This window comes from Petromyzon marinus, chromosome 31 (assembly GCF_048934315.1).
Source record: "Petromyzon marinus isolate PM22_M1 ecotype Great Lakes invasive population chromosome 31, UKy_Petmar_22M1.pri1.0, whole genome shotgun sequence".
Taxonomy (NCBI): domain Eukaryota; kingdom Metazoa; phylum Chordata; class Hyperoartia; order Petromyzontiformes; family Petromyzontidae; genus Petromyzon; species Petromyzon marinus.
Genome location: NC_133697.1, coordinates 11,025,149 through 11,096,306, shown reverse-complemented (window position 1 = coordinate 11,096,306; position 71,158 = coordinate 11,025,149). Strand labels below are relative to the sequence as shown.

At 49.5% G+C, this 71,158-nt stretch overlaps 3 protein-coding genes across 6 annotated transcripts; all 3 read right to left on the bottom strand.

The window, feature by feature from the left end:
- Positions 1-73: 73 nt before the first annotated feature.
- LOC116947846 (epithelial cell adhesion molecule-like) lies at positions 74-13,955 on the bottom strand. 2 transcript variants are annotated; one of them, XM_032964049.2, is made up of 9 exons: positions 13,564-13,955; positions 8,476-8,622; positions 6,892-7,144; positions 5,109-5,180; positions 3,444-3,507; positions 2,290-2,385; positions 1,917-2,108; positions 1,355-1,405; positions 74-855 (listed from the first exon to the last, which is right to left on the bottom strand). In XM_032964049.2, exons 1-9 carry the CDS (start codon positions 13,643-13,645, stop codon positions 832-834), a joined length of 981 nt encoding a protein of 326 aa, XP_032819940.1. In that variant the 5' UTR covers positions 13,646-13,955; the 3' UTR covers positions 74-831. The 2 variants fall into 2 exon arrangements, with proteins under 2 accessions (XP_032819940.1, XP_032819939.1); XM_032964048.2 differs by having other exon boundaries at positions 74-861; positions 13,564-13,954.
- A 5,468-nt stretch (positions 13,956-19,423) lies between these two features.
- NRDE2 (NRDE-2, necessary for RNA interference, domain containing) lies at positions 19,424-40,752 on the bottom strand. The gene is made up of 17 exons (XM_032964046.2): positions 40,380-40,752; positions 38,270-38,363; positions 36,694-36,978; positions 35,732-35,881; positions 35,030-35,402; positions 34,450-34,671; positions 33,988-34,197; positions 32,626-32,758; positions 32,044-32,177; positions 31,381-31,504; positions 30,226-30,413; positions 29,110-29,562; positions 27,760-28,671; positions 27,144-27,283; positions 26,140-26,278; positions 25,547-25,618; positions 19,424-25,122 (listed from the first exon to the last, which is right to left on the bottom strand). Exons 1-17 carry the CDS (start codon positions 40,513-40,515, stop codon positions 24,997-24,999), a joined length of 3,891 nt encoding a protein of 1,296 aa, XP_032819937.2. The 5' UTR covers positions 40,516-40,752; the 3' UTR covers positions 19,424-24,996.
- Positions 40,753-50,643: 9,891 nt separating this feature from the next.
- On the bottom strand, positions 50,644-57,283 carry LOC116947843 (calmodulin-1). 3 transcript variants are annotated; one of them, XM_032964042.2, is made up of 7 exons: positions 57,156-57,283; positions 56,824-56,914; positions 54,944-54,974; positions 54,303-54,446; positions 53,525-53,631; positions 52,784-52,919; positions 50,644-52,647 (listed from the first exon to the last, which is right to left on the bottom strand). In XM_032964042.2, the coding sequence occupies exons 2-7, from the start codon at positions 56,824-56,826 to the stop codon at positions 52,619-52,621; spliced, it is 450 nt and encodes a 149-aa protein (XP_032819933.1). In that variant the 5' UTR covers positions 56,827-56,914; positions 57,156-57,283; the 3' UTR covers positions 50,644-52,618. The 3 variants fall into 3 exon arrangements, with proteins under 3 accessions (XP_032819933.1, XP_032819935.1, XP_032819934.1); XM_032964044.2 differs by having other exon boundaries at positions 57,169-57,187; XM_032964043.2 differs by lacking the exon at positions 57,156-57,283 and having other exon boundaries at positions 56,824-57,149.
- Positions 57,284-71,158: the final 13,875 nt, after the last annotated feature.

Genomic DNA, 71,158 nt, shown 5'->3' with positions numbered 1-71,158 from the left:
AACCGCCATGGCCCGGCTTCGACAGAATTCCATGAAATTCACACACACGCGCGCTGTTCGTCAGCGGCCCGCATTGTGTACGTAGATCTTTATTGAACATTTAAGCAGAACTGGGCGTAAAAATGACTGAGCAAATATTTTTTTTCAAACAGTGTACAAAAGCATTGTTTAAAAAAAAAAAACAGAGGAGCACGCGTGTACACGTGTGGCCCCCCTTATCGCAATGCCTTACTCAGTATTTCCATATTTACAAACACGTACTTTGTAGTTATATATAAAATAAAGTCATACAAAATGGCGCGGCAGGAGAAAGAAGTACAGTACAGTGTAAATTTGAGGCGTAAAATGTTTCCAGCGCTAACACGCGAGCCTATAATTCTACATCGGCAAAAGCTCAGACGTTGCACAAAAACGCCATTATTGTTATTTTTTTAATGGCAATGCAAAAAAAAACGACGGCGTGAAATCCTCGTGAAATCGGCCTCACGTTGCGCGTCGCCACGGAAGCGGATCTCCAGCGGTAACTCCTCATCACCAAGGCCCCCCCCCCCCCGCCAAACCTTGCTCTGCTGTGACAGAGCAAGGTTTGGCGGGGGGGCAGGGGCCTTGTTTGCTCAAAAGCCAGTATCCACCAGCGCAAGAATCGGGCCGAATGAATGAAAAAATAAGTAGAAACCCAAGCACCTGTTAACGCAGCTACGGAAAAGCGCAACCAGATCCCTCCCCCCCACCCCGACCCCTGCTCCGGGGTCAAGGGATCCCCCCCCCCACTCCGCCACGAACAAAGCAGCACCCCGCGGCTCCAACTGAAGTCGAGCCCGGCCGGGAGATTTAGGCAGCGTCCTGCAGTTCCTGCTGCTCCTGCGGGAGTGTGGAAAGAGGGAGAGAGGCGGTGTTGGTCAGGCAGTGGTGCGCGGGATGGGGCAAGGGGTGCGCGAGGGGAAGAGCAATCGATTGAATATGAAATAACTACAGTGATTAGCAAAAGTTTTTGTCCCGCAAGCGCTGCCAATCTGAGTGCTGCTTTTCTGGGTCTGGCCGCGTGTTGGCCATTATTTTTTGTTTTCTCTCTCGGGCTTTCGCCACGCAACGACTGCGGGAATATTCACCTCGAGATGCTCGCGCAGGAAGAGCGTGCCGATGATGATGATGGTGGTGATGGTGGTGGTGATGTTGGTGAAGGTCGATGGCGAGGGCAGTGGAGATGGTGACATCGGCAGTGGCTGCTGGTGATGATGGTGGAGTTGGTGGGTGGTGGTAACAACGTAAGATGATTATGGTCGTGTTGTTGTCAGTAGTAGTGGTGGTGGTGTTGTTGACAATGGTATGTGGGTGACCTCTGCTCTCCCCTGACCTTGTGAGCACGGTTGTACTTCTTGGTTCCTTGCTGCTTCTTCCACCAAAACTGGGTTACGAGACAGAGGGGTGAGGACACACAGGGTCAGGTCAACCATCGTCGCGTGTCTCTCAGACCAACTGACCATAGGTCCCCGGCTGGGGGTCGAGTCTTTATGAGCAAGGTCCAAGTTGGCATCGTTGAGACCTGGGTTTTAATCTGTTTTTCAGCAACCTGTGATTTTATTTAAGTTTGCTCGTCCAGGAAAGCCTCACTCGAGTCTCAAAACTCCTTACAAGGAGGGTCCTGTCGGGTATTCGCAGTATGGGGGGGGGGGGGGGCAATGCCGCTACGTGTTACATCCCAATCAAATCATTTGCAGGGAAAGTTTAAGCATTGTGATGTTTGTTTGGCCAATAGCAGTTGAAATTGTGGATTTTTTAAGCTATGGGAGGAAACAAAAATCTTTCCGGCAGGAGGGGGTCAAAGGTCGGGCCACAGGTCGGGTCAAAGGTAAGATCAAAGGTCGGGTCAAAGGTCGGGTCAAAGGTCGGATCTCAGCAGCTTGGATGTCACTCACGAAGATGACGGCAGCGGTGACGGCGGCGAGCACGGCGATGACGATGATGGCGATGATGCCGGGCGCCATGCGAGAGGGGCTCATGCGTGGGGGCTCATCGTCGTAGAACCACACAATGGGCTTGCGCGCATCTGGGTCCACCTCTATGGTTTGCGGCGGAGTCTCGGACGTCTGCAGCTTGCCCGCCTTCAGCTGCAGCACGCAAGCGCACACACACAGGCACACACACACACAAACACACGCGGACACACCATCACCACTACGTGTTAACGGGCGGCGGTGCAGGTGGAGGTAGTGTGTGGGTTTGTAGCAGGGGAGGTGGCAGTGGGACTGGTTGCTGGTCGTGCTGGTGCCGCGGGGGTTTGAGTCGTACTTGTTTATCCGCGAGGTAGGCGACTGTCGCAATGTCAGCCACGTTCCCAGACACGTTCTGCGTCAGCGTCACGATCATGTTCCGCGTGTCCAGCAGCTGCGGCACGACGAGGGGAGGGGGGAGACAGGGCAGCAGTGGAGAGTTCAAAGCCCATTCATTATTTTATACCTACGTGACATTATCGAAAGAACCAAAGAGTATGGCCAAATATCTTAATCGTATAGCAAAATAAAAACAAAAAATAATCTGCACTGGGGGCGGGGGTCCTGGATAGGTAAATGATTATTGGCCAGCGTGTGTGTCCATATGTTTGTGTATCCGTATGCATAGAGCAGTGGTGCAGTGGTCAGCACACTGCGCTACGAGCCCCATGACCAGAATTCAATTCCAACTCACGACTAGTAACAGTGGCGAATATTTGAACCGGTGCTGGACCTCCCCTAGGGTTGCCTCAGCCTTGAATGAGTACCTGGCGCCGTGTAAACAGCGACACTGTGCGACAAAAGCAGCCAGGCGTGGTGTTGGCCTCCCGCTCCTTTGTGTGCCGTGCCGGCCGTTATCCAACACTTGCCCCAACACCCTGTTATTGCCTACATGGGGGCCTTTATCCAACACTTGCCCCAACACCCTGTTATTGCCTACATGGGGGCCTTTATCCAACACTTGCCCCAACACCCTGTTATTGCCTACATGGGGGCCTTAATCCAACACTTGCCCCAACACCCTGTTATTGCCTACATGGGCACCTTTATCCAACACTTGCCCCAACACCCTGTTATTGCCTACATGGGGGATTTTTGTCTTTCTGTACAATCAACTTTGTACCTGTGGGACCCTGCAGCAAGGGGAGTAAGGTCAAGGATGTAATGCATATGGCACGGGGAAGGAAAGAGAAGAGATAACATGGGAAATGAAATGAAAAGGACGAAAAAGGGAGAGGAAAGATGAGTTAAAGACTACAGACAAAGGCCTCGACGCTGCACAGAGCAGCGTCCATTTTCACAGAGGGCGGGGAGAGGGGAGGGGTTTAGAATGGGGGTGGCCATACCGAAGTCACGTGATTTGTGAGGGAGCCTGAGCTAATGTGTAAATAGATTTAAGTGCACGTACAGGCGTGTGTGCCCTGGTGTGGGGTGTGTGTTGCCGTGACTTACTTGGACATTTTTGAACTGATCCGGAATAACGAAGTAGTTCTTTCCGAGAATGTCCTTTACTTTCCTACGAGGGAAAGGACAACGATAACTTGGATTTTGCTTGAACATAAAACAACTGTACACATGTCAGCGAGTTATCAAATACAAGACCTCGACACTCACGGTCAATTCCTAGAGTTTGGCTGGAAATGTTAATTATCCTAACAATATTCGTGAATTTGATATTTGTGCCCTTATAGCGCAAGGCTTTTACGATCCCGCTATGTTTCGCAGACGGTGTGCTTCACAGTAGGGGGACGACGTTGCGACGTGTAAAAAGTTTTGCGGGTGTAATCCTCCGTAAAAATTTGTGCAAATTTGACCCACGATGGTCGGCTCATTTCGAATGACGTCAGGGGATGTTAACGCCTGCTGTGAAGACGATGCCGTACATCTTCATGGTCAGCACAACCGTAGTGATAACCAGGGAGCACATGGCCCGCCGAATATGAACCGCGAACAATTCGACAAACGCACTACGACTGGGTCATGTGGCCACCCAGTACGACTACTTCTACCAGATTTCAATCGCCCTTTCTAACCCAGCCGTGGGGGAGATATGTTAACTACCTCACCTGGTATACAGGAGGCCGTGCGTTTAATCGTGACCCTGACGCATGTACATTTTGAGTTTGCATGTTCTCTCCGAGATCGCGTGGATTTTTCTCCGGAACCTCCTGTTTTTCCATCTGCATTTAGAGATTGGGCTGTTCTAAATTTCCACGTGATAAGCCCACTTCCATGAGCTATCAATACATGTAGGCCAGGAACTTTTCTGAAGAAAAAAAAAGCAATATAAGCTGTGGGCTTTACCTCGTAAAAATGAAAAAACATTGTTTAGTTTTAGTGTGCCTCTCCCCTGTGCTCGTGTTCGCAAATAGACTTCCGGCGACACAGCCGCCCCCCCCCTCCCCCACCCTGAGTGGCCGGCTCCTACTCGATACATCGAGCGGCCTCCCAACAGTTCCTTACACTCCAGGCGCTAGGGATCACGCGGCCTCGCGGCCACGAGGCCTGCCACTTCGAAAACAGCCCGCAAAAGCGATGTCCATTGGTCCCTGCAAGCATACTAGCCGCACTAATCGGGTACCAAAGACTTCTTTAGACTTCTCAGTATGCTGGTAAACATCAGCATGCTTAAATGAGATCTGGTCCTCGTGAGTTTTGCTAGGTTATCATTGGTCAACGCTGAGCTGCGTGTTAATGCGTGATTAGACAAAGGTATCTGGAAGCACAAAGTTCCCACCCCCGCTGTATGCGATGAGAACAAAACATCCTAACAGAGAGCGAGAGTTCCTCCTCCTCCCAATCTTCCTCATCTCCCTCGACTACTTCTCCCTGCCCCTCAATTCACCTCTTCCTCCCCCTCCTCTTCCACTTAGCTTCCTCCCCTCCCTCTTCCTTCCTCTCCATCCCCCTGCCCATCCTCTCCCTCCTTCCTTTTCTGGACATCTGTGGAAAAGAGCTTCATAGCTCATCAGATTCCTCCAATATAAATAAATATTCTGATTCTCTCTAAATCCGTCCTTCCCTCTTTTTCTCTCCCTCCACCTCTCCATCCCTCCCCTCCTCCTCCTCCCCCTTCTCCTCCTTCCCTTCCCCTCCCCATGAGATCCCCAATCTTACTGCACATTCTGAATCTTCTCATCCTCGGAGGGTTTGTGATCCATTGGCAAGAAGAAGTCCAGCACGATTTGGCTATGAACAAAAAAACAAGGAGATTAATGTTACAACACAAACAACACAACCACCACGGTGGCATGGGTACACATGTAAGAATCCATGTTTTTCTTTTCTTTTGGGGGCTGTTTGACCATACTTCACCACGCTGGTCAGAGCGGTTTGCTGAAGAGGGGATCTAGGAACAATTCTGATAGCATGGCAAGTCGGGCTGAACTAAGATCGCTACGGTTCATAGCGCAGCGCACGCTAACCACTGCTCCGACACTCCCTGCGCAGAAAATCTACACGCAGACGGTGATGTAATTCGTGCGCGTCGCTTCGAGGTGTCGTACTAGAATCTGGAGGACAGGTCTTGGCTTGAGGGCCGCATTCATTAGCGGCATCGAGTTGTGCGTGCCTACAGTGCACGCAACTGGGACCGGCTGTGTGCGAGGGACCGATTAAAGGTAGCGGTGGGAGGAAAGGCGGCACGCTGTGGCCATACAACGCTGCGCTATCAACCTGTCGACACGAGTTTGATTCCCAGCCACGGCCAACATCCGTGGCGAGCTGTATCAGAACCAGTCCTACCCCCCTCCCCCCTCACTAACCCGCACTGACTAGAGTGGTGAAGTATGGTAACAATAAAAAAAATGCCCATAACCAACATTGGTGTGGAAAGGCCCACATCAATTGGTGGACTGAAAATGGTCTGGAATTTACTTTCGTTTGTTTCGAAGAGGAAACTGGTTGATGTCACCACAGCACAACTTTGTTCAGTAATCTTCAGCGTAACGAATGATGGAGATGGAACCTGGCGACGTGGGCTAACAATTACCCCTGGATTTATCCAATTAAATAAATTGCGGGTAATACACTTCCTCACTCACAAGCACCGATTATGATCATCCAAACTGCTCCACGATTACCACCATCGCGAGGGACCATACCACACGACCAACGCTCCCAAGACCACCACCACCATCACAACGGCAACAATTACATCGCTTGCTTTCACATGCGGTTCTGCGGCCGTCTGGAACGCTCTTCCTTCCGATATTTGGAAGCCACTTTGAGCTATACACTTTTAAATAATCTAGATTGAAATTTCGCCGGTAATTATAACGAGCTTTCTTAAGCCGACAACCAGATTTGTGGAGAAGTCCAGCTGTTTCATTCCTTATGTAGAGGTGTATAAGGAACGAAACAGGTGGACTTGTAACATCAGGTGAAACGTCGTACTCAGATTGTAAATGTCGTGGCTTGGCTCTCCAACACACTGTACTAGTGACGAATTGGCCACGTTCTGTTTACGTTACAACCCTTACTTATTGGCTGTGTTGGGTGGTGGCGGGTTTTAACGACATATTTAAGCGATCTAACCCAAAAAAACTCTACTATGGATGATATTGATCCTGAAAGACTACGTGTTAAACTCATTGTGTTTGGTTTGTTGTTGGCTACGTACGGTGCGAAATAAGTTCAACACACATACAAACAACCAGGCCCTGACTGGCCCATAGGGCAGCAGTCCGGGAAAATGCCCAGTGTGCCGGTACATTCCGAGGGCTGGTGGGCCGGTCCGTGTGAGCAAATTGCAAATGTGACCATTACCTCAAATATTTTATTACATCTAACGTGTACGCTTCATTACTCATTTAAGCTCTCAGTTGATATTAAATCCCCATATATTCTGCAGCCCCATAGATTCTTCTTCACCGCCCCCCCCACCACCCCGAGTACTCACGAGCACAGCACGAGCTTGGGGCAGTCCACGCCGCTCTTGCTCTTGTCAGTGTTGCGTACCCCGGCGCTGTTGACGCACCAGCACTCCCCCGTGCCGTTGTCGCACTGCTTCGCCCTGAACTGCTGCTGCGCGTCGCAGTCCGGGTCGTAGAGCTCGTCCGTGTCCTGGCGGCCGCCGTCGGGCGCCCCGCCGCTGCGGGAGCCCTTCTTCTTCTTCACCATCTCCAGGTGCATGAGGCGGCACTTGAGCGTCACTGGGGGGCGGCGGGGGGGGGGGGGGGAAGAGACAAGCCGAGGGGGAAGTCTTCATCGGTTGTCGGCGGCATAGGCAGCCAGGGTCAATCCGCTGCTGGATGACGGCCTCGCCAAACCGCCGCCGCTACCGCCACCTCTCGCGATCTCGCGGCGCGATCATGAGCCCGAGCACACCGGCACGCACGCGCAGCAACGATATCGCCGTGCTCCATCTCCGCTGTGGACGCCGTCTCGGACGCGTTCCATTACTTTGGCCCTCACGTCCGTCGTTATGCTTGACCGACGGCCATCGAGATCGAGAACACTAAAGGGTGATTTTAACTATTAATATTGGTTTATTTACCAGGTAAGGCCCACTCGGCTATGTAGCTCTTTTTCAGGAGCAACCTGGCCACAAATTATGACCTAATGAAGTGGCTTATCATGTGGAAATTTATAGCAACCAAATACTCTAAACGCACGTTTTTTTTACGTGGAGGTTAAAAGCCGGAGGACCCGGAAAGAGACAAACTCAAAATATACAGCAGCAGGCGTCAGGGTTGGGATCGAACCCACGACCTCCTGCATACCAGGCGAGGTAGTTAACGCCGTGATTTGGTTGTCGGCAACTTAGACGATGATGACAATGGGGAGCTTCATCTCGTGACCATGGTGAAAGTGTCGCGGTGACGGTGACGGTGACGGTGACGACGACGACAACCCCGATGACAAAGGTGGAGATGGCGACGATGACACCTGGGACCCTCGATTCCTGGGCGACGACGATGATGACGTGACGACGACCAAGAGAGACGGCTCGTGACGACGATGTCGCGCGTCACCTCGAGACATTAAGAGGGGACGGAATCCTCCTCTCATGACGATGGCAGAAATGATGCCGACGTTTTGCGAGCCCTCGTGATCCAAAGCTGCTGTGTGACCCCCCCCCCCGCCACCTCCCCCCCCCACCCCATTCCGGGTGATTTGGTCAGAAGCAGTATCAGAATCTTTATTTAAACTGGAGGAATCCGATGAGCTCTGAAGCTATTTTTTCACAGATGTCCAGCGGTGCTTATGTGGAGGTGTCACATCGAAGGCAATCGGAGTTCTCGGAAACAGGGCTCATTTGCTTACAGAAGACATCCACGGCTTGGCGCGTGACTACAAGGACACGCTCGTCACATCTACCCTCCCTCATCTTTTGCCCAAGGGGTCTAAGTGTCCCTACCCCCACCTGACCGCTCCCTCCACCTGACCCCTCCCTCCACCTCACCCCTCCCCTCACCTGACCCCTCCCCTCACCTGACCCCTCCCCCCACCTGACCCCACCCCCCACGCCGCCGAGTCTCACGTTTGTCGCACTTCTCCTCCTTCTTCTCCAGGTCGAAGAATTTGGGCTTGCAGGTGTTGCAGTCCATCTCGCAGTAGGTGAACTCGTTATACGGGCACCGCATGCCGACGCAGGTGTCGCTCTGACACGTGCTGGGCGCCGGGCACGCTGAGAGCAAAGACGCGGCACGTGCATGGGTGGGCAGCAGAGGGGGGGGGGGCATTATCGTGAGCATCATCAATCTATGGACAGCATCATCATCATCATAATTATCATCCTGCATGTTGAGCGTCTTTCGCATCGTACGTAGCCAACCGTGCACAATCATCAGTGTACTCCAAATTACCCGCGGCTTCTATCATCGTCATCTTAATCCATGACGAATCTACACAGCAGCCTCTCGTCGTAGTTGACGAATGCGAATTTATAATTAAATATGCAAGGTTACCGCAAACACCGCGAATGCCATTCCAAGTAAACGTCCAACGTTGCTCTAACTTTCCATGTACAGTGGGACCGCCATCGCCACTTACTTCACACACCACGATAACTGTTACCACCATCGCCATCATCAACGACAATCCCTCATCACGACAACCACCATCACCGACCATTCCCAGCATTATTGTCGTCATCACAACCACCATTATCATCATCACCGACCAATCCCTCCTCCTCCATCATCATCATCACAACTACAATCGTCATAGTCACGAGCACTACAACCGCCATCTTCAACCATCAACCACATTTTAAAAAATCTCCACCATCATCCCCTATCATCATCACAACCACCTGCACCACCATATCCACTGTCATCAGCCCGCGGTCAGGGCAGACTCCGCACACTTGTACCACCCCCCAAAAATCTCCAAATCACTTTACCGCTCAAACGACGGGCGCCCTTTATCGCCCCCTCCTGTTGACAGCCCTAAGCCAGCGGAGGAAATTCCACATTGCTATGACGGGAGCTTGCATATCCATCGAACCAAACCCAAGCGGCTTTCCATAATGCGGTGGCGTACTCGGGCGTGGTGGCAATTATCAAGCAGGGTTGGTGGACTGTGAAACGAATCATCGTCGTGCGAGATAACTCAATCCACTGCATCCACGACGTGGCCCCAGCAGATGACAGTACAAGGAGTAGGTTTGCACCAAACTATTTGTACGAGTCTTGTTGTTGTGTAGGAGGTAAGCCCTCCAGTGTCGGGGGGGCTTTCTCTGATCACTCCGCGTTCATCTATATATATAAAAGGCAAAGTTGTGATTATGTGTGTCTGTTCAAAATGTTTAGCGTACTTCCCGACATGCAACAAACTTGAAATTTGCCACGTGGGTACTTGCCAGACTGTACACCATGCAAACATTATAAAAATAGACGTTTGTATAGATATTTTTTTGGGGGGGGGTCACAATAATGCATATATTTTGCATGGCAAGTGAGCTGTGACGTTACATCTGTCATGTGACCCGTGTGCGGAAGCGTAACGGAGTGTCTGCTGATCGCGGGTAAAGTGCCATAAAAATGTGTTGCAGGTCTAAGGCGTTCTTCGCGCAGCATTGATTTATTATTTCAGTCGCTTACTGCCGTACGCACCCTGAAAGTTGTGTGTGTGTCTGCTGCAAATGCGTCTATGTGTACCTATGGACGCGCGCGCGTGTGTGGGGGGGGCGGTAGTGTAGTGGTTAGCGCGGCGACCCGAGTTCGATTCCCGCTCACGGCCACCACGATATATTTGACCCGGTCCTGGGCCTCCCCTAGGTCGACTCAGCCTCAAACGAGTAACTGGTGTGGTGTGTGAACATCGCCACTGGGGGGACAAAGGCGGCCGGGCGTGGTGAATCCAAGTCCCGGGTAGTAAAGCTAGTACTACATAGAAGAGGATCGCCCAAGGAATCCAACGGAGGATTGTCGCGAAATGGGCGACACCGCCAATATACCGTGCGGTATTATCCACGATAATCGTGTGGTATGATCCACGATAATCGTGTGGTATGATCCACGAGAATCGTGTGGTATGATCCACGATAATCGTGTGGTATGATCCACGATAACCGTGCGGTATGATCCACGATAATCGTGCGGTATGATCCACGATAATCGTGTGGTATGATCCACGATAATCGTGTGGTATGATCCACGATAATCGGGTGGTATGATCCACGATAATCGTGCGGTCTGATCCACGATAATCGTGCGGTCTGATCCACGATAATCGTGTGGTATGATCCACGATAATCGTGTGGTATGATCCAAGATATATTGTACGAAATGATGCGCGATGAGCCACGATAGATAATATTCACGATAATCGTATGGCCCCCGAAGTGGGGATACATATATCATTATTATCGTAGCTCATTTAATAGCCTCACCATTCCCTCCCCCCGATAATGTTTTATCGTTGTTATGATGAAAGCTGTAAAGTTAATAGATACGGTCCATTACGCATTGTAAGATTATAAGGAGGATATTGACGACGTGGCCTCAATATCCACGTCATTATTAATTTATGTCATTGGGACTTGTATCAATCGAGAGCGTTTATATAATTATTCGTTCTAGATGATATAATCGTTATAGATTGTAACTATTATGAAACATGTTTTGTGTCAAGATTGATTTAAGCCGAGGGGCTTTCAAATAATATATTATAACTATATTATAAATATATAAAAATATATTTATAACTATTAGAAATAATATTTATAATATATTTCCTTACGCGAAGTGGAGAGGGGGGGATGAGGCAAAGCAACAATTTTCAACAAAAATCCTGACATGCAATGACAATGTAATGACATTTCAGGATTGTAATGACATTTTAGGATTTCACCATCGCGTTAATCGTCATCAAATCACAAACAAAATATTATCGGGCCAAAGCCGAGGTAATCGAATATACAACAAAGACGGTGGTCACCGAATGTACAACAAAGACGGCACTTTCAGACGCGCTTCTGCGGCCGTCTGGAACGTTCTTCCTTCCGACATTAGGAATTCGCTGGGAGCTATGCCACTTTTAAATCATCATCTAGATTGAAAACTCATTTCGTTAGACCTGCTTTCTGTGCATAGTTTGTTGTACTTCCTCGCCCCCGCCCCTCCGATTAGCACGGTTGGCTACGTACGGTGCCAAAGAAGTTGGACAACATACGTACCTACGTACCCCCCGTTAAAATCGAGTCTCAACGACTCCAGTTTTCCAGCGAGTCCACCACCACCACCACCACGAGGGTCGGCAATGGGCCAAGTCGACGTCTCGTTTTATCCGATTGTGGCGCCAATGTTGAGAGTTCCATATCTTTGTGTTTTTTTTTAAACCGCACGTTACGTGGGGGTTCTCTCTTGTAAAGTGTAAACACAGAACTGCTCCGTGGCGATGATGTAAACACCCAATTCGCGACGTAGACCAAAACGAACCGAGCAGAACTCATAGATTTATTTTATTTAACAAAAAAAAAACGAAGCGATTTTTATTTTTGTTGGTATCCCCCCCTCCCCTCTCCCAGCACCTCCAATTAGCGCGGTTGGCTACGTACGTTGCACGAAAGATGTTCAACAAACGTGTAAACATACAGACGGATAAGCAACAGAGAGAGAGAGAGGGGTAGGAATTGCGTCGTTTTGAAAAGATCCGAAACCGCCATCACCACGCCCTGGCCAGAGAGAAAGGGCGCGAGAGGAGAGAGAGAGGGAGAGCTGCTCTCTCCCCAATCACTCTTCCCCTACTCACGAATGCCCCATTTTACTGCACCTGTCACTGCTCTTACACCGCCCTGGTCACACACAGCCTTACACGGCCCTCGTCTGATGAGCTTGACGTTATCAAATCTGCAGCAGCGAGCGAGATAAACCCCATCTCCCCTAAGCGAAAACGAATTGCTCCTTCATCTTTTTTTCAAATATGCCCCCTTCCTATTAATCCTCGGCGTCGGACTAATGTCATTACATTGATTGACCTTAAACACAAACGAAAAAAACACGTCCACATCATCTTACACGGCCCTCCCTTCCGATTGTAATGTCTTCATACTGCCCTTCTGCTGCCCTCTCCCATCGCTGTGCCCCCAACTCGTCCCCGCCACCGCGTCCAATGCCAAAACGCTGCCCCCCTCCTGCTGCTCTTCTTACTGCCCCGTCTGCTGCCCCTATTCGTCATTTAACCGTCCTACCTATTGCTCACTGCCCTCCCTGCTGTCCACGTGTACTGCTGCCGTCTCTCCCACATCGCTCTTCAGTTTATTTATTTCAGTTTATTTTGGTATAGCACTGTGAGCCATTCGGCTCTTGAAGCGAGTGCAACCACAACAAACAAAAAAACAAAAACACGAACAAGAAAAACAACTTAAAGTGACTATGAGTGACTATGTGTGACTGTGCAAACAGAAAATCCATGGAAAAAAACCAGCAAAAATATTCCTGAAAAAAGCACCGTACACCAACGCTGTGTGCAAAAAAATCCCAGTGGGATGCAAGTCAAACAACAACAACCACAAGAAAACTTAAGATTAAGGCCATCAGTCTAACTCCGTACTACAACAAAACAAACATGTCCAAACCAAAAAAAACTTTTCCAAATCACCAAAAAATAAAGCCATAATTGCAACGTAACAGTGATCACAAGGGACTGTGACCGAATTTTTACAATAAACTACATAAATAACACGTGACACCAAATCCTAGAGCCATAGCTGGCTGCATGAGTTACTCCACAACAATAGAATCAACGGTCTGCTCTCTCCGTCTTCGCTCGCACCGCCGCCCGCTCCTCTCTCAGCTGCCCAATCCCACCACGACTGCCCTCCGCTACTGCCCAACCTTCACCGCCGCCCGCTCCTCTCTCCGAAGCCCAATCCCACCACGACTGCCCTCCACTACTGCCCAACCTTCACCGTGGCCAGATTTTCGCTAATCGGTGGCCCCCATCTCCTCTGCTGCCCTTTTCTCTCACCCACTGCTCCTCTCTGCTATCTGCACCGCCTCCCTTCCCTCTCCTCACCATCACCGCGCCGCCTGCCCTCTCGCGTTACCGCTGCCCCCTTCACCAACACCACCTCCACCACCTCCTCCTCCTCCTCTCACGCCGCTGCCCTTCTCTGACTCACGTGACTGGGCCGCGCTCACGCAGAACATCGCCACCACCGCGACCACGAACAGCAAAAGTCCTCGCGAAGTCGTCGTCGTCATCTTGTTCTTCGTCGTCGTCGTCGTCGTCACGATCGTCGTCAAATTCCCTCCTCGTCTTCGACTTGCTCGGCTTGTGTCGAATGACACCAAAATTTAGTTTGTTTTTTTATTTAAATATCACGGCTCAATAATTCCTCTTCTTGTTTTGTTAGTTCCGTTTGGGGGGGAATTCTCAACGCTCGTTACGAACGTTTAGGCGCGCGTTAATTTGTTGTAAAGTTGTCGGCAATGATCGGCGAAGTGCTCCTCGCTGGTGCTGGAGTCGCGCGTTGAATGAGCGGAGAGACAACGGGGCGGGGCGCACAAGTGAGGGCCCCTCCCCTACGTCCCCCCCCCCCTCCTCTACGTCCCCCCCCCTCCTCTACGTCCCCCCCCCTCCTCTACGTCCCCCCCCCTCCTCTACGTCCCCCCCCCTCCTCTACGTCCCCCCCCTCTACGTCCCCCCCCTACGTCCCCCCCCCCTACGTCCCCCCCCCCTCTACGTCCCCCCCCCCTCTACGTCCCCCCCTCTACGTCCCCCCCTCTACGTCCCCCCTCCCCTACGTCCCCCCTCCCCTACGCCCCCCCTCCTCTACGTCCCCCCCTCTAAGTCTCCTCCACTTCTACATTCCCCCCCCACCTCTACACCCCCTCCCCTACATCCCCCCCACCATCCCCTCCCCTACGCCGCCTCCCCCTTCCCCTCATCCCCCTCCCCCACCTTCTGTCCACTCCTCCCCTGTAAGCCCCTCCCTTCTACCCACCCCACCCTTTACGTCGCACAGGTGGGACCCCCCCCCCCCCTTCAGCTCCCTAATTCGGTGCACCCCCCCCCCCCCTTCCTTACCGCCATCCACCCATCAGCCTTCGACTCCACAGGCGACAGCCCCTCCCCTCAAAACCCCCTCCATTCAATCCGCCCCCTCACGTAGCACAGGTGAGAGCCCCTCCCCCACCCCCCCCAAGCCGCCACAGGTGAGGCTACACCACGTGATCACCTATTTACAGCCCCGCCCTGCAGCCCGAGGGGCTATGGAGGGGAGGAGAATGGCGGGGAATGGAGGGCAGGAGAGGGCATGGCTGGAGAGAGAAGGGCAGCAGAGGGCAGAGGAGGAGAGGAAGCATGGAGTGGGAAGTGGAGGAGAGGAGAGGGTATGGCTGGAGAGAGAAGGGCAGAGGAGGACAGAGGAGGAGAGGAAGCATGGAGTGGGAAGTGGAGGAGAGGAGAGGGTATGGCTGGAGAGAGAAGGGCAGAGGAGGACAGAGGAGGAGAGGGTAAGGGCTGGGGCGAGGGGGGTACAAAGAGGGCAAGGAAACAGGGCAGGTGTCTAGAGAGGAGGTTAAGACGTGAAGTCGCGGTGATTGGGATCGTGTGAACCATAAATGATGGCTGTTTTTTACACACATTACACTCCACTCCACATTTCCATTGCGGGCAAATGTTCTGTGTATATCTGGTGACAGTCGATGGTTGTTGCCGTTGCGGATTCAAGGGCATTGCAGTAGGGGACAACAGAGCAACCCCCCCCTCCCCTCCTCGCCTAAGTTTTTTACAAAGGGGTAAAGCCAGACGCCGTGCCGACTCATAGCTCCACATGGACCCGCTACCACCCAAATGTGTCATGTGAACACATAGAAACACCGTGCACATAGACACACCATGTACTGTGTACATGGATTCATCTTATGCATAGATGAGTAGCCCGCACCTAATCCATGGATACACCTTCATACCTGGCAACCCGTACGGGTTACCCGTATTATTGTACAGGGAAATTAAATTTCAGGTCCATACGGCGTACAGCCGTTTCAATAAGGGCAAGAAAATGTGTCTGTGTTTCTCCCTTGTGATGGGACTTTGTAGGACGAACGTTGAGATGTATAAGGGCACGGGGTGACTAATAAGGTCTGAATTGGTCTGTAATAAGATAAGGCACTGATAAGGGGTTGACAGGTTTGCACCTTATACATCGACACATGGCCCTCACCTGAGGCGTCACGGTGGCTAGGAGATGTTAACTACCTCGCCTGGTATGCAGGAGGTCGTGGAGTTCGATCCCGACCCTGACGCCTGCTGTATTTTTGGAGTTTGCGTCTCTCTATCTCCGTGGTCGCGCGGATTTTTTCCTGGGTCCTCTCATTTTCCCCTCCACATTTAGAATCAACATCACGCGTTTAGAGTATTTTTGGCTGCCGCTATAAAATGTCCACACGATAAGCCACTTTCGTTGAGCTATCATTTGTGGCCAGGTCGCTTCTGAAAAAGAGCCGTATAGCTCACTGGGGCCTTACCTGGTAAAATAAAAAAATATATAGTTAATGACATCGTTCCAGCACACCTGTTGCCTAATGTGCGTTGATGCTGCTGCTGCTGTATGATTATAATCATTGTTGATATAAATTTTAACGGTGATGATTAGAATCAGAAATTAGATTTATACTGGAGAAATCGGATGAGCTATGAAGCCCTATTTCAAAGACGTTCAGTCGGCCTCCAGACAACACCACGGTTGAGGTGGACTCGAGCCACTGCCGAGGCGAACATCAAACAACGGCACTCGTCCCCGGACTGTGCTCAGCGTGGCACCGCGCTCAGGAGAGAGTCGCTCCAGCCAGGGGTAAGCGACTGAAGATGATGCTGTCGATGAAAATGTCGATGTATATGTTGAACTTCTTTTGCAACGTACGGAGCCAACCGTGCTAATCGGAGGTGCGGGAGAAGGACAAGACACAGGACACAAAAAGCAGTTCTAAAGAAATTAGTTTGCCAATCTAGATTTAAAATTGCATAGCTCCAGTGGCTTCCTGATATCGGAAGGAAGAGCGTTCCAGACGGTCAAAGATGCGCATCTGAAAGCGCGCGATGCGGTGACCGTCTTTGTTCGATGGCTCGCCAAAAAAAGTCGCCGCGAGGATGACCGGGTGAGTTCGCGTGATGGATTTATGTTCCTTGACGAAATCAGCGAGGTATTGTGGTTCATTTGTGGCAAGCACTTTGCGTTGTGCGTAAATGAGTGCGACCTTATGCTGACGATGCTGACGATGCTGTTGTTAATTAAGATGACGATGGTGTTGGTGCTGGTGGTGTATTGCCTTGCTATGGGAATGCAGGAAGCGTGTGCGTCACCTGTGAGGGAGAGGCATCGTCAACTGTTCATCGTGAGGCTCACGCGATCACCCCCAGGGTCTGGGGGGCCCTCTGAGAGTCCGCGTTGGAAATTCCACGCCGGATTCCGCGTGACTCACACCGCCTGCTCACGACCCTTCATCCCACCCAGCAGTTGACAAAATAACGAGCGATAATGTACATTTCATTGCCTTTGAAACTGATTGGCATTACACCAAAAACAATGCGCATATTATAGGAAGTGTGGTCACCACATCTACGCCTCCTCTATATAAGGAACGAAACAGGTGGACTTCGCCACAAATATGGCTGTCGCCTGATGGAGCTAGTTGTAATTACTGGCGAAACGTCGTACTCAGATTGTAAATATTGTGGCTTGGCTCTCCAACACACCGGTGTGCTGTACTAGTGACGAATTGGTACGTTCTGTTTACGTGACAACCCTTACTAGTTGGCTGTGTCGGGTGGTGGCGGGTTTTAACGACACATATTTACGCGATCTAACCCCCAAAAAACCCTCTTATGGATTATTATCAGAGCATGTTTGTTTGCATGTTTTTTTCCCCCGCAAGTACGTGCGGTTAATGTATCTTTGGTGCTTGAACATCTTAACACCTGTTTTATTGCCAGAAAGGGTAAAACCCATTGTTATTTTTTTTACATACCGATTATTCTTGTTTCGTCATTGCGAAACTGGCAAAAAAACATTCCCACAGATGGATGATAAGCGAACAGCGCGGATGACTCAAATGTACGTTCGCGGCACGCTCACCAAGACGAACACCACCAACAACAACAACACCACCACTACCACCAAGCCTGCGCCTCGGCACTCGAATGCTGTTGCCTCTTGGGTTCTTCGCAAGCAATTCTCGCGTCGCGCCAGCCTGCTGAAGAGGGCCCGCTGGCAACCATCGTTGCCCTCACAACAACACAGTTACCACCGGTCAACAGGAACACCGCCGGCATGCTAACGGGCGAAGGGAGAACAAAAACGACGCGGGTCGTCTCTATCTTGACGTGAAATTAATTGCATTTATAGTTCAACGTTTTATATTTTTCGCATAATATAAAGCGTTGGTTCGTCAAGCTTATCGGCATGCCAGACCAATGTTATCCAGCAGCATCTGTTTAAGCAACAAACCCTGAACTGGATTCCATACATGTCAAGTCCTTTATCAGTACCTACCCTATTACAGGTCCAATTCAGACCTTATTGGTCACCCCATGCCCTGATAAATCTCAACGTTCATCCTACAAAGTCCCATCACAAGGGAGAAACACAAACACATAGACAAAAAAATAGTGCCCGTATTGAAACGGCTGTACGCCGTATGGACCTCAAAACTCATTGTCCCTGTACAAGAATACGGGGTAAACCGTATGGGTTGAAAAGCTATGGGATTCGACTTTGAGTCTCAACGGCAGCGTTGTGGTCCCGGTTTAACAAAACGCTGTTGGGTTGAATGTTGTCTGTAAGTGTATGTAAACATACTCAATAGGTATATTGGACTTCTTTCGCACCGTACGTAGGCAAACGTGCTTATCTTAGGTGCGGGTTTCATACATTGAGTATGTTTGTCGCGCTGCGCTACGAACTCGGCGACCCAAGTTCGATTCCCACTAACGGCCAACACCAGTGGCGATTATTTGAACCGATCCTGGGCCTCGGCTAGGTCGACTGAGCCTCAAATCAGTAACCGGTCCGATGTGTAAACATCGCCACTAGGGAGACAGAGGCGGCCGGGCGTGGTGTTGGCCACCAATCCCCTCGTGTGCCGTGCCTGTCTTCATAGGTGCTCGCGAACAGCACTTGCCCCTAACAGCCTGTGAAGGCTACACGGGGTGTCTTTGTAAATGTGCCCTCTTGCTGCACTTTGTCAATCCACCGCTGCAGACGGTCCTCCCAAACGCCGTGCGACTCGTGGTGTTAAATAAAGGTGACATTCATTAAAAAAATTGACCATATTTCACCACGCTGGTCAGTGCGGATTGGCAAAGGCGGGGATCGCAGACGCAGATCTCCGCCGCCTACGACGGACGCCTCGGTGCCCGGACGCAGCTGTCTGTCTCTGTCCGTGTTGGCCAATTCAAAGCAGCATCCAGGCCTAAAGACCCTGCTGAGCTTTCGCCATCGGGCGCATTCCGAGTGAACTCATCATAGGCGTGCCTGTGTCACGTGTAATTATATATCATGGCTTAGGTATGCGCGTCTTTATGTTTTATATATATGTAGGTCGTACTTTGGGGCAGTTGTTTGTTCGATTCCCGTTCATAGCCAACAACAGGAGCGAATTTCTCGGTCTCTCCCCTAGGCTGGCTCAGCCTTAAATGAGTACTGTACCTCTGTGCCTGGTGCGGTGTGCAAACATCAGTCCAGGGGGGGGGGGGCGGGCGTGGTGGCTTGTCGCACATCACACGGTGCCGCGCCGTGTGACGTCTCCAGCCTTAATAGGTGCTCGCTAACAGCCCTTGCCCCAACAGTCTATTTAAGGCGATAAAAGGGGTGGTCTGCTGTGTCAGTATGTCATACTTGCGCGAGTGAGTGTGTGTATACAAGTTCTCTCCAATTGAATTCGGTATCCGCGCTATTCTTTTGGCGCAATGATAGCAGGAAGACGGTTTCACAAATCAATAGCATCGCAGTCATGGTGGGGGTGGGGGGGAGGATGTTGCTGTGGGTTTATCCAATTTATTAACAGAGACGTTGCATTTATAACCGTGTAAAATGTAAGTCAACTCAACGCCTACATCCAGTATCTCGTAGAACTCCCTTAACCGGAACGGCTCACCGCCTGCGCTTCCAATTAGTCCGGCTTCAACTCCACCATGTGATTCCATCAGTCGAAGATCGAGGCGTTCCAGCAGCGAATAGATTCATCATCCCATCGGACCGGTTTCAACCGCTATTACTCATCAGCAACCCTGCGGCAAGTCAAATAAAACACTGGGGGACCCCCTCCTGATGTTTATTTACATTCGGGTGGCATACAAAAGACAAAGATCCCCCGTGTAGAAACAGACTGTTGGGGCAAGTGCTGTTAGCGAGCGCCTATGAAGGCCGGCACGGCACACACGAGGGGGTGGGTGGCCAGCACCACGCCCGGACGCCTTTGTCTCCCCGGCGGCGATGTTTACACACCGCACCAGGTACTCATTTGAGGCCGAGTCGACCTAGGGGAGGCCCATGACCGGTACAGAAAATCGTCACCGGCGTTGGCCGCGAGACGGGAATCGAACCCGGGTCGCCGGGTTCGTAGCGCAGCGTAGCGCTAACCTGCTACACCACCGCTCCCCGCACCCTCTGGCATACACCAGGGTGACGTGTCTGTGTGTCTTGTCACCCTGGTGTATGTGTGGGCCACAAGGCATGTATTGCGACTCGTGACGGAGACACGTCACCTCGTGTCACCTCAGTTGGTCAACCCATGGTAGCTGGGTCTGTATCCGTGACCTCTTTGCCTGCGAGCGTTCGACACTTCACGTGGCCTTAAAAGTGCACCAGGCCTGGCACAAGTGCCGGCGGCGACGTCACCGCCACTAAAGTGGCGATTGACGGTTGTTGTTGTTGTTCTCGTCTCCTGAAGCTGACACAGGTCGGGTTGTTAGTTTTTTTATATTGTAGTCGCCGCCTTGAGACCCCTTGCCATGTGTTGCTTGTTGTATGGGTGGCGTAGTGTCTGACACGGGTCCTGCTGCAAGGGGATTAGGTTATGGGCCCTCCCTCCTCGTTCAATCCATCGCTGTGTCAACGTGGGGGTGGAGGGGGGTGCAGTCCACCAACAACCATAGTGACACAGCAAGCACCCCGTGGCGCTCGTCAGAGCAGCGAGGCACCTTTGGCTCCTGACGTTCCATGTACAGCCCCCCCCCCGTGTCAATCCACTGTTGGATGAAGGCCTCACCCCAACCTCGCAGTGTCTCGTCACAGACAGGGGGTTGCGTCTTCGCCATATTTTTGTTGCACGCAAATCGGCGCGCGCCGAGAACCTGCTCAGACATCGCTCGCCACGCATGTTGGAACCGCGACAAGCGATGGAACTCGGGCCGTCTGGGATGTCAGAGCGCAGTGCGCTAACCACTGCGCCACCGCTCCCGTACACCCGTAAGACAATACAAACACGTCTATGATACAACTGGCTGGTTCTGGGTTATACCTGCGAGCGCCATACGCTCCGGGCAATTAACCTACCAGGATCTGTGGGGTGGGCCAATCTGCCCCCTCAATGCCCATGAGCAGGGGGTCGCGTAATTGCCACCCGGCTGGTTGGTCGAGGTGGGGTTTTTACCCCACGCGAAGTCACCCACCCCCACCCCTCCTTAACAACATTGACACGGGACTCCCCCGGGGTTGTTTTACCAGCGGCGCTTTTAAAATTAGACAATGCGTCACTGTTATAAAATCAAATAATGCAACGTCTTTCTAGCGTCGTCACTTTGGGATGTTCTGTATTCATATTTTGTTTGTTGCGGTTGCACCCGACTCAAGAGCCGCATGGCTCACAGGGCTATACCTAATAAATGAAACTTGAAACTATCTACGGGGACACGTTCAGTTCAGTTTATTTTGGTGTAACCCTGTGAGCCATTCGGCTCTTGAATCGGGTGCAACCACAAACAAAAAAACACGAACAAGAAAAACATCTTAAAGTGACTATGTGACTGTGCAAACAGAAAATCCATTGAAAAAAAACAGCAAAAATTTTCCTGAAAAAAGCACCGTACACCAACGCTGTGTGCAAAAAATCCCAGTGGGATGCAAGTCAAACAACAACAACCACAAGACAACTTAGATTAAGGCCATCAGTCTAACTCCGTACTACAACAAAACAAACATGTCTAAACCAAAAAAAACGTTTTCCAAATCACCAAAAAATAAAGCCATAATTGCAACGTAACAGTGATCACAAGGCCTGTGACCGAATTTTAACAATAAACTACATAAATAACATGTAACACCAAATCCTAGAGCCACAGCTGGCTGCATGAGTTACTCAACAACAGAAGCATCGGTCGGAGTATCAAATTTTTCAATGCATCTTTAAGATCAGCACGCTAAATCAAAATACAGATAATACTTTGCAGCGTCATCCGGAGCGAAACATTTTATTTTATGCCAATGAATAACAGTGGCAGCTAGGGGTGTACAACTCCTCTAGAGCAGTTTTGAGAGAAGATCTCATTGGTAGCGATTCAAGTTGCAGTTTATTGGCAATAGCATTCCAGACTTTGCGGGCATCAATAGCAAAGGCCCTTCCTCCAGTTTTTGTACGGCAATAGGGAATGTGAAGCTGGTAAATGAGCGAAGACCTGAGGTCAAATTTGTTCTTTGAAACAGAGAGGAGATCCAGCAGGTAGTCTGCGGATTTTTTTGTAAGTACATCGTGAATAAATACGATCTGGTGCACAAGCCGTCGAACATTAAGAGATGTTAAGTTTGACCCAATGTAGAGATCACAGTGGTGAGTCCTATATGGGCAGCAGAGGGTGAAAAGCGCAGCAAATTTACTGGGCTGCCATCCTCCCGCGTCTATACTTCCCCACCCGGTCCGTAATGACCCGGGTGGTGAAGTATGGTCTTAACCCCTCCCGCCTCATGGGGGAGGCTCTCATCCAACAGCGGATTGGGAAACGAACTGCTGCTATACGCGTACTCCCTCGCGGATGGAAATCTACCAGAAGTTGTCATTGCACAAAACAATGTCGTCATTGCACAGGACAATGTCGTCATTGCACAAAACAATGTCGTCATTGCAAAAAAAACGCAGACTACCTGCTGGATCTCCTCTCTGTTTCAAAGAACAAATTTGACCTCAGGTCTTCGCTCATTTACCAGCTTCACATTCCCTATTTCCGTACAAAAACTGGAGGAAGGGCCTTTGCTATTGATGTCCCCATGGTCTGGAATGCTATTGCCAATAAACTGCAACTTGAATCGCTACCAATGAGATCTTCTCTCAAAACTGCTCTAGAGGAGTTGTACACCCCTAGCTGCCACTGCTATTCATTGGCGTAAAATAAAATAAAATGTTTCGCTCCGGATGACGCTGCAAAGTATTATCTGTATTTTGATTTAGCGTGCTGATCTTAAAGGTGCATTGAAAAATTTGATACTCCGACTGATGCTTCTGTTGTTGAGTAACTCATGCAGCCAGCTATGGCTCTAGGATTTGGTGTTACATGTTATTTTGTAGTTTATCGTAAAAATTCGGTCACAATCCTTGTGATCACTGTTACGTTGCAATTATGGCTTTAGTTTTTGATTTGGAAAAGTTTTTTGGTTTGGACATGTTTGTTTTGTTGTAGTACGGAGTTAGACTGATGACCTTAATCTAAGTTTTCTTGTGGTTGTTGTTTGACTTGCATCCCACTGGGATTTTTTGCACACAGCGTTGGTGTACGGTGCTTTTTTCAGGAATATTTTGCTGTTTTTTTTAATGGATTTTCTGTTTGCACAGTCACATAGTCACTTTAAGATGTTTTTCTTGTTCGTGTTTTTGTTTGTTGTGGTTGCACCCGATTCAAGAGCCGAATGGCTCACAGGGCTATACCAAAATAAATAAACTGAAACTGCACAGGACAATGCCGTCATTGCACAGGACAATGCCGTCATTGTACAGGACAATGTCGTCATTGCACAGGACAATGCCGTCATTGCACAGGACAATGCCGTCATTGCACAGGACAATACCGTCATTGCACAGGACAATGTCGTCATTGCACTTGCCGTCGGCTGAACGCGGATTTCTTCCACCGTTTCTCGGCCAGCGGTCACGCGGCGCCACCCAGCGGCCAAGCTCGGAATTGGCAACAGCTGACATCGTGACACCATCAGCCTGCAATGTTAATAATACTTGCACACTCGTATCACTTAACAGCCCTTCATCAATCCACTGCTGGATCAAAGACTTCTCCCGCCGCGTCGATTATGGGGGTTGTTTGACCATACTTCACCACGTTGCTCGGTGGAGGGGGGTGAAGGAGGAGGGACTGGTCCAGTTTCAGAAAACTTGTAGGGAGGACCTCATCCAGCAGTGGATTGACAAAAACGGCTATGCGTGTGCTGTACGCATTAACACAGCAACACAGGACGTCATGTGAAACACCCTTCTGTATTTACACGATCACGGAAACGCGGATTGCCTACTGTGTGGAACACTGGGGTGTAAACGTTCGGGAACAATTGTCCACTTTTTTGCACTTTATTTACCTGTACCAAAACGGTTACGTGCAGCCAGTTACAGGACAAAGCTACACCCAGCTCCTCACACGTTAGGGTTTCCGAATATTTTGAAGAACTTCGCAGTGGTGGCTTTTATTGACTCTCTTAAAAATAAACTTTATTTCAGAGGCATTAGCGCTAAGACAAAACTAATATTTGCCTTGCTTCACACGCCCGCCTTAAAATGCAGGTGAACAATGCTCACGCGGCCCACCGCATTCACAGAGATGCGGCCGGGCGGCTCACATTTGTGTTCACAAAAATTCCGAAAAACGCACTTCCCCGCTCCCAGAACAAAAAAAGCGACCCGAGCTGGAGTTCACGCACAAAGCCACACGCAGGAGCGGGGCCGCGGCGCAGCGGCTAACGCTCCCGCGTCTACGAAACGTGGAAACCCCAAGATCGAATCCCGGACGCGGCCACCATCGGCTGGCCGAGTGACATCTGAACCGGTTTCCTGAGCCCTCTTTGCCGTTCACCAACCCACAATGACCACCGCGGTAACAAGTATGGTCAAACAAGCCGCGAGATAGAAAAACAATGGTGAGGGCCCCCTTCAACCAGCAATTAAGTGACAAAGAGTTGCAATGCATTATCATATTATTATTTTTGCAGACCCACGTCCCCCTGCTGTGACTCCTCACTCCGAAAGAACACAAGGTCGGTGTTTGGTCACTCTGGTGTTTGGTCTCGCCGGTGTCAACATCTTCGATGTTCAATCAACCCAACCAATGTTCAGTCTTCTCCTGGGTTCAGTCTGCCCGCTGTTCTTGTACCCCGATAAGTTTTCGGACATTTGGTCGCCCCCAGCGTACCATCTCTGATTTTCTACCTCCCCCGGTGTGCGGCTACCAGGGCCTTCCATTTCTCCGGGAGTTTGGTTGGCCCGTGCCAGCGGGGGCAGCAAAGTACGTATGTTGAACTTCTTTCGCACCGTACGTAGCCAACCGCGCCAATCGGAGGTGCGGAGGAAGGACAGCAAAGCGGCAGGGTGAGAGCGCGACAAGAGTAGCGTCCTCCCGGTTAGTCCTCCATGAGGATGTCCACCTCCTCGGGTGGAGCGCGCAGACGAAGCTCCTTCTCCGTCATCATGTCCGTCAGCTCCTGCACACGCTCGGGGAAACTCCGCACAGCGTCCATGTACAGCACCTGGGGGCGGGAGGGTGGGGGTGGACGCAGAGTGGGGATGCCGGCGGGGGGAGAGGGGGGGACATACACGTGTGTGAAGCAAGCAATGCTACATCGTTAAATTGGTTATGAAGCTAGTTATTATGCTCACAATGCATGCATCGGATTGTGCGTGTAATAATCGTCGTCATAATTTAAGCACATTATATGCAACGTGTACACCAAATGTTACATTTTGGCATACGGAAAAAAACTAAATTTGACGAACGAGACAAAACCATCATGAAACACAAAGCAGATGGTAAAAATTACCAAGACCTCGCATGCCCTGAGAGTCAACGGTCGGAGAGACTCAACAGTCAGCGACAGAGAAACTCGGGGGGCCAAGGGAAGGGGCGGTAGGTGGCGTCGCTCTCGGACGCCGTGGGCTTGCGCGAGGCCTCACCTTGGCCCAGGGGCAGGCCTGCACGGCACGGTAGAGGATCCCCTCACTGCGCGACGTCGTGCCCTGAACCCTCTAGCGGGGGCACGGGGCAGAGGGAGCGTGGAGACAGAGAGACGGCGAGAGACAGAGCGAGGGTGACAAAGAGAGACAGAGAAACAGCGACTTACTCTTGTGAATGACATCACGGTGCTTTTGATGATGTTGGTGACAATAAAGTGCGAGATAATGATGATGCCGATTATGACGGTGATAAAAAATTTCATCCCGACAGAAATAATTTAAAATATTGATGTTTGTGACAACGACTGGTGATCAATATGACGCCGGTGATGAATATGGTCCAAGCCCTGTTGACGACGATGGTGGTGATGCAGCTGCTGCTGATATTGACGATGATGGTTATGGTACTCCTGATGAATGATGGTGCTGTTGCTGAAAATGATGATTATGCTGCTGCTGACAATAATGATGGTGCTACTAAGGCGACAGTTATGGTGCTGCTAATAACAACAATGGCTATGGTGCTGCTGGTGATGACGCCGATGGTGATGATGATGACGATGATGAATGTGGGAGGCGGGGGGGGGACAAACCAAGAAGTGCAAGTAGAGACGCCACGCGAGGGGGCAGCGCGCCACGGAGGGCACGCTCAGCGCACGCTCCAGCAGCGAGCGCAAGCGGTTGCTCAGCCCGGACTCCGGTATCGCCACGGAGACCGCGTCTCTGCCCGAGCTGCGAACGAGCACAAGGGAACGCGGCGCAAGAGAGCGCGGCGCGGGACACACAATGATAAGACTTTTTTTTATTTTTATTCTATACTAATAGATTTGGTGGAACGCAAAATAAAAAACCTGCAAGCTGCTAAAGACCGTCCGGCATGGCGTGGGCTTGTTTGCGGCCTTATGCTCCACAGGGAGCGAAGAGGAGCGAGTAAAATAAAACCTGAGACGCGAATTATAAAAGATGCAACACAATTTATGATAAAATACAGAGTGATCCATTGATAGACATCCCACTAAAATAGCATAGAGACATTTGTATTTTATTTCAAAGCCTCTACATATCTCCCAACAGTCTCAACACACTCGTCAACTATTTTAAAGCTCTGATCTTTACGATATCGAGCCATCACTTTCACGGTATTTAATCACCTGTTGAGAAGAAAGAGGGGCTCATTAGCAATGTGGGATATCTATAAAAGGATCACACTGCACAATATGGGTATATCTAATAGGGGTATGGAGGGGAGGGAGGAGAGGGGTGGATGTGAGAGAGGAAGGGAGGGGGGAGGGAGTGGAGGAGGGTGGATGTGAGAGGGAGGAGAGGGGTGGATGTGAGAGGGAGGAGAGGGGTGGATGTGAGAGAGGTAGGGAGAGGGGAGGGAGTGGGGGAGGGAGTGGAGGAGGGTGGATGTGAGAGGGAGGAGAGGGGTGGATGTGAGGGAGGTATGGACAGGGGAGGGAGTGGGGAAGGAGAGAGGGAGTGGGGGAGGGTGGATGTGAGAGAGGTAGGGAGAGGGGAGGGAGTGGGGGAGGGAGTGGATGTGAGAGAGGGAGGTGAGGGAGTGGTGGATACAAGAGGGGGAGAGAGGGCTCACCCGGAGATGGAGTCGACCGCCCTCTTGCGCCGGAGCTCGGCGTACACGGCGAAGAGCCAGGGCAGGGGGCTGCCTTCGGTCCTCATGAGCCGGCCCAACGCTCGACGCAGCTCCCCCATGTGGAGGCCTCCGCTCGCCGTCTAGACAGACGCACGGGCAGTTCCACGAGGTCGCACGTACTTCTCAGACACCTTGAGGACGTGGCGCAAGAATCAGCGTCGGGGATGGATGGTGCATCCCTCACGCAGTCCTCCCTGTACGGCGTGCTCACGACTGTGTGCGCAAACTGATGCTGGCGGAAGGGGGGGGGGGAAAGTCACTGCATGCCCAGTAGGCGGGAGACTGCCCTTAGCCAGCACCTATTAAGGCTGGGACGGCACGCTTGTAACTGCAGCGTGCGGCCAGCATCACGCCTGGCCGCTTCCTAGTGCTGATGTTTACACAATGCACCAAGTACTCATGTAGGGCTGAGTGGCACATACTCACATATGCACGCACAAGCGCACGGACATCAATCAGCAGCCACTAAGCGGTGGTAACTTCACCGCAGCACCCGCAACCAGGCTCGGTCCGCTTGCAATTTCAACGGGGACCACTCTCGCGTCGTTTCACTCGCCTCGTTCTGCGTGTACATCCGCAGCAGCTCGGCGCTGTCGGGGACGAGTGCCACGGCGCTGCTCAGCGCCTCGCGCAGCGGCCGCCGTGGGAATGGCACCAGCGTCGCGTGGAAACGCAGCAGCCTCGCTCGCTCCAGCAGCAGCGATTCCAGCTCCACGCCGCCGGCAGGGACACCACCGCAAGCCGGCGCCTCCCGGCCTCTTCCCGTCGCCGCCGCCGCCGCCGCCGCCACCACCGCCTGCCCTTCCGGATTTATCGTTCCGGGGTCGCGACCTCGTGCCAGCAGCGCAGCGCTCGCGCGCGCGAACACGGCGTCGGCGGCCCACACGCCGGCCGTGACGTACTGCAGCGTCGCCGCGCAGCACGCCACCGTCGCCAGTCGGGCTCGTCCGCTGGAACCGGAGTCGGCGTCGGCGCTCCATTCGGTTGCCAGCAGCGCATCGAGCTCGCGCTCGAAGCTCTTGCGTGCGCGCAGCACGGAGCTCGGCGGCGCGGGGTGCCCGTCAAACGGGGAGTAGCCGGCGCCGTCCGACGCCGCCAGCGCGACCAGCACGTGCGTCGCTCGCTGGCCGCCCTCGCCAGCCGCGCCCGCGCCGCCCTCCTTCACCTCGAGCTCCAGCTGCGCGTAGCGGAGGCACAGCGAGCACAGGGGCCCGCCGCTAAGCGGCGGCGGGGAGGCCGTCTTCGCGGCGGCGCCGGCGGAAGCCGTGGCCACGGCGATGGCCGTGTCCAGGACCTTGCGGGCGGCCGCACGCTCGCCGAGCCGCCACTCGAGCAGCGCAAACTCCTCCCAGAGTTCCAGGCGGTTGCGGTTTGCCGGCTCCTTGAGGAGGGTCTTTGCAAGGCGCCGGCTACGCTTGCCGAGGGCCTTGGCGCGCCGGCGGTCGCCCGAGCCCAGCACGGCCTCCACCTGCAGGGAAACGGTGATCGTTTGGTGGGTTAGGGTTCGGTGGTTATTGCACGAGTTCCATTTTCCTGAAGTGATAGCGCTAACTGCTCAATCTCCCCAACTCGTGGGTTTGTTTTGTCACAGATGTTTTATTATATTTTATTGTTTCCCCTCTTTTGCATATTTTTTTAAATCTCATTTGGCACACAATTCTACGCGTGTAAAATGAGCGTAAGAATCAACACCGGTCAATGTTACCCTAACCCATCATTCTACTCATACTGGCCTCTAATGTCTTGTATTTCGACATTCAGATGCTCTCTGAACACACGCAGCCTCAGGAGTGTATCTACGAGTGGAGGGCCGCTCGTTTCTCCAGGTGGCATCTCCTTCATCGCGAGAAATAATCGCGAGTCCAAGAAAACGCTCTTACGAGAGCATCAACGTTAGCGCAACGACCTTTGCCCTCTGGTGCCGCAGCCAGCGCAGACCCAGGGCCGCCCGCTCCGCCCCGGAGAACAGCTGGAGCGCTTGCTCCAGCACGCTCCTCACGAACTCCTCTCCGGCGGCGCCGCCGCTCCACCGCCACCGCCGGGTCCCGGCGACCGCCGCCGTCGCTCCTCCCCACTCGTTCTCCTGCTCCTCCTCCACGTCGGGCGACGGTCCCAGGGCGGTGGCGCCGGGCCGCGCCGCCGCCACGTCGCGCACCAACGACGGCGCCCGCTCCTCGGCAAACAGCAGCCCCGGGTCGTCCAAGGCGGAGGGCGGGGGCGGGCGGTGACACCCCCCGCCGCCCGCCGGTCCTGGCGCCGGCGGGACGCCCAGGAAGGTGAGGAAGTGGTCGACGAGCTGTCGCCGCAGGCCGGCGGTGCGCAGCGTGAAGAGAGAGGGGCCGACATCGTCGTATAATACCTGCCGGGGTTCACGAGGTGCACGAGTCAGAGCGCCGTTTCGGCACTGCGGAGACCACGGAGTCCAAATCCGGGTTTCAGCCGACCCGTGAATAAGCCTGGCTGTGAAGTGCATTTGATTTGTGTAAGCCTGGCCACCTATCACTGCGAAGTAGGAGAGCACCGAGCTGGTCATGCTGCGACCCTAGGTTATAATCCGGGTTTCAGTCACCTGTGATTATTAAACCAGGTTCTGAAGTCGAGTGGGTTGATAGATTCAGCCCAGTCACCAATGACTGCACAAACACCCCCCCGCCCCCACTAAATTTGGTATCTCACTTAAATGTATTAACTTCCAGCTCTGAGAATAAAAAAAAATATACATCTGTGCTGCAATGAACCATCTCTACAGCAGCGCATGTGGAAAAGCACCCCGCACCAAGAGTGGATCAGAGGTCACCGTGAATGGGTCTTGGGAGTAGTTATGTGATATCCACTTCGACAGGCCATTTTTGCACACGGGGTAATGCATTGCCCTGTGAGATTATTCCCATGGATTCCCTGCATCATGACGTGGCGCCGACAGCACAATCGGCATAACATTGGTGGACAGAAATTGGATCAAACTCATTTTACAGCAACGGAAAATTCCGCGTGCAGCGTCAGGGTCACACGGTGGGATCACCTGTCTGTCCGGGTCCTCGCAGTCGGTCTCCGTCTGACCTTTGCCCTTATCCGGTCGCCACGGCAGCCACTGGCGGCGCTCGCGCGAGCGCTCCATGGATAACCACGCGCGCCAGCGAGGCACGGAGGACGCCGCCAGCTCCTCCTCCGGCGTCTCCCCGTCATCGTCTCCCACCTCATCACCCTCGTCTGCTCACGCAGAGAGAGAAGAAACCAGAGAGTCAAGGGCAAACAACACAAAACACGACGGACCTTCTATGCGATGGCCCGGATGAAAATCCAGGAACGAACCACCGTTAGAGCCTATTGGCAGGTATTTAATTATAGATAGTTTTTTTCTGTGTTTCTCCAGCTTTATTATACCGATTGAAGCACGTCATGACAGGAAGAGCCTATAAGTAATGTTTGTCACATAACGGCAAAGTGATACGTAATTCTCAGAACTAGAATTTGGCCGAATGAGGGTCGTAATGATAAACACGTTAGAGGTTATCATTAAGGTATATGCAATGATTAAATGTTGAATGTGATTTCGTCTTAATTATTGTAAAGATTGTGTAATGTTTTAGAGTGCTGTGTTATGACAAATTAGTGAGGTTTGTTGTCAAGTAGTGCATTCCGATTCACATTGTGCTGGGGTTGAGCCGCTCGTTCTACGCCGACTCTGTAAATGTGACAGCATTATATTGCGGCTACGTTATATGTTATAACTTCACAATGCGTTTCCAAGCCACACTCAGTCTGTAGCTGTCGGCTTGGCTGAAATAATTTTTATATCTCTCAATATTTATTCGGCTGTGTCCAGGTAGTGGGAGGGTGTTCAGCACACGTTGATATTGTTGTAGTCATGCACTCTGACCCCCAAAACAATCATAAACGAATCTTAAAATCTGTCACGAAAGCCTGCGTGTTAAATGCAGAACCAATTTAGATGTGATGGGTTGGGTTGTTTTTTGTGACCGGGCTGAGACGATAAATTCACTACACTTGAGAACCCAGTTTATGACAAGCGGCTGCCTGGAAACAAACCAAGGATGTCTGCGGTGCTGGGTCAGCCTTCTTAACTCGAGCAACCTGCCAAATTCTCACTTCCACCCGCTTAATTAAACATTTCACCAACGCCACTTCTCAGGTCAGTCCCAACCCCCCCACCCACCTGGAGGGTCAAGGGTCACCCAGCCACCCCTCTCCTTCTGCCTCATCCAGGCACTCCACCCACGCGCTCCGGGCTCACCGAACCGCGGTTCCCCGCTGTCCCAGAATGTCTCGAAGAACTCCACCTGGAGAGCGGAGACACGTGTCAGCACCCCAGAGCCGAGACAAAAAAAATGATCGATTCTTTACTCGGCATCTGAACACCCAAATCGCGACAACTCGCAGAATTGTCAGGGAGAGGGAATCGCTACAGGTGATCCAGTGGCAGCACATTCACCGCTTGTTGCAGAGGTTCGCGGTTTAAATCCTGGCAGCCACCCTTGGTTTACACTGCGGGCGTATTAACCATCAAACACGCATCCATCCTCTTCAGGGTGGACATTAAATATTTCCACGTGTGCCAGTGCCGTGGTCTAAATCTACCAATTTTATTAATTACTCTAAAATGACTCAATTGGGAAGCTACATACCAACATAGCCCCTCTACCTTAAGACTACTGCCCACCTGCAGGCTGCTGCTGCGTTCACTTTGTGCCTCACAGGGACAGCTGCCACTGGGGGCTACCTGCCGCAGGGCGTCTTGAGACGCACCGCATCGGAGTCGCGGTATAAACATTAAGTAACAATGATGATTGTGTTACGCGTGCGTAGTGGCAAGACGTACCAGGCCCCTGGTGGTGACCTCGGCGAGGGTGTCTGGCCGGTAGAAGTTGAAGTCCATCATGGCTTGGAAGAGCGAAATGGCCTTCTCCGTGTGGCCGGCCTGCCGCAAAAAGTGGCACTGCTGCAAGAAGATGTCTGTGTGGGGAGGCAAAGCAGCGGGGGAGGTGAAGAGGGTAGAGAGATGAAGAAGGTGCTGGTTGGAAAAGATCCTCCTGCTGTTTGTGATCACCATCGCCACGGTCTCTACGCCGGGACGTCTCGGAGCGCTTTACACAAGATGATCGACATCGCATCTCATCATATTTGAAATGGCACTCCCAGTGGTAGCTGTGCCTGTTCAGCACAGGGTCACTCAGCACCTGGCCAGCGACAAGGCATTAGCCTTCTAGTTGGGGGCGATGACTCCTTGCGTGATCCCAATCGAGCAATATGCGGGTAATTTTCCAAATACGACAAATTGGACGGCAGCACAACAATGGCCTAATCACATCGGATGATAACAGTGACGATTACGGTGATGTAGTAGATTCGGCACGGAGAGGTCGATGATCGCGTCAGGGGCGGTATTGCAGCGCCGTCTCACCCAGCATGGCCGACTCCGTGTTGGGCAGCAGAGGGTGCGACACGAGGGTCCCGTCCACCACGCCGGACAGCGTCGCGAGGCTCTTCCCGTAGGTCGCGTTGACGCGCGACACGCCGAACGTCGCGTACTGGCTCTGCGTGTGCACAAACAGGAATGCACACGTGCGAACACGTGTTCGTACACACCCACACACAGAAGGGTGCGTTAAGGCGCGACCCGCCAAACGTTGCGTTAATGGCCCCGTGTGCGTCAAGGACCACAAGCCATCACGCCAACTCCCGTCATCCTAGCGGCGGATTTTGGCGAGCCATCGAACAAAGACGGTCATCGCGTCGCGTGCTTTCAGATGCGCTTCTGCGGCCGTCTGGAAGGCTCTTCGTTCGGATATTCGGAAGCCACTGGAGCTATGCACTTTTAAAACTGGATTAAAAACGAATTTTTTACAAGTTTTTTTGTGTTGAGTTTGTTGTCCTCCTGCCGCACCTCCGATGATCACGTTTGGCTATGTACGGTGAGAAAAAAGTTCAACATGCATACAAACAGGAGTGCATGCGTGCAAACACACGTTCACACACACACACACACCCACCCACAGACGGGCGCATTAACACGCGATCCGCTGGATATAGTGTACTTGCCCTGTGTGCGCGTGGCCGAGAGAATGCGCAAGGTCACAAACATTCTGAAAGGTGGAGATAAATAACTGACGAAAGTGTGAGGTTAAGGATTGACTTCACTGTTTGCTTGGGTGGCACCGTATCCAAGGTTGAGGTGTATGTAGATGTATGACAACATCATCGGCACCATGTAACGGCGAGTTTTCAAGCTTTTGGAGACCAGGTAGCCAGTGTCTCATCATTTTTAAATAACTGCCGATTGATTAGTCTCGATTCATCAGTCCTAGGACGGGCAAACAAGCTAGTTTTTAAATAACTGCCGATTGATTATTCTCGATTCATAAATTGATGATTTTAATCGATTTATCATTGCAACACTTTTGCTGTTTACTGGATACGTTTTCACGGTTGTGCTGTAAAATTCCCTTTGGTTGCGTATTTAAATTGTACCATATGTTGCTCAGCATCAGAATCAGAATTTTTATTTAGACTGGAGGAATCCGATGAGCTATGAAGCTCTTTATCACAGATGTCTGGTCTCATATTTTATTAACTGTAGCTCCCTCCATGTGGAGCGAGCAAAACTTTGGACATCATGATGAACAAAACGCGGTACACGACCTGACATCATGAAGCAAAATCGCAAATGTAAAAACATATTTTTTAACCGAATGGTGAAATCGAAATCTTAACAATTCACTGAATCGTCGAGAGGGGGGCGAATTGTTACAGCCCAGTGGCTGACCTGAGCGAAGAGCAGATACTGCCGCCACAGCTCGGGGTCGTTGGGGTGCAGGAAGGAGAGCTTCTTCCACTCGCCGGCGAGACGCCCGGACTCCCAGAGGTCGCGGCCCAGCTCCAGGCGAGCCAGCCGCAGAGCCATGGAGCTCGGGTTTGATTCCACGCCGCGCTCCAGCACCGACAGCTTCTTCTCCAGCACCGCTCGCTCGGCCACCTCCACGGACAAGCGTGGCAAAACAACGACAAGGCGATGTTGTTAGAGATGGCGGTGATGACGATGATGAAACGTTAAAAACACAAGCCAACGGTGATGTCGAGACATTAAAAAGCGAGGCGATGACAACAATAATAATAATAATGACGGCAATGACGATAGGGCCTGCTTAAAGACAGCGTGCCTAGTGAGGGGCGAGCTGTTGCCCGTGCCGCACGTGCGTGCGAGTCGGCACCCGTGTGTCGTACACACCTTCCTGCTCTTCTCCGTGCCCCCGCCGCCAGTGCTGCCGCCGCCGCCATCAATCATGAGCAGCAGCGAGGAAGCGTCGCGCGCCAGCTCATCCTGCAGCCGAGCCAGGGCGAGCCACGAGGCAACGTCGCCGGGGTCCTCCCGCACGGCGCGGTTCAGCTGCTCCACGCGGTCGCGCAATCGTCGCTCTCTCGCGCTCAGGGCCGTGATGCCACTTGAGTCCTGCTAGCCGTCATCAGGCACACCACGCGGAAAAAAACACTATTCCTCGTGTTATTCAGTAGGCGTGGCACATGATGCATTGAGTCACCGATTAAGATCGATTAAAAACGGAACGATTGTTCTGCCAAGACTCGATTTTGTGGTTGATTATTCCAGCCCCTTAAAAAGTGGCAGCCGCCCCTACATCCTGCCTCCAAAAGTCAGAAAGCCCTCTACAAGGCCACGTCCAGCGCGACGCGGATGATGATGCTGAATGCGTCACCAAGCACTGCCCATCACCTCCCGTCCAGCAGCACTCAATTAGTCGAGTAATAAATCACTTAAATAATCGGACATACCAATTTTCGCGTGCACGCACCTCTCTCGTGCCGTCGCCCTCCGTCCCCTTCCCCTGCAGCCACAGCGTGGTGGAGTCATCGTACACGCCCAGCGGGTTCACCAACTCCCTCGCCGCCCGCTCAGTTGCGTCGCCAGCGGGAGCGGACTTCAGCGGGAGGAACTCTCCGGGTGTAGGCGGGGGCGCGGGGTCTCGTGGTGCCACCGTCCGTGCCTCCTCTTCTTCCATAGCAGCGGCGGTGGCGGCGACAGAATTGGGGCTGAAGTAGCGACCGTCACAAACGCCGCCTCCTTGCCGCTTCCGATGGTGCTTCTTGCCGGATCCGGGCGTCTGCCACTCCACCGCCTGCCGTCCAGTGAGCAGCCCAAGGCAAGATTTACCTTTCCTCCGGTACCTACGGTGGGTGGGGTTCAAGTTTATGAATTTAGAACGTGGCTAAGTATTATACATTTCTGTTTGACGGACGAAGACTCTGGCTTAAATAAACTCTGGTGGAGGAAGTCATCTCAGAGCAGGTGCCGGTGCAAATGTATTTTTGCGTGCAGGTGTGCTAAACGCAAGTCGGCGTCACCTCGCACACACCATTCAAGCCAGGCCAGCAGTCCCGGTAAGATGCCGAGTACGGAAACCTGGCACGTGGCACAAGGTGACCGGACTGCGTGCGTGCGTGCAAGGCTCACGTGTGCTCAAAGCAGCGCTCCAGTTGAGGTGCCGTGTTCTCACCTGGCCACGTGCGCCCGGTACAGGGACATGTACTGCAAGTTGGCGATGTCGGGCTTGGAGTCCTGGTAGAAGGGGCTGGCAGCGGGGTCGGTGAGATCCTCGAGCCACATGCCGCGCTGCTGTACTGGGGCCACGGCTTCTGACTTTACGCTTTAGTAGCATAGGACAAATGCAGCGACAGTTGGCCGAGTCATTCTAACACACACGTAACTCAACGCTTATTGCGATGCCCGAGAAATATCACATCTGCCCATTTGTACGTTCGTCCCTCTTAAATTATCTGCTGTCACAAAAACTACAAAAATAAAAGAAAACAATCACTGCAAAACTTATTTTTTGGGCAGAACAACCTTTTGGGAAGACAATACCTTTTGAAAAATGTTAATAAAAAAATGTGTAATATCGTACTGTGATACAGGGCAAGCCTTGCAAGAGTTCTTACGTGATGCCGATATTACAACAGGAATATAACCTGGAAAAGGGAAGAAAAACAAACTAAAAATACATGGCTCCTCTGGAGGAGACCAAGTGGTTCAGAGATCAAAGCGCTGGGCCAACACTGCGGAGATCCTGGGTTCCAATCCACGGAAATTGCCGGTGATTAAACCGGGTTCTCGTTTGTAGTGGGTTGGTCTCAGCCCAGTTACCAACGACAAAAAAAAACCCATTTCCGAAAATGTGGTTCTAACAAGTCAATAATATTCGCTTTACTGTCGTGCGACAAACATTACTCTCTGTGACAGGGTGGGCACAGAAGTGCTGCCACCGACTGTGTGGACCCGAGGTCACTGAAAGTGATCTCAGAGGTAGCTGTGGAATATCAACTTTCATAGGCCAAGTGAGAGATCCGAATGAAATTATACCAATGGCACAATTAGGATACAATTGGGAAAAAAATATATACATGTTGTTAATGTGGCCCCACTCTCAACCCTAAAAGTTGATTGAGGTAGGCAGCTGACCTTTGCACTTTGTCACGGCTGGCAATGCCTCTCCCCATATTTTTTTTATCATTATCACTTGAAGAGTGGCTGTCATCTCGCCGCCGATGATGCCTCTTCTTCTTCTTCTTGCTGCTCTTCTTCTTCTGCTCCTTTCTCCTCTTTTCTCCAGCTGCCTTCCTCCTCTCTTCATCACCATCATCATCACCGCCACTGCTCCGATGCGGGCCTCTCCGGACTGGGCTTGTCCGGAACGGGCTTCTTTGGTGATCGTTGTCTTGAGAATCCTCGGAAGAGGAGCTGTAGCTATTGGAGAAAAAAGATAATGCCATCACTTTTAAGAAAACAATAATTTTTCTTTTACATTTTCTTACTTGTGTATCTTTCCCTAAAATGTCCCCTATTGTGGCATCGATTCGTGGAAGGAATTAATTGTGAAACATTTTAAAACACTGAGATCCGTTCAAGTGACCTCTGTTCCACAAAGTAGGGTGAGCTTACTCATTGTTTTTTTTTCGGTAAAGTCACGTATGTAGAGATACAATAAAATTATATTATCTCTACATACGTGACTTTACCGAAAAAAACTATGAGTAATTTTATGCAGTCACGAAAGCTTTAATTCTTTAGGGTGAGCTTTTTCACACCTGCTCTGCCACCCCCATTGTTTTTTAACTCTCAAATTTAATGTGATGTTTTATTCATGCATTCATTTTGGTGGGCTTAGACCATGAATTCACTAAACTTGAGAACCCGGTTTTAATCACGAGCGGCTGCCTGGTTTCGGACGTACGATCTCAACGACACCAGCTCCACGCTGTGACCTCTTAACCACCCGGCCACCTCTACTTGATTTTGTTGTCATCAACACACAATGTAGTGACAAAAGCAGTTGTTAGTACACAACAGGAATGATTCAACTTCAATGAACACTGCAATGATTAATTCAGCAGTAAGCAACTAACGATTTACCCCCGCAGACACTCGATGAATTGTCATGATTCAATTAAGGAATGTCAATGCAGTATGGCACATTGACATACAGACCTAGGCCTTGTGTCCTAGGCTATCTAACATGACTCTGAAGTGTTATTAATGAGAAAATATTATCTGCAATCAGTCAGGAGCACTGCACAGCCTTTTGTTAATGCACTCCTGGATGAAGGTCTCCACAAGCCCTGCGGGTCATGGTGATTATTTGACCATACCTCACCACAATAGTCGGTGCGGGTTGGAGAATTCGCGCAGCATAGATGCGGAGCACGGAAGTACAGTCCATCAGAGGGCACTGTCCTCTGATACGAACCAAGTAGCCCCACAGCCACCTAAGACAACCTGTTTGTGCATGGTGGTCACTCATCCAAGGACTATCCAGGCTAAACTTTGCTTAGCTTTCAAGATTTTATGATCAGATGTATCCCTGGTGACTTGGTCATAGGCACGAGGGCTCCAGTGATCCTTAATGAATGAATGTTCAAACTCGTGTGATACAGCCTGCGACACGCAGCTCAGGTGTGTAGCTACTAGAGAAGAGCTGCTTATTGTTTGGTCAGCATCTTCCCGTTAATAAAAACCAGAACGGGCGCCGGGGTGTCACCTGCTATCTGAGCACCGCCTCGGACAGATGCTGCGGCTGTTGAGAGCCAAGGCATCTACAGTCCGGAAGCTCTGGTTGCTGAGCCAGCCCAGGCCTGCGTACAGAAACCACACGTGCACACACACACACACACAGAAACCACACGTGCACACACACAGAAACCACACGTGCACACACACACACAGAAACCACACGTGCACACACACGCGCGCGTCAAGTTAAACAGACATTGGTGCCTTAATGAACAAACCGTGATATATTTTTTATTTAAAGATTTTGACTACAGGGATTCATATTCTTGGTAAAATAATACAAATATATTTCCATTATATAAAAATATATTTTTCATTATTTGATTGTTTCCCTTCTACGTGACTTTACCGAAAGCACCAAGAATATAAACCGTGATATGAATGTAATGAGAGTGTGGTCATTGTAAAGTGGCATTCGCACCCGATCTCAGTTGATTCCACCACAAACCCCTCCATAGCTTCCTTCTGTTTGAGCTTGCAGCTGTTGAAAAGTTGGCAGCTGATCTCTTAAGATCTATACTTAGTCTCGTCACCACCACCGACCACCACCACCGACCACCACAACCGACCACCACCACCACCTTTGGTATTTGAGGTCTTCCCTTGGGTCGCCAACCTTAAAGTGCCACTCCAATGCCGGGCTCTAGAACCTGACCTCCATCATCCTCAAACACGCAGTAGGGAGGTGTTCATCTTCTGACAGCCATCAGCCAATGGTGGGAACTTTCCTATGGAGGGGACCAACTTGTCCATCACATGGACATGGTTGATTTACAAGCAAGTCAGATAATAAAAAAAAATTGGTTTCCCACTCATCTCCTGTTCAAAAGTTCTGAGCTGTTGTTGGAAATCCCATGTTCTTACGGCAGTCAAACCCACACAAAGAACAATTATGGTATTATCACACCGAAAACATAAACAACACTTGTTAATTAATAAAAACAATAGCTACATTTAAAAAAAGACACGTCTATTTTGCCACGTAACAGTTACATCAGGTGGCTCTTAATCCATCAGCAGCATGCGTTTATGCAGACGAATCCAGACAGTTTATGCTTCTATGTGCCTCATCATGTTAAACATGTGCAGCTGCAATGCCTGATGTTACTGTAAGCACTCACTGGTAGACCTGGCCAAACCATCCCATATACAGGACCCTGCTGTTTTACTGGAGAAAGGGCATTACCATGTGAATATTATTTGTTTGGAACAACGGTTGGCGATTGTCTCACGGTTTTCAATGAAGAGAAAAAAAATTCTCAATGAAAATTGGAGAATAATTTGCTCTATTCTGAACGGATCTTGCTCCACACATTCAACCAACCCGCGGTGACCAGTCACGCACGGCGTTTGAAGACCTTCGTTAGGCAGCAGCTTGACAAAGAATCTGCACGTTGTTGTCATTATTATTATGATTTTCATCAACAACATGCCATTGCCGAAAAGAGGATGACTCGTGCGCCAATGTTTACGATCATTCGGACGGCAGTGCAGTGTGGAAAAGGCAACCAAAGGAGAGAGAGAGAAGCCACGGGCAAAGAGGACGACCACCGTGGCGGTGTGGAGCGATGCGAGTGGGTAGCGGTGTCCGCGCTGGGGCCGTGAGAGCCGGGGAGGCCTTCAGCAGTGGATGGCTGCAGGAACAGCCCCCTGCCAACGTCTTGCTCACGCCACTGCTGGTGGAAAGGCCTCTCCACCCCATAGAGCTCGAGATAGAGACCCCCCAACCCCTGGAGGGTGCTTGGCCTACTCTTCCACGCTGGGTTAGACGTCGTGGAAGCGGCGTGGAGGCGTTCACCACGGTCATCCTTACACTTATTTACCGTGGTCAATCCACTGCTTGATGAAGAACTCCACACCAAGCTGATAATGCAGTGCGACTATCGGCCTTGCACCTGCGCGCGAACCGATTTCAATCGCCGCTCCATCTCCCCGCGGGACCCCCGACTCCCCCCCCCCCCCCCGCGGGACCCCCGACTGCCCCCCCCCCCACACCGGACCCCCGACTCCCCATCGCGTTGTGTCGCGCCCCACCGGACCCCCGACTCCCCCCCCCCCCGCCGCGTGTTCCTCCTCACCCCTTGAGGCGTCAGTGTCGGCGTCTTGGGCGCCGGAAAAAGCTGGGAAGAGAGCGGGAACAGTCGTCGGCAGTGGTGGTGGAGACGGAGACGAACGAGGAGGAAGAGGAGAAGACGAGCGAGACGAGGTGTCCATGACCGCTCGTTTTAAACCCTCTCTCTCCCTTCCGTTTGCCACGGGAGGGCGCTCTCGACGAGACGAAGAGGGCGGATGCCGTGGCCAGCCATGTTGGGTAGGGAAGGCGTCCTCCGACCGCGGTGAATTCTACAAGTCCACAATTATTTTAGTCACCAATTCTTTTAGTCTACAATTATTTTAGTCACCAATTCTTTTAGTCTACAATTATTTTAGTCTACAATTATTTTAGTCTACAATTATCTTAGTTAGTCTACAATTATTTTAGTCACCAATTATTTGAGTATACAATTATCTGAGTCTACAATTATTTTACTCACCAATTCTTTTAGTCTACAATTATTTTAGTCACCAATTCTTTTAGTCTACAATTATTTTAGTCTACAATTATTTTAGTCTACAATTATCTTAGTTAGTCTACAATTATTTGAGTCACCAATTATTTTTGTCACCAATTATTTGAGTCTACAATTATTTTAGTCACCAATTATTTGAGTCTACAATTATCATAGTTAGTCTACAATTATTTGAGTCACCAATTATTTTAGTCACCAATTCCTTTAGTCTACAATTATTTTAGTCACCAATTATTTTAGTCTATAATGATCTTAGTCTACAATTATATGAGTCACCAATTATTTGAGTCTACAATTATTTGAGTCACCAATTATTTTAGGCAGCAATTATTTTTGTCACCAATTATTTGAGTCTACAATTATTTTAGTCACCAATTATTTGAGTCTACAATTATCATAGTTAGTCTACAATTATTTGAGTCACCAATTATTTTAGTCACCAATTCCTTTAGTCTACAATTATTTTAGTCACCAATTATTTTAGTCTATAATGATCTTAGTCTACAATTATATGAGTCACCAATTATTTGAGTCTACAATTATTTGAGTCACCAATTATTTTAGGCAGCAATTATTTTAGGCACTAATTATTTTAGTCTACAATTATTTTAGTCACCAATTATTTGAGTCTACAATTATCATAGTTAGTCTACAATTATTTGAGTCACCAATTATTTTAGTCACCAATTCCTTTAGTCTACAATTATATTAGTCACCAATTATTTTAGTCTATAATGATCTTAGTCTACAATTATATGAGTCACCAATTATTTGAGTCTACAATTATTTGAGTCACCAATTATTTTAGGCAGCAATTATTTTAGGCACTAATTATTTTAGTCTACAATTATTTTAGTCACCAATTATTTGAGTCACCAATTATTTTAGTCACCAATTATTTGAGTCTACAATTATCTTAGTCTACAATTATTTGAGTCACCATTTGAGTCACCAATTATTTGAGTCTACAATTATTTGAGTCTACAATTATTTGAGTCACCAATTATTTTAGTCACCAATTCTAGTCTCGCTCTTTAAGGTGCGTTATAGTGCAGACTCCGTGTTAGGGGCCGTCCATAAATGACGTCACGCACCTGGGGGGGGGGGGTCAGACAATGCGACGTCACATCAAAATGCGCAACTTTAAATAAATATAAACACGTTCTACTTCATTAAAAAGACTTTTTAATAAATGTGTTCTACAACATAAATACGCACTACAATGACACTAGTTTAAAGCGATTTGAAGCATGTTTAAAAAAAAAATTGGGGGGGGGGGGGCAGAGCTTTGTGACGTCATATTTGAGGGGGGGGGGGGTCTGACTTTTTGTGACGCCGTGTGACGAGGGGGAGGTAAAAAACCGTCCAAAATCGCGTGACGTCATTTATGGACGGCCCCCTTATAGTGCAGAAGCTCAGCCCCGCCACACAACTGGTGCCGGGGTTGGTCGATAAAGTTACACGAATCCGATCTCACAAACAACAACAACAAACGACAACACAACAAACAGCACACGGTTGCGTTTGTTGTCGATTACCATGTGGTTGTTGGCCCTGCGAGCGAGTTATCGCACGCCTTTAACATTTAGATTCGTTTGAACTGTGCGTTTAACACACACACGCACACACGCGCGCGCGCACAAACAAACCCAATAAACAAATAACAAACAAACAAAAAGTTTCATCGCAGCACACGTCCCAAACATTCGACGTCGAATTTTTTTAGCGGCCAAAAAGCTTCCCCTCAGCAAGATGAGGGAAGGCGAGCGGCTCTCCCGAGATCACGCCGGTGGCTGTTACACGGAGCCAATGGTCGCTCTGTTTACAAGAACGGCCCCAGGGGGGAAGTCTTCTCGCCTGCGTTGAGACCTTTGTTGGGGGGGGAGGAGGGTGGAGTTTCATTGTTTCATTTATGTTGGTATAGCCCTGTGAGCCATGCGGCTCTTGAATCGGGTGCAACCGCAACAAACAAAAAACGTGAATAAGAAAAACATCTTAAAGTGACTTTGTGCATGTGCAAACAGAAAATCTAGGAAAAAAAAACATCAAAATATTCCTGAAATAGCACCGTTACATCAACGCTGTGTGCAAAAAATCCCAGTGGGTTAATTTCCTTACACAACCACCACCACCCCTGGTGACCGACTCGAAACAAAGTTTCGAACGTGCGGTGTTGCGGCAACAACTACTTTGGACCCGTCATAGCAACGTGGAATGCACACCGCTCGAGCGCAGTGTCTCGAGCGCAGATGATGGGGAGATTTGAGGGTACTTCTTTATTACTCACACTGGGCACAACACAGGCCAATACTTGAATTCCTTCTCACACCGAGTACAACACTTCGATATTAACGTCTTTACTGGCTACACGCACAGCCGATCACTCGGTGCGGTCCCATGGCCCTCACTCGGCTACGCCGCTGACTGGCGGCATGACGATGACGGCGATGGAAACCACGCAGATCTTCCACGTGGCCAGACGACAGAGAGCGATGTCGGCGAGCAGCGACGCAGCCAAGACCCAAGACCCCCACACGAGCCCTGAACCCGCTCCCCCTTATATACCCCCAGGCGTGACTAGGCCCCGCCTCCGGCCACGCCCTCTCGTGGAACCTTCGAGCAGGTTCCCAGAGTTTCTCGGCTAACCCATTTGCCCCAGATACACCCCCTTCTGATTGGTTGTTACCAACCAGAACCAGCAGGTGTCACACTGTCATTACACATTATACAGTCGGGTAAATGTAATCAATGATTGTTGTTGATGTTGTTGTTGGCAGCTACATAATAAGTGGCTCATCCGCACTGTTTGTACCCGAACTTGAGCACGGTTCTGCCAATGCGACCCAGGTCAACACCGGTTTTATTTACAGAATCTAAATATTTAGTTAATGCGGTGTACTGGAGGAATCCGATGAGCTTTTAAGCTCTTTTTTCACAAATGTCGAGTAGTATTGCATGTAAAGTTTTGTCGAGCCATGTGAGAACTCAGGAGACCGGGAAAGTCTCATTTGCTGGGTTTTGCAATCGAGAGAGGCCAATAGTTTGCCAGCTGCAAAAATAAATGTCGCTTGACAATGTTGGTTCTGGAAGGCCAATAAATTGGCTGATTAATTTATTTAAAAGTGGAGTTGTGTTTACTTCTACCCAGTGTTGTGCGCACGAACCTTTGTACACCTGCGAGCTGTTTGATGTGCAGTTCGTGAGAAGAAGTCTAATTTATAAACGTACAAATCTACCTATAAGTTGGCATAGGGGGCAGTGTTGGCGAGATGTAAACTACCTCGCCTGCTATCCAGGAGGCTTGTGGGTTCAATCCCGACCCTGACTGCCTGCTGTAAATTTGGATTTTGCGTGTCTCACTCTCAACCCGTGGTCGCATGGATTTTTCTCCTTGTCCGTTTTTTCCCCCAACTTTTAGAATCAACATCACGCGTTTAGAGCATTTGGATGCTATGAATGTCCACGTGGCAAGCCACTTCGTCAAGCTATGATTGGTGGCCAAGTCGCTTCTGAAAAAAGAGATAGACGGTATAGCTCAGTTGGCCTTACTTGGTAAAATAAATATAAATTTAACTTTTAATATCGGCCCCGAAGCTGCTTATATCCGCTCTTCCATTAAAAAAGATGCGGTACCAACGGATAAACATCCAGGGGCATGGCATCACTCCCAAGCTGTAACTATCAAACACACTTTTCTCATGTAGCCCATGGGACAGAGTGGACATTTGTATACCACCCACTAAAGTTAGCAAAACATCCCGAGTACTGTACCGATTTATTTATATGTATGTTGAACTTCGTTCGCTCAGTACATAGCTAACCGTGATAATTAATAATAATTATTAGATAACTCACTCATTTGGAATGGTTATCACATAATTTACTGTTATTGACCACATCAATAAATTGGAATCTCAAATGTTATGCCACCTCGGTTGGGACGGAATATCTGGGCCCATGGACTAACCAGGATGCTGCTATGGTGTAAGTTGAAACAATGGGTAAGGTTTATTAACCACTCCTCCCCCTTGCCTCTGTTCACTCAGCAGTACAAATGGGTGCACCGATTATTCGAGGTCGCGTTCGTGCGGTGGCGTAAAGTGTGGGTACTGCCACCTCTTCCAGAATGTCTGGTCCAGCGTCGTATAGAATATGCCAAACACCCCTCTCGAGGGAGATAACTTGATTCTCGAGCTCTGTAAAGCGCCCTCTAGTGGAGGTAATGGGACAAGTCATTGAGTTGCTCCACTTTCACATTGAAATGTTAATTATGTATGTTGAACTTCTTTCGCACTATACGATGTTGGATGATAGTGATTATGTGTTAACATCATGAACCATGATGTAAATACTTCTGGATGAAGACCACCCCACACCATCACTCACGGTCACGCGATGTTTCATTCTGTCTTGCATACAAGCTCATTGCATCGCTTCCATCTCTACTCTGGTAGGACACGTTGGTCTCTCTCGTGGTGTCCCCTCCAAGCACACTTATTTTCCTTAACAGTGAATGTCTCAAACCTGCGTATGTTCTCTGATCCGTGTGTTCCTCTTGCAGTGTCATTCCTCTGTGCAGGTTTCCGCTTTTGTTCCAACTTCTACGTCAATGTCCGTAATTCAATCCATGTCATGGCAGGTAATATAAACTACTTGAGAACGCTCTTCGTAAAACACATTTGTATGTTTTTCACCGTCACATTCATTTTTCCAAAAAGCACTCCATCCTGCTCTTTTCACCCAACTTTATTTCACCATTAAAATCCCAAACCGCCCATAAATTGTCCAAGGCACAGTTCAGTATACATATTCAGCTGCGTTTTCCACTCGTGTTTCACCAACAATTACTTCATGTAAATTTGTTATGAAGATGGTGTTGATGGCGATACTGGGAGTGATTTGTGATTGATGGTGGTGCTGCAGCTGCTGGGAGGATTATATTAGTGATATTTGTCGTGGGTAATGACTAAAATATCACTAGTACTGGTAATGAATTATGTTGTGGTGGTGCTGTTGCTAATGATTATTGATTTTCTGTATATTTTGTAATTATTGAATGGTTATGATTAAATTTGACCACAATTTTAATTAAGCAAACCCCTGACATTTCATCAACGCACCACCCAAGCCTAACTCTCATTCACTCTCCCTTTGCCACGGCCTCTGCACCATTTAGCCTTTGCCAATTCATTAGGCGAAGCGAGGACGAGCCGTGCTTCGCTCGAGGGGGCTCTTCACGTGATCCCTGGAGCGTGTCTCCCTCGCCATGCGCGCGACACACCAATGTCCCGGGCTCCTGCCGTCTCACGCGCGCGGTGCCATCATCAATAAGTGATGCGCGGCTCCGTGCAAAAAGGTCCCTTTCTAACTTTCACCCGCAAATTAAATATTAATGATCTTTCCGAGCAACGCTTTCTATCCCTCGCCGATGAGTACAGCTCTCTCTCCTCGTCTTTAATTCATCATTTCCTCCCGCTTGTTTCTCTAAATATATATATTTTTACACACGTGCTATATCCCTTATCTAAACGTAGCAGATGCTTTGTTTCACGTTCGCAGATGAATCTCCACTTTTCTCAGAAGTCAATCTCGCTTGCCACGGTATCCCTAATTAAATGGGGCAGATATACGTAGTCGTAGTTAAACAGATGGACGATGATCGTCTCAACCGCTGGCAACTCCGGAGCAAGTGGTAGAAACCCACGATCAAATTTCATACACCAAGGATCATCGTCCTCTTAATTAAGCTTACCAACTACCATAGTATATTGACTTACCATTGAGAAAGAAGGTCACCAGATTATGCATATTTCAGCGACCACAAACGGATTATGAAGCTGTTGGGCCAAAATTAACCTTGAAAGGAATTTTTGGTTTAGTTTAAAAGCCTGTTGTTTTAGTCTTGCCAATCCTTCATATACAATTTCTATATGCTTTATAATCTTGCCATAATCTCTTGTGTAGCTTTGTCCGGCTCAAGCCCTCTTACTTTTCTCAACAGTTTACGTGATGGCGGCCGTTGGTCGAGACTGATGGGAGTGCCAGCCAAAAGAGGAAAGATGCCACGAGAACGTCCAACACAAAGGTGGGGTGATGAGATTACCTTGTTTGCAGAAGCTAGATTGATTGTTGCATTACAACCCGAACGACCCCCAGGGCTGATGGCGGCTTGGGGAGGCCTTCATCCAGCAGTGAATGAGCTTGCATCTTATCCACGGCTGACCTCAAACGGATCTTAAGGGCGGCGCGCGTTGCAAACAAATTTACTCGCGTCTTGTAATGAGCATATTACAAACGCTTGACAAATCTGTAGCAAAACCTTACATGACCCCCCCCTCCCCCGTGGTTTATTGCCATTGCATGTAATACTATAATTGTAGGGATTTTTGGTTGAAGGCGAGCCAATAATCCCGAACAATTGCCCAACTTCACTTACGACCAAGGGCGGAGCCAGGATTTCAGTCCGCGGTGACATTCAACAAATTTTAATTTCAAGAATGATTAGAGTCAGGCTGAACTAGACGCCATCGGTTGGCGACACTCTGACAATGCAGTTGCACGGAGTCCGCCAGACCGAGTGTCGTACACTTATACGCAGAATGTCACCCGTCACCCCCCTGGCTCCGCCCCTGCTTACGACGTTACCCTGCAAACAATGTCCGCCAGATATTGGGACTCAAACAGTGAGGGAAAAAAGTATGATCCCCTACTGATTTTGTACGTTTGCCCACTGACACAGAAATGATCAGTCTATAATTTTAATGGTAGGTTTATTTGAAAAGTGAGAGACAATAAGAAAAAAACCAGAAAAACGCATGTCAGAAATGTTATAAATTGATTTGCATTTTAATGAGGGAAATAAGTGTTTGACCCTCTGCAAAACATGACAGTACTTGGTGGCAAAACCCTTGTTGGCAATCAGAGGTCGGACGTTTCTTGTAGTTGGCCACCAGGTTTGCACACATCTCAGGAGGGATTTTGTCCCACTCCTCTTTGCAGATCTTCTCCAAGTCATTAAGATTGAGGCTGACGTTTGGCAACTCGAACCTTCAGCTTCCTCCACAGATTTTCTATGGGATTAGGGTCTGGAAACTGGCTAGGCCACTCCAGGACCTTAATGTGCTTCTTCTTGAGCCACTCCTTTGTTGCCTTGGCAGTGTTTTGGGTCATTGTCATGCTGGAATACCCATCCACGACCCATTTTCAATGCCCTGGCTGAGATAAGGTTCTTACCCAAGATTTGACGGTACATGGCCCCGTCCATCGTCCCTTTGATGCGGTGAAGTTGTCCTGTCCCCTTAGCAGAAAAACACCCCCAAAGCATGTTTCCACTTCCATGTTTGACGGTGGGGATGGTGTTCTTGGGGGTCATAGGCAGCATTCCTCCTCCAAACACGGCAAGTTGAGTTGATGCCAAAGCACTCCATTTTGGTCTCATCTGACCACAACTTTCACCCAGTTGTCCTCCGAATCATTCAAATGTTCATTGGCAAACTTCAGACGGGCGTGTATGTGCTTTCTTGAGCAGCAAGACATTGCGGGCGTTGCAGGATTTCAGTCCTTCACGGCGTAGTGTGTTACCAATTTTCTTGGCGACTATGGTTCCACAGCTGCCTCGAGATCATTGACAAGATCCTCCCGTGTAGTTCTGGGCTGATTCCTCACCGTTCTCATGATCATTGCAACTCCACGAGGTGAGATCTTGCATGGAGCCCCAGGCCGAGGGAGATTGACAGTTTTGTTTCTTCCATTTGCAAATAATCACACCAATTTGTCACCTTCTCACCAAGCTGCTTGGCAATGATCTTGTAGCCCGTTCCAGCCTTGTGTAGATCTACAATCTTGTCCCTGACATCATTGGAGAGCTCTTTGGTATTGTCCATGGTGGAGAGTTTGGAATCTGATTTATTGCTTCTGTGGACAGGTGTCTTTTATACAGGTAACAAGCTGAGATTAGGAGCACTCCCTTTAAGTGTGCTCCTAATCTCAGCTCGTTACCTGTATAAAAGACACCTGGGAGCCATAAATCTCTTATCGAGGGGGTCAAATGCTTATTGCCCTCGTTAAAATGCAAATCAATTTATAACATTTTTGACATGCGTTTCTGGATTTTTTTATTTTCTCACTTTTCAAATAAACTTACCATTAAATTATAGACTGAATTTCTTTGTCAGTGGGCAAACGTACAAAATCAGCAGGGGATCAAATAGTTTTTTCCCTTACTGTACTTTCTCAGTAACTTAAAAAGGCTGCCAACAATTTTTTTAGTTCTTAACAAGCACTAATAAACTTGGAAATGTATAATCAGCAATGGTTGAGGGCCAATAGTGATGATTTAGAAACGGGTCACTGTGTAAAATGTTACTGTTACAGTAGTTTTGTAATGCAGGAAAACTTGATGGAAGTTTTCCTCCCAAAACACATGATCACAGTTAAAGCTCAACAATTAAAAGATCAAGAGCCAGGCGCTGCTCTATAACCATGTTTATTAATCAGATATCACAAAAATCCTCAATAGCAATATGGTTCAGGTTGTATACAGTATTTATATTGTAATTTTGATCACGAAATACTCAAATACGAGTCACGTATGCCCCCCCCACCTACAATTTCAAGACCCACCTCTGAATCCAATGTATCCAGTCTTCTATTTGCAGTATCAAAAATGGGTGCAAATGAAAATATATTAATATGCTAGTGTGCATTTTATTTCTCTCAAACGCTTTGAGAACCCCTGTTGTACTTGACTATGGACTTCGTTTAACTTTTAAACTTAAGTTGGACCATTTATGCTACAGCACATTCGTTCTTATGAGAAAGTTTGGGAAGAGACATGCAAAACTGATATCAGCTTGTGCTCACGTCTGTTGCGCTACATAGCAGCAGCACCAATGCAGACATACCATTTCAAATGTATGACACACTTAAAATGCATGTACATTTACTTAACAATTGCTGTAAGCACATCCAAGGTTATCACTAGAAAGCGATCTGCTTACATTCCATGGCAACTTTACATGTCATTACCTAAAAACAAAATCTTCACGCCCATAAACCATTGCATGCATTTTAAGCAAATTTCATAAATATTTAATACAAGCCACATCCACTTTTGCGCAATTTCAGTTCTTGAATATAGAGGCACCTGCAACCAAGTTACAAATAACTCAGTTTTTAGTTTAAGCAATATCCCTTGCAAACAATTGCTTTATATACTCCCAAGTTGTAAGCTGAGGGCACAAAATCTACTTCAGTTCCTAGTTCAGAAAATTACAAGCCTCCATTATCTGGAGACAGACTAAAGTGGCATGAAATTCTGAAGAAAGGCCGATTATATATAATTACAAAGGCAATACCATTTCTACACAGGAATACTGATGTTTGAAGGCAAAGACTTACAAAAAAAATAAAGTTAAACATGTCCGTTTGTTTAAATTTCACCTGCGTTCAAAGTGGACACTTTGCCCTTCATATTAGAATGGTTATGGGTAACTCGGCCCCCAAAAGTTATATAAAAGGAATTGCTGAAGAGTGGATGCAGCTTTACATAAACATTTTAAAGCACACTTTATTAATGTTTTCAAATTCAGTTCACAAAGGAAAAAAATACTTTTAAATCACAAATACCACTGATGCAACACTACCATGAAGTGTCCATAGTGCTCACGAACACTGAACGAGCACACAAAGGCACGTGACCAACAACAAAAAATACGCCGTTGTCCAAAGCAAATGAACCACCGCAAGCACACAAAACAAAACCATTATCAGGTTTAATGTTATGCAAAAGTATTTATTGAAAATTTTTAACTTGTACAACTTGGAATGGACTCAGTAGCAAATAACCAGACTTTAAAATTGTACAAGCCAGAAAGAATGCATCACAACCAAAAGTAAATATACAGGAGAAAAGAAAAACATCTGAAAATACAGTGAGGGAAAAAAGTATTTGATCCCCTGCTGATTTTGTACGTTTGCCCACTGACAAATAAATGATCAGTCTATAATTTTAATGGTAGGTTTATTTGAACAGTGAGAGACAGAATAACAAAATCCAGAAAAACGCATGTAAAAATTTTATAAATTGATTTGCATTTTAATGAGGGAAATAAGTATTTGACCCCCTCTCAATCAGAAAGATTTCTGGCTCCCAGGTGTCTTTTATACAGGTAACGAGCTGAGATTAGGAGCACACTTAAAGGGAGTGCTCCTAATCTCAGCTTGTTACCTGTATAAGAGACACCTGTCCACAGAAGCAATAAATCAGATTCCAAACTCTCCACCATGGCCAATACCAAAGATCTCTCCAAGGATGTCAGGGACAAGATTGTAGACCTACACAAGGCTGGAATGGGCTACAAGATCATTGCCAAGCAGCTTGGTGAGAAGGTGACAACAGTTGGTGCAATTATTCGCAAATGGAAGAAACACAAAAGAACTGTCAATCTCCCTCAGCCCGGGGCTCCATGCAAGATCTCACCTCGTGGAGTTGCAATGATCATGAGAACGGTGAGGAATCAGCCCAGAACTACACGGGAGGATCTTGTCAATGATCAGCTGGGACCATAGTCACCAAGAAAACAATTGGTAACACACTACGCCGTGAAGGACTGAAATCCTGTAGTGCCCGCAAGGTCCCCCTGCTCAAGAAAGCACATACACGCCCGTCTGAAGTTTGCCAATGAACATATGAATGATTCGGAGGACAACTGGGTGAAAGCGTTGTGGTCAGATGAGACCAAAATGGAGCTCTTTGGCATCAACTCAACTGGCCATGTTTGGAGGAGGAATGCTGCCTATGGAGAAGATCTGCAAAGAGTGGGACAAAATCCCTAATGAGATGTGTGCAAACCTGGTGGCCAACTACAAGAAACGTCTGACCTCTGTGATTGCCAACAAGGGTTTTGCCACCAAGTACTGTCATGTTTTGCAGAGGGGTCAAATACTTATTTCTCTCATTAAAATGCAAATCAATTTACAATATTTTTGACATGCGTTTTTCTGGATTTTGTTGTTATTCTGTCTCTCACTGTTCAAATAAACCTACAATTAAAATTATAGACTGATCATTTATTTGTCAGTGGGCAAACGTACAAAATCAGCAGGGGATCAAATACTTTTTTCCCTCACTGTATGAAACTTTCCACCCACCGTAATGAAGCGTAGTAGGTATAACTGTGGGTGAAGAATAGTAAAGGGTAATCCTCTTTATAACCTCTTACACAATAGTGCAAAGATGATACGATTACACTCACATAAGTCACCTCTCTGGAGAGGCTACATGAAGTAACATTCTCACAACGCCTCAGACCACCGAGATGGGAACACTACCCTAGACAAAGATACCAGCAACAACCCTGCGTGTGTTGCACCCGCCTCGGCATGTGGCCAACGACCTGGTGGCAGAGCACAGCCAACCTCGCAAAGCGCATCCACGTTGCGTGGCAACGCGCCAGTTAGTTCGTACGGGTGGCAATGGCCGTACGGCGGCGTAGGGGAGTGTGTAGGGGAACGGGAGACCAGGGGCACCAACCCCTTGCTCTAAAGCAGTGGCCAGCTGCCAAAAAGAAAAGATGGGGGGGGCAAGAGGGAGCCGTATGGTATCGTTTTTATACGAACATCCATGAGCTCAAACTTTTTAATGTGACCATTTTGTGTGGCGCAGAAAAGTAGTAAAGAAAAGAAAGGCAGTCATCCAAACTTGCACTTAGGGATGAGAGTAGGAAGGGGCTTGCAACGCAGAGACTTCACTTTGCGGTCATCATTTGTACAAATTCTGAAGAGAGAAAACATAGATTTCATTACAAAACACTGCAAATACCTCTGCCTGCAATATTTCAGTTTACTACTAAAGGACATCCACCACGACTTAAGGTCAACCAACAATGGTGACAGAAGTCGCAGTGACCGACCTTCGTAGTTGACTTGGCCGTCCCCGTCGATGTCGGCCTCGCGGATCATTTCGTCCACCTCCTCATCGGTCAGCTTCTCCCCGAGGTTTGTCATCACATGGCGGAGCTCAGCTGCACTGATGTAGCCATTCCCATCCTAATGACAGCACACACACACAAATTGCCTTTACAGGGCAACTGGCTGGGCAAACTCAAAGGTGCACTTGGAAATTAATGAAGCATGAATCTCTGCTGTAACTGCATGCAGTTTCCATGCTACTTTTACATGCTTTTTATCAGGTCCTCTTGCTTCCCTCCCTGCTGGCTGAATTGCCAAGTTGCACACAGCACTGCATTGGTTTAGAAACACATGCAATATGCTTTTAACAGTAACCGTGTCATAATGTGCAAGTGCGGACCAGAACTGGGTATAAAACCTTAAACTGCAAATGGTTGCAGATAGAACTAAATTGACATAGGAAAGTTACCTATGCTAGAATATGGATGTTGAATACTTTCGTTGTACATATTCGGTTTAAAAAAAAAACTTTAAAATAACTCCACTTTGTTACCAGCCATCTGTCAATTGAAAGTGTCATCTTATGAGCAAATACCTCCATTTATAGCCCTTTTAGGTAGATTTTGGTACAACCACAGGTCAGATCTTATTTCATATTTACTGCAAAGCCAAAAGCCTCCTCACATCCTTCTCGTGCATTTTCTGAGAACCATTGGGGGCAGATAAGGTTCAAGCAGACTCACCTTGTCAAAGACCCGAAAGGCCTCACGAATCTCCTCCTCGCTGTCCGTATCCTTCATCTTCCTAGCCATCATGGTGAGGAACTCTGGGAAGTCGATCGTACCATTGCCTGAAAAAGCAACCAAAATGTCAGATGTGGAGATGGCCATCCACATCATACCATATGCACAGTAACTTGTCAAAGATAATGGGGACGTCTCTAATCCATTGCCAAGTCTGCACATTCTATGCAACAATGAGGAAGCCCAATGAAGCGTAATTTGATACACTATATTGCAGGCCGTTACAAAATGGGGGTATAATATAAATGCTCGTCTACTTCGCAGGCACTAAAGGCAGGCCTAACAGCTGCATAGTGGCTACGCAATTCAAAGCCTGTGGAAAACCACAAGCGTAAGTGTACACCGAAACTGCCACATCACCTTCTCAATGTGTTTACCTGAGATTTACGAGTCTTGGAGAAACACTGCATTGAGCAGAGCAGGTTGCAGGCTACCGAGACTCAAATATGTTCAACAGCTCCCAAAAATAAATTTTCCCCTTAAATGCACGAGATAAAGCTGTGCGCAGATGACAACTGATTTTACACACCTCTAACCACCACCAGCTTCAATTAAGTAACTGGCACAGCCAGGATCCAGTTTTGACCCCCCAAGGACAGCAGTCTCTAAAGCTGTCCAAAATCCACTTCTGCCATGAACGCGTGTGCTTCCGGGCCAGAGATGGCAAGCAGTAAGCAGGGGGGGGGGGCATGATTATTGGGTGTAGTGGAGCCTGTACCGTCGGCGTCCACCTCGTTGATCATGTCCTGCAGCTCTGCCTCGGTGGGATTTTGGCCCAGCGAGCGCATCACCGTGCCCAGCTCCTTGGTGGTGATGGTGCCATCGCCGTCCTTGTCGAAAAGCGAGAACGCCTCCTTGAACTCTGCGGGGAGGAGGGCAGTGACGGCAGAGTTGGCTCAGGGGGTGGGGGTTGGGACCGCGGAGGGGGGAGGGCAAGGGTGAGTGAGCGAGTGCGGTTGCTGGAGGGGGGGGAAGTTGGGTGGGCGTGCAGCTTTTATGAGCAGTAAAAACTTCGCGTGCAAACTCGTGGTCTGGACTATGGATCCAAGGACATAAAAGGGCCGTTTGTTCACCGCTGTAACTAATTCAGGCGATACATTTCAGAAAATACACTAACGTTACGCAGGACAAGAACGTTTTTTTAGGTTTATTACAATGGTCTAATATTAAAATCACCGCTGGCATAACTGTCGTAATTGAGAAAAACAAAACACCTGATCATAAAATAAATATTGAAGAATGAATGCTGCATGTTAAAAAGTATGCACTTTCTTAGTCTGTGGTAAGTTTGAAAAAGGTGGCAGACGACTGACTGGACTTTTGCAAAATTCATGTCCGGACACCACGTGCGATTTTTACCTGCAATCTGCTCTTCAGTCAGCTGATCGGCCTGCAGCACAAAAATTACATGTACACGCAATTTAAAACACTCCTGTTTTTTTTTCCCAGAAAATGTAACGATTCATGCGACTAACTTTTGATACATTTGCAGTAAAGTATAATTATTAATAGGTTTACACGCGAGCCGGCAGAGGCTTGTTAACCCCCCCACCCCCCTTTGCCGCACCCAGCCAAGTCTTATGAATGGCGTTCACACGCAGGTAATGTAAGAGTCAACCAGGGAGCGGATATAAAACATAAGGCCTATTAACGTGTTCACGTTACTTAACAGTAAAGCCATTTTCTACTCCCCCCCCCCCCAATTAAAAAAACGCGGCTAAGTATGTATATATGAAATGTGACCTAGTTTCGTCCATGGTGATATTCTGACTACCTTATTTAGCAAACATACACAGCAGCGGTACAAGCTGGGGGTTTTAGCCTCGATAGACGACAAAATACTACTTGTAAAGAGTAAGCTGAAAACGCTCTTCACACGCATACCACATGTGTGACACGACACATATTACACATTGCTGCTTGAACTAAAGTTATCATGTCATGCAGGAAGCCAACGCATACCTCGACTGACCCAACCCTTAGAAAGAAAAAAGTCAAGTTGGCTTACGGCTCTCCCCTCCACGCCTTGTTGGTCATGGGGGGAGGGGGGTGCTTAACCATACTTCACCGCTCCGGTCAACCCGTTGGTGAAGAGGGGGAGGGATGGACAAGGCAACTTTCGATATCAATCTCCACTGACGTTAGCCGTGGCCTTCAATCAAACGCTACACAGTCCCCCCCGGTTCATTGCGCAACGGTGCTAACCCATCGACTGCCAACACCCCACAACCCTTAGCTATCAATAAATCCACCTGCACAAAACTTACCTTCAACACACATATGCTGCAATTAAGACACGCGCGACACTGCTAATGACCCAAGGTGTGGGAATAGTCACAGTTTTATACTCTTGCACGTGCACTGCGAAGTTGCTACGTAAGTTTACCCTAATAATGAAGAACGTGTACAATCCGTAGACACGCATTCAACATTAGCCAAACATGTGGTCACTTGATATTTGATTAAGTCAGTTTTGGCGAATAAAACGATAGTCAAGTGCTGTTAAGAGAGTACCACATGATGGCAAAAGTGGTGGTGGCGTGTGGTCAGAACCACGCCCGTCCACCTTTGTCTCTCTCCCTCAGTACCGATGTATTATATACACTACACCGGGTACTCGTTTTATGATCGAGTCAAATATAAGGTGAAGTCCCAGGACCGGTTTAAGATATCACTCGCCACTGACGCCGATCGTGGCTGGGAATCGAACCCAGGATGGGCCGGGTTCTTATCGCAGTGCGCTAACCATTGCGCCACCGATCCTCTCACGGCAGCAACTACACACATGTACCCAATACACGCGCGTATGTTTAATGTAGAAACGCGCCGTAACATGCGGGTGTCGCGTTATGGTCGAACTGGGGCGTGGACGTTTCGTTTCCTTAATAACAAAAATGTAAATATATTTTAAATTTTGTTCGTCGACGGGCGAGACGCAAGAAAATCCCGCCAAAATACCAACCGTCGACCCACCACCTGTTGTTAACGCGCTAAGAATATTACCTCAACAGCCTCCGTTTTGTAAAGTATTTTTTTTAAATCTAACTTTCTTTTTAAAAAAAAACAACGACGCTGTAACCGTCAAAGACGCGGCCAAATCGATCGCGGTCGTGACGCCACAAATAACTGAGGTAAAACATTTTTTTCAACCAAAAAAATCCCCTCCGTACTTTGAAAACATCTATACGTATCGTCGACATCGTTAAGTAAAAGTTAGTACCAGCACCGCGAGAACTTACCATTTTTTTTAGTTCTTTGAGCTTTCTTTTTCTTAAAATTTATTTCGTGTTGTGCCCGAACTCTTCTCTTCTCTTCGCTTGCAAATCGTGGCTGTGAAGAAGAAGAATAATAATAAAAAAAGCCTCGTGGTCGCCTCAGCGCGTTCGCGACGCTGCGGGGAGGGCTGCTGTTAGACGCGGGCGGGCGGGGTGATTTTAAATCAAAAGCGACGAAGCGTCGCGGAGCTGATGAATACGGCGACGGTGGGAAAAAAAAAGATATTAACTTAGTTTAAAGAAATGAAGAGAAACGGGGAGAAAAAAACCCTCCGCGCTAAGCCTTTCCCCCTCACCGAGGCGACGCACTCTGTTTGCTCGGCGGCGGAGCGCGCGCTGATGTACGCGGTGATGTGGCCTCGGCTCGGCCGTTACGCGGCAGGATATCCGCGTGAGGAGGGGGAGGGGGGAGGGTAACGCGTTTGAATCGCGGCCTCTGATTGGCTGGGGGGTATCCGCAATGCGTCAAACGTCGGGGGGGGGGGGGGCCCGCGGGGGTGGCGCTATAAAGAGTCGCGCAGATCCGCTGGGCTCGCGCGATTCCCCCCCCGCCGCCGCCGCCGCTGACACAAGCGCACGCCTCCATAGCCTCCAATAGCAGCCGGCTCCCCCCACATAGCCCCGCAGCCTGGCCATAAACCCCTTACGGCCACAGAATCGCCTAGCGTCCCTAGCCCAGTGGTTTAGCCCCCTTATGAGCCCTATGGCTGTAGCCCAGCTCCCAATAGCAGCCGGCTCCCCCATATAGCCTGGCCATAAACCCTACATAACCCTGCAGCCAGCAAATAGTCAAACACCCAGCCCAGTGGTTTAGCCCCCTTATGAGCCCTATGGCTGTAGCCCAGCTCCAATAGCAGCCTGCTTCATATAGCCTGGCCTTAAACCCTACATAACCCTGCAGCCAGCAAATAGTCAAACACCCAGCCCAGTGGTTTAGCCCCCTTATGAGCCCTATGGCTGTAGCCCAGCTCCAATAGCAGCCGGCTCCCCCATATAGCCTGGCCATAAACCCTACATAACCCTGCAGCCAGCAAATAGTCAAACACCCAGCCCAGTGGTTTAGCCCCCTTATGAGCCCAATGGCTGTAGCCCAGCTCCAATAGCAGCCGGCTTCCCCATATAGCCTGGCCATAAACCCTACATAACCCTGCAACCAGCAAATAGTAAAACACCCAGCCCAGTGGTTTAGCCCCCTTATGAGCCCTATGGCTGTAGCCCAGCTCCAATAGCAGTCTGCTCCACCATATAGCCTGGCCATAAACCCTACATAACCCTGCAGCCAGTAAATAGTCAAACACCCAGCCCAGTGGTTTAGCCCCCTTATGAGCCCTATGGCTGTAGCCCAGCTCCAATAGCAGTCTGCTCCACCATATAGCTTGGCCTTAAACCCTACATAGCCCCGTCGCCACCGAATAGTCTAGCCCAGGGGGTCGGTAACCTGCGGTTCCGGAGCCACATGCGGCTCTTTAAGGACCATCTCGTGTTCACATGGATTGCGGCTCTTGAAAAATTGTTTTTTTCCTGAATTCGAAAAAAATTCTCTATTTTTATTTTGGTTGCCGACCCCTGGCCTAGCCCCTCCCAGCCCAATGTTTTAGCCGCCATATGACCCTATGCCTGTCGCCTATGGTCAGAGCAGACCATATAGCACCCCCCCCCCCCACGTAGCCTACTCCATATAGTCCAATAACCTTACCTCCAAATAACCACTGTAATCTAGGTCCATAATCGTCAAACTGCCTTTCCGCCATATAACTCACTTTAGCCTCCATGAAGCCCAACAGCATCCTCGTCTTCTGTTAATGCCAACTAGGGCTGAACGATTTGGTGAAAATATCTAATTGCGATTTTTCTGACAGATATTGCGATTTGATTTGTGATTACATTTTTTAAAGTCAAGCTTCAGTTCAATATTCACTGTGTAATAGATTTAAAACACGTGATGGAGCATTGCCACATGATACCATCAAAATAAGACCTGCTCTATATATTCTAATGCAAGGATGAGAACTTAAAATATATGAATTGCTTCCAACATGTATTTATTAAAAAATTTTAATTGAAATATAACAATCAAACATGGAACAATTGTTAAGTTAAATAAGTAATGTTATAATAAAAAATATTTTAAAAAATTCCAATAAGATTGTAATAGGACTTTTCAAATCGCAAAAAAATCGCAGCCTTTGCGATTTGCTAATCGCATTGTTTCAAATTGCGATTAAAATTTGAAATCGATTAATCGTTCAGCCCTAATGCCAACCTGCACCGACAAAGCGTGCTGAAGTATGATCAACTGACCTACGCAACGACTTGTAACATCCGCATGGAAGAGACGCATCATCCAGGCATGGGCCCCTCACCCAGCCAGCAGTGCATTGACAAAGATGGCTGTACATGTAGCGCACGTGTGTGTGTGTATATAGGCTATGGACTGAATGAGACACGAGTCCATAGCGTATGCTTGTGTGCCCTGTGTGTAACGTCATCATCAGCAGCCATGGCTAAAGCCACTGCTGGATAAACGCCTCCGCAATCCGTCGATAATTCACAATCTTGGGGATACAACCAGTCCCACCCATCAAGCTACCGGCACATGAGCCTGATCCCATCGCTCCATCTCTGTGGTGGGACAGACTTGTGAGCGTGTTTCCTTTTTCCACGGTCATCGTTCCTTCTCTCGACATATCCTGTCCCAATTCTACTTCCTCTTATGACAGTGTCTCTAATATATTATTTTCCGCTCCAATCTATACGTTCCTCTTTCTGCCTAGCAGTCTAATTTTAAACATGCGTCTCCCCGTTCTGCTTTGTGGACATTTCAACTCTTTTTTCGTTTTGTCTGTTTCTGATTGAAATGGCACAGCAGGTAATGTGCACAGAGAACTCCCCGCTCTTAAGGTAACATTGCTGTTACTTTTCACGAACAAGTTCCGTTTTCATATAGACGGCAACCTGCTCTGGTCTGCCTCTGTATTATGCATGATTACGTTAGCTTACCGAGGAGAGTCTGGCCGAGCCTCATATCTCTTTGCTAAGTTTTTGAAATCACTAGCAAAGGTTGCGTTTGTGTACATGTATTCCCAATTGAGTAAATCCTCACTTTGATCCCAATCCACTTTCAATAATTGCCCCCGGCATGTTCTCTAATGTCTTTTTTTTCTGCGGCGTCAGTAATTGTTTAGCGAGCTTGTTGAACGAAAATTTTCTGTATCTCTATTCGCCGGGTGGCTGTGACACGGCTGTAATCCAGCACTGTGGAGGCAACGAGGGTTGGTGGATCACATAAACGTTTTCAAACTCCCCGCGGGCGTCAATGTGCTATAACCCTGGCTTGCCACAAAGCAGTACACACACACACACAGAAAATGTGGACCCCACCTGTTCCATCTGTATGGGATAGCGTGTTGCTCCTTCGCACGCGTGCTGTTTTCAGATGCTCCAGGTTTTCTCCCACATGCGTGCACTACTTATTTGGCCGATAGCATCTAAATATATAGAGGACCGCAGACCTGAGGGCCGGATCATCACAGCGCGGCTGCTGCCTTCGCTGATTGTCTGTGGTTCTTTCATCGGGCTTCAGAGTCGTTCTCTATTAGTATGTTGAACTTATGTTGAACTTTTGTCGCACCGTACGTAGCCAACCGTGCTGATTGGAGGTGCGGGGGAAGGTCAGCAAACTAAACAGAGTGAGCGAATATTGTGGGCAGGGACACGAGGAGGTATTTATAGTGGGGGTGGCGACACAGAAGTCTAGTGATTTACGGGAGGCTTAAGTTGATTTAGATGTCCTCTACAGCATTCAGATACTGGTCCACGAACTAGATTCTGATAGTTGACATACACGTTTACTCATATTGAGGGAGCGGTGGCGCATTGGTTTGCGCTCTTTACCATAACGCCCAGCTACGTTTCTTCCATTCCTGACCACATACATCAGCATCAGTGGCGAGTGAAAGCGGAACTGTTTCTGCAGGCACCTCGCACAACTTCACCAACCTGACCACCGTGGTGAAGTATGCCCGAACAACTTCCAAAGCTGACACGGTGTGTGAAGGTCTCCATCCATCAGTACATTGACAAAAAAAACCACATTAAATGAATTAGTAAATAGATTTACCCATATACAGTACACTGTTCACTACCATGAGCCATGTTCAATCCACTGCTGGATGAAGGCCTTCTAAAACTGTCATCACCTGCTTCCATCTCCTCCGTGGACGTGTTCTCTCAGACGCGTTCCAATTATGCCTTGGCTAATCATCACTCATCCGTGATTAGTGTATCACGTGAGACACTCACGGGGTTTTTATATATGCTCGTGAACACGTTCAATTGCATACCCCGCTGATTGCTTAATGGCACTGACTTTTTTCTCAACAGGTGACGGAATATTGTGAAAGCGTTGGCGTCACATATTATCAAGAGAGAGTGGAGAGTTACAATATTTAACAAGTGTGTTGGAGATTTTGTGGTGCATATGTGGGGACTTTGGAATCAACTGCCTCTCAAATTTCTCCCATTTATGGTATGTATTTATAGATATTTTTACCCGGAAAATCTGTGCAACGGTGTCCAGGGATATCTGTTAATATTGCTTGGTTTATGTGGTCTATAACAACAATTACCGTATTATATTGATTATAACACGCATCCCTCCCTCCTCCCTACCTGTATTTTAGAGCACAAGCTTTGAAGGCGCGTCTTATAATCCGGTAGATCGGTGTGTGTATATATATGACCGTATTTGTATAACTTTATTGACAACGGTCACACATTTTGTGGTGCGTCTTACTTTCCGAAGGCTCTCGTAATCCATAGAATACGGTATGTATTTTTTAAATGACCATTTATGTGCTCGCCCGGGGAATGTTTCGGGGCACTTATATGTGCTCGGGATTACATAATGTACAATACCAATGACGTCACGGCGCTGAGCTGCATGGCACTGGAGGTGGGGGGGGGGAGATCCGGGCTGCGGTCATGGTGCTGATGATGATGGTGGTGGTGCTGAAAGTGGTGATGGAGGGGAGCGGTGGTGTAAGTGGTTAGCGAGCTGCTGCGCTACGAACCTGCTCACCCGAGTTCAATTCGCGCTCACGCAAGCCGACACCGGTGACGATTATTTGAACCGGTTCCTGGGCCTCCCCTATGTCGACTCAGCCTAAAATGAGTACCTGGTGCGGTGTGTAAATATCGTCACTAGGGAGACAAAGGCGGTCGGGCGTGGTGCTGGCCACCCACTCCCTCGTGTGCGATTCCAGCCTTTATAGGTGCTCGCTAACAGCACTTGCCCCTCCAGTCTGTAAAGGCTATACTGGGGATCTTTGTCTTCGATGTAGCTGTTGATTATGGTAGTGATGTTGGTGGTCATGATGGCGCTGATGATGATGGTGGTGGTGGTGGTGCCGATTTTGGTGACGGTGATGATGATTATGATGGTTGGTGGTAGCGGTGACAACAACGATGGAGGGATGATGGTTAATGATGCTGCTGTTGTTGTTGATGACACTTATATGTGAAGTTAGATGATTATGATGATGCACGTTATGGTTGATCATCTTGGTGGTGATGATTTATTCTACGAAACTCACAATATACGATTGTTATATTATTTACATCGATGTATTCACATGATATTGTGTTATCTTATGTTAATTTTCTTAACCCCGAAGGGGTGGAAGGGGGGGCCGGGGTGGAAGGGGAGGGCGGGGGCTGTGGTGGAGGGGGGGCTGGGGTGGGAGGGGAAGGCGGGGGCTGTGGTGGAGGGGGGGCTGTGGTGGAGGGGGGGGAGGGCGGGGGCTGTGGTGGAGGGGGGGGGGGGCGGGGTGGGAGGGGAGGGCGGGGGCTGTGGTGGAGGGGGGGGCCGGGGTGGGAGGGGAGGGCGGGGGCTGTGGTGGAGGGGGGAGCTTGGGGAGGAGGGGGGCGCGAGGGGGTCTGCAGTGCATCAGCACGGGAGGGGGGTCTCCAGTGGACGCGATCTGGTGGGGGGGGGGAAGGGTCGCATCTCCATTGAATCTCATCACTCAGCTCTCCCCACCCCTCCCCTTGCCTCTTCACCTCCGCTCCCCCACGAAGACAAAGATCCCCCTCATAGCCTTTAACAGACTGTTGGGGCAAGTGCTGTTCGCGAGCACCTATGTATGTTGCACTTCTTTCGCACCGTACGTAGCTAATCGTGCTAGCCGACACTGCACACGAGGGAGTGCGTGGCCAGCACCACGCTTTGTCTCTCCAGTGCTGATGCCTACACACCGTTTCCCCCACACATCCACCCCCCTCCCGCCACTTGGTGTATGCTGCGACAAATTGCGACGCTTTCCATTTGGTAGTTCAACACGGGAAGGGTGCAATAATAATTATCTTCGTCGTATTCCCTCTACTCAATGTGCGGACGTGGAACACAGGTGCGGAGCATGCTTCCGAGGTGCTGCTGGCTGTATTGGAACATCGTCTAAATATAAAACTAAACTGTGTTTTAGTTCACCAGGTATAAGGTCCACTGAGCTATATTAGAATATTATTTTCCGAAGCGACCGGGCTATCAGATATTACTCTCAACGAAGTAGCTTCCAATCACGTGGGCATGTATAGGAGCCAAGTACTCTAAACTGCACGTCGATTCTAATTGTGGGGTAAAATAAAAACCGGAGGACCCGGAGAAAATCCACACGATCACGCGGAGAACACGCAAACTCCAAATATACAGACGTCAGGAATAGGGGTCGAACCCAGGACCTCCTGTATACCAGACGAGCGAGTTAACATCTCCCCACCGCGGCGCCATCGCAGAACCCTGAGAGATTTCGACGGAACTGTGGGTTTGACCGTGGCTTGCCGCCACTGCTGCTGATGATGATGGTGCATATAGCACGATGGATTAATCGCACAACGAAGTGGTTATGGTGATTATAAACCACGGTATGCATTTATCGGGAGTGGTGCGTCCCCATTCTGCAGAGAAGACACGACGCAACACCCACGTGCGATATAATCAATTCTGGCACGTGCACCGCGTGCGCTACCCTAACGGAGTTATCTTCCCGTGTCGCGTTACTCCAATCTCATTCATTTGCGCCACTCTAACGACGGTTGCTTCCGTGGCGCGTGGCTGACGCTATCGTATCGCCCACCGGCCACGGTGAGATGTGTTGTGCATGTGGTTGTGCTGGGTGCGGACGTGTGTTTTTTTTCCGGGGTCGCTGACCATCTTATAGGCCTGGTTGAAATGAAGCCCAAGCTATCAGACATAGGTCACCGTTATCGTCCCGTGTATAACCATCGGTCTCCACTCTTTTTTCAAGAGGGTCCTGCATTGCATGTTTTTGTTGTTGTTTGTTGTTTGGTTTACTAAGATATCTTCGGTCATTTCATTATGAGTGTTTAGCGACACTCATACCCAAACTCCCCCCCCCCCCCCACGTGTGCGAGGGGGCAACACTGTATCCCGCACAGATGGGACGGATGATATTAGTGAGCCAGGAGGTTACGGCACCTCCTCGACCCCCCCCCCCTCCTCCCCCAACGGGAAGGAGGTTTGGCAAAAAAATGTTTTCGTGTGGTCCGCTGCGTCCGCAGTGCTGGGTTGCAGACGTGCGCCACCACCTCAACATTTCCTTGAGAAGGCCAGTCGGCCGAAACATCGAAATGTTTCTCCGCCATACGCAATTTTTTATATATATAAAAAGTTATTATACAGGTGTTCAGATGTTCAAACACCAAATAGACACCTATTGCAAGGCATCAGGTCTGCATTAACTACACATACTTGTGGTGTCACATGCAAACAACGATACTTTGATTATAATGTACGCATTGTCATTGAAACTGATTAGCCTACACCATAGGCAGTATTTTTTATGGCTTTGTCCTACCCGTGCTGTACATGGTGGTCCAGATGTCCTGTGACCCCGATCTCTAAGACGCAATGTGTTTGAAGCAAGGTTTTTTTTACAGAAATGCATATGCCAGGGGGGGGGGGGAGAAAAAAACATATTAAGGGGTCCAATGAAATCCGGGTCACAAGACATCTGGAACACCTTGTCGAGTGCAGACCAAAGGACGCCAAAAGGCGAAGAACATCACAAGGACAATGAAAACGCCAACGCATGAACAGTACACGACATCTATTGTGCCCGTTTCCTCCCCTCTACGTTACTATCGATATACAGCGCTGGCAACAACAACAACAACAACACACGTTTGCATATAGATACAACAATGTTCTTATTTTAAATCAAAATTGTCATTTATCCGAGCACTTGTCCAGGCTCAACAACGCCCTGCTTGGCTTTCCGAGTCGAACGAGTCCGGGCGCATTCCTGGCCGCCCCGTCCCACGCTCCGTGCTGGACAACAAAGAGAGGCGGCACAACAAAGAGAGGCTGGACAACAAAGAGAAGCGGCACAACAAAGAGAGGCGGCACAACAACGAGAGGCGGCACAACAACGAGAGGCGGCACAACAAAGAGAGGCGGCACAACAACGAGAGGCGGCACAGAAAGTTCGCTATTGTTGTACTGTATTACTATGGCTCCACGTCGACGCTCGCCAGACCTGTCAACTCGTCGCTATGAGTGCCCTACCTTATTACAGACCAATTCAGACCTCGATTGGTCACCCCCGTGCCCCCTTATAAATCTCAACGTTCATCCTACAAAGTCCCATCAAAAGGGAGTAACACAAACAGATAGACACGCATTACGTTACGAAACAAAAAACTGGTTTATGTATCAATTTTTAATAATTGGTGTCGATGTGCTACTTACTGTCTGTGACCTTGCATGCTGATGCTGCCGTGTGAATTTTTAGTTTTGCTCGTATTGAAACGGCTGTAACGCCGTATGGACCTGAAAACTCAATTTCCCTGTACAACAATACGGGTTAAAAACCATTGATGGGTTGACACGTTTATGTCTCCCGCGCGTCCTTGAAACGCGGTCATGTAAAACCCCAACATGCACGATGTCAGAAATAAAGTCTGCGGCCAGTGAAGCGAATTTAGTTTTTGTTTAACCGACAAACTAAAAAGTAAACAAACTTTTCTCTCAAACTAAAAGTCGTGGCGCGTTAGGCGTCACCCAGTGCCAACCTGCCTACGGCCACTGCCTGCCTGCAGGTCGCTTACGCCACTTAGACGTTACACATCATCGTCTCGCAGTCGGGCACGGTTTAAGGAAGACCCGCGCACGTGGTGATACGCCGCCCTTTCCTCGCTGCGAGGTGGGGTGTTTCTGTTTTAACGTATCTACGGTACGTACGTTGAACTTCTTTCGCACCGTACGCAGGCAACCTGCCCGAATAATAATAATAATAATCGGAGGCTTTGACCAACAGCGCATTGAGCGGCGTGGTGAAGAGGCCGTCCATAAATGACGTCACGCGATTTTGGACGATTTTTGACCCCCTCCCCTCGTCACACGGCGTCACAAAGAGTCAGACCCCCCCCCACAAATATTACGTCACAAAGCTCTGTCCCCCCCCCCCCCTCCCCCTCTACAAAAAAATAAAACATGCCTCAAATCGCTTTAAACTATTGTCATTGTAGTGCGTATTTAATGTGCCGCTGCACTCTGATGTTGCAGGAGAACACATTTATTAAAAAGTCTATTTAATTAAGTAGAACGTGTTGTCTATATTTATTTAAAGTTGCGCATTTTGATGTGACGTCACATTTCTCAAACCCCCCCCTCCCTCGTCACACATCGTCACAAATGTCTGACCCCCACCCCCCACTAGGTGCGTGACGTCATTTATGGACGGCCCCGAAGTTATGACCAAATTAACCGGACACGACCCGGGCGCGCGTGGGGAGGCGGCCGACCGTGATTGTATTGACAAAGAGTTGCTGCTGCTGCTGCTGCAGGTGAACGCGTGTGTGCAGTGGTGCACCTTTGGAGCGGTGGTGCAGCGGTTAGCGTAAAGCTGCGCTCCGAACCCCGCGAGCCGAGTTCGAATTCCGCTCACGGCTAACACACCAGTGACGATTATCTGAACCGATCTTGGGCCACTCCTGGGTCGACTCAGCCTCAAATGAGCACCTGGTGCGGTGTATGAAAAATATCGTCACTGGGAAGACAAAGGCGGTCGGGCGTGATGCTGGACACCCCACCCCCTCGTGTGCCGTACCAGCCATCATAGGTGCTCGCTAAAAGCATTTTCCCCAACAGTCTGTTAAGGCTACACGGGGGATCTTTGTCTTTGTGTGAATGTTCACCGGGTGTGTAGCGAAGTGTGCTAACTCACTGCACAACAACCACAAAGACAAAATACAAAGATCCCCCGTGTAGCCTTGACAGACTGTTGGGGCAAGTGCTGTTAGCGAGCACCTATGAAGTCCGGCACGGCACGCGAGGGGGTGGGTGGCCAGAACCAAACCCGTCCGCTTTCGTCTCCCGAGTAGCGATGTTTACACACCGCAACACCAGGTATCAATTTGAGGCCGAGTTTATCAAGGCTATACGGGGGATCTTTGTCTTTTGTGTGCACCTGCTGCTGGGCTATGTTATTCTAAGCGCCGCGGGGGAATTCGCGATTCGTCATCGTGCTCCTGTCAACTTAAGCGAGGCTCATTTTCGTGTTGGCCTAAGGACTACCACTCAAGGTCCACACAGACCCCCTTACCCCCTCTCCCCACCACACAATCATGGGGAGAAGTGTGAGAGAGGAGGAGGAAGGGAGTGATTAGGGGTGATAAGAGGTGAGGAAGTTGTCAGACGCAGATTCTTCGTGTGACGTGAGTGTGGCGTCTGTGCGGGTCCACGCGTGTCCTCTTTGTGAGTGACGGTGTGTGTGATTGTGTTATCTGTTTGTGTGTGCGAGGTTGCTGGCCACCCACCTCCTTGTGTGCCACAGTGCGGGCCTTCATAGGTGCTCGCTAACAGCACTTGCCCCAACAGTCTGCTAAGGCTATACGGGGGGGGGATCTCTGTCTTGTACTCTTTATGGGGAGCGGTGGTGGAACGGTTAGCACGGTACGCTACGAACCTGGCGACCCGAGTTCGATTCACGCTCACGGCCAACACCCAGTGACGATTATCTGAACCGGTCCTGGGTCTCCCCTAGGTCAACTCAGCCTCAAATTAGTACCTGGTGCGGTGTATGAAAAACATCGCCACTGGGGAGATAAAGGCGGTCGGGCGTGGTTGCTGGCCACCCACCCCCTCGTGTGCCGTGCCGGTCTTCAATAGGTGATCGCTAACAGCACTTGGGCCACCTAACATGTTGAAGCTACTGTATGCGGGGGATCTTTGTCTTTGCACTCTTTGTGAGTGACGTGTGTTATATGTGGATGTGTATATGTACCCTGTAACATATGTATATAATTGTCAGTGTGAGTGTTATCTGTGGGTGTATGTATGCTGATCTTCTTTCGCACCGCACGTAGTCAACCGTGCTAACCGGAGGTGGGTACCGTATATGTACTCTGCAAGTGACGTGTGTGGGTGTGTGGGTGTTTGCGTGTGCGTACTATTTGTAAGTGACATTTGTGTGTGTGTGAAATGCGCGTGTGTGTTTTATTTGTGGGTGTGGGGTGTTGTGTGTGTTCACGTGCACTGTGTGTGACACGTGTATATCAGTGTGTTATCTGTGTGTATGTACTGTGTGTGACACGTGTATATCAGTGTGTTATCTGGGTGTATGTACTGTGTGTGACACGTGTATATCAGTGTGTTATCTGTGTGTATATGTATACTGTGTGTGACATGTGTGTCGTTACTCTTTGGTTCTTTCGGTAAAGTCACGTAGGTAGAAATAAAACAAAATAAATCACGACGTTTCGATAGCAACACAAGCCATCGTCTTCAGATGAAAATCGCGATAGCCGCGATGTCTGCTAAGAGCAGCATGATGTCTGCTGCCTTGTCGTATTAGTGTTTATTATTTGTGTGTGTGTAGTGACATAAATGGTGTCACTAGGGTGTTCGCGCCAGCTGCTGTTACAGTAGTGCAACTGTGCGTCTGGAGCCTCTCTCCAGCACCAGAGTAAGTACGGCATGTCAGCCAGCCCTATGGGGCATAGTCTTGGTAATGGCCTGAGAGAGAGGGCAAGGGAGGACATGGTAGCCTGAGTGGGGCACGTGATGCTCGGTCGGGATCCTTCGGGAAAGGTCTCGAAGGGGGCGTGGCCGAAGGCGGAGCGAGGCCACGCCCAGGAGCATCAAGGGGCAGTCGGAGAGCGTTGTTGGCTCGTCGATGGAATCAAGCCTGGGTCCCGCGTCTCGTCGTCTCTGGGTCTTCGTCTCGAGTTAACTCGCTACTCACATAGCGAGCCACATCACCTACTAGAGAAGCCGAGTTACGTTCAGTGTTACCTGCTAGGGAAGTTGTTAAATAAAAGTGTTGCCTCCCAGTCCAGAGTGTGTGCCTCCGTGTTGAACACTACAACTGGAGTCAGAAGTGGTAAATAGTTAGGAAATAGGTGAGGATAGCGATGCTTACGAAGACGTTTTCGATGGAGGAGGACGGCGAGGGGAGATTCTCCAGACGGCCCCAGGGGTTTGCAGCCCGGTTACCCACTGCATGGTGGTTTACAGCGGGTGGGAAGCTACGGCTCCACGACTTTTTATTTATTTTGTTAGAAGCAGCTGCACTGCTCACCGAGGTTCGAGCTGGAGGAGCCGGTCGAATAAGTCGGTATGCCGGGGCCGCGGGGAGACGGCTCCGCCGCTGTTCTCGTGCGCGCGGGAAACCCAAGAAACGCGGCGCGAGCGACCGCCATTTGCGGCAGGGCGAGACGGCGTTCCTGCCAAAATTGTGCTTCCCGCCAAAAACGCGCTTCCCGCCAAAAACACGTTTCCCGCCAAAATCGACGCCTGCGGAGGGGGAGCTTCACTCGGCCCAAGTCGCAAGATGATGCCGCGTTGAATACAGCGGGACTCTCTGCGACGCCGTCGTCGTCCACCCTGCCGTCTTCCGCTCCTCTGGGTCCACATGCGAGTCGTGACGCATCCCACACCCGGGCCCTTGCAAACATGTCAGGCATCGTTTTCGTGCGCCGGGTCGGATTTGTGTATTTGTAGTGGTTCATATGAGGGAGGCAGAGACTTCTTGGAGGCAACACATTTATTTACAATAAGCCTTAAAACACGAAGGGGTATAACTGCCCCTTCACCAGCTACCCTAGGGAGGTATCTCCCTAAGGTAGCTGGTGAACCCTAGCTCACACGGGGTGGCTTTCTCGGACTGGACCCTGGCTCGGGTCCGGGTCCTGCAGTCGGGCAGGTCTTCTCCGGGTGACGGCTTTTGTCTTCAGTCTTGCAACAGCTGCCAGACCCGTTTAGGGGTCCGGCTCATATTTCCAGTCCCGGGGCTTCCTCCGCCCCTGGCCACGCCTCCCTTCTCGAGCCTTCTAGAGGGACCTGGTCCTGGTCCCGTGGTCCCCCCAGCCCCCTCCTTGGGGCCCCTTGGCCGGTACCTCCGGTCACCAGGCCTCCCGGTTTCACCTGGAGTGCCATGACCCCTGCGCCATCCCTGGCGCTCTCGCCCCCTAACCGCCAGAGGCTGGCACTGCATGAGGCCGGTGTGAGCGGCGCGCATCGTGCCTCACACAGGCCGGCTTATACCTTATGCAGTGGCCTCCACCGATGCCACTACATATTTTTACTCATCGTCGGAGTGCGGAGTATGAGGATTGGGTTGCTTTGGGTGAAGTATGGCCACGGTGTCCGTGTAAGTAGTCCACTTTGTAATATCGTTTTGTTGTTGTGGTGCATTTTCAGGATCGCCGATTCTTTGCTTATTGCATATGGGGCAATATCGGGATTGTCTGGTTGTGAGGACTGTATGGTGCACTGATCGGGATTGTTTATGTTGTGCGGACTGCATATACTGCATTGCTCGATATCGTCGATTATTGTGGGCATTATGTATGGTGCTTTGCTGTTGAGTTCGGGTGCCCTGAGCCCCAGGAAAATCCCGTGTTTGATGTTGAGGGGGATTTTGGAACGACAGGTTCGGTGTGGTTCGAACTCACTGGTTGTATCCTGTCCGTTATTGCACGGAAAAAAATGTATTGTGCGAGAATGCCCCTGATGTTCTTAATGGATCGAGGGTGTGTCCTCTCAGCTCGATGTGTACAACCGAATGTTGCAATGCGAGTCTTGGAGAGAGTGATTGGTGTGTCCTCTCAGCTCGATTGTGTACAGCCACACACTGCAATGCGAGCTTGGGGAGAGAGACGGTTTAAAATTCCCTCCGATACGGCCGACACGTGAAACTGTTTAATTGTGACGCCATTTCGGAAAGGCGGTGGGGTGGTAATGTTTGTTGTCGAGGTGCCGGTGTGGAAGTGTGCAGCT

Bases quoted from the DNA above. Each gene is read 5' to 3' on its own strand.
- LOC116947846 (XM_032964048.2), bottom strand. From the start codon at position 13,645: ATGACGACGACGACTTCGCGAGGACTTTTGCTGTTCGTGGTCGCGGTG. The intron at 5,181-6,891 runs GTGAGTACTCGG...TTTTGTTCATAG, and splicing joins CCCAAGCTCGTGCTGTGCTC to CCAAATCGTGCTGGACTTCT. The intron at 2,109-2,289 runs GTACGACTCAAA...TGCGTGCTGCAG, and splicing joins CCTACCTCGCGGATAAACAA to CTGAAGGCGGGCAAGCTGCA.
- NRDE2 (XM_032964046.2), bottom strand. From the start codon at position 40,515: ATGGACACCTCGTCTCGCTCGTCTTCTCCTCTTCCTCCTCGTTCGTCT. The intron at 36,979-38,269 runs GTGACACCCCGG...TTTCTCCAATAG, and splicing joins AGGCGGTGCTCAGATAGCAG to CTACAGCTCCTCTTCCGAGG. The intron at 34,672-35,029 runs GTGCGTGCACGC...GACGGCTAGCAG, and splicing joins AGGGCGACGGCACGAGAGAG to GACTCAAGTGGCATCACGGC.
- LOC116947843 (XM_032964042.2), bottom strand. The intron at 54,447-54,943 runs GTAAAAATCGCA...TCCTCCCCGCAG, and splicing joins GACTGAAGAGCAGATTGCAG to AGTTCAAGGAGGCGTTCTCG. The intron at 52,920-53,524 runs GTGAGTCTGCTT...TGCTGTCATTAG, and splicing joins CCTTTCGGGTCTTTGACAAG to GATGGGAATGGCTACATCAG.